Source organism: Garra rufa, chromosome 2 (genome assembly GCF_049309525.1).
Source record: "Garra rufa chromosome 2, GarRuf1.0, whole genome shotgun sequence".
NCBI classification, from domain to species: Eukaryota; Metazoa; Chordata; class Actinopteri; order Cypriniformes; family Cyprinidae; genus Garra; species Garra rufa.
Genome location: NC_133362.1, coordinates 40,657,458 through 40,729,546, shown reverse-complemented (window position 1 = coordinate 40,729,546; position 72,089 = coordinate 40,657,458). Strand labels below are relative to the sequence as shown.

At 35.6% G+C, this 72,089-nt stretch overlaps 4 protein-coding genes across 4 annotated transcripts; 2 read left to right on the top strand and 2 right to left on the bottom strand.

The window, feature by feature from the left end:
* The first annotated feature begins 10,534 nt into the window (after positions 1-10,534).
* ppm1g (protein phosphatase, Mg2+/Mn2+ dependent, 1G) lies at positions 10,535-25,043 on the top strand. Its single transcript, XM_073835202.1, has 10 exons — positions 10,535-11,041; positions 11,331-11,400; positions 13,990-14,075; positions 14,237-14,360; positions 15,337-15,788; positions 16,790-16,918; positions 17,287-17,521; positions 17,612-17,741; positions 20,464-20,560; positions 23,794-25,043. The coding sequence occupies exons 1-10, from the start codon at positions 10,931-10,933 to the stop codon at positions 23,977-23,979; spliced, it is 1,620 nt and encodes a 539-aa protein (XP_073691303.1). The 5' UTR covers positions 10,535-10,930; the 3' UTR covers positions 23,980-25,043.
* Positions 25,044-32,888: 7,845 nt separating this feature from the next.
* LOC141326529 (uncharacterized) lies at positions 32,889-38,037 on the bottom strand. Its single transcript, XM_073835269.1, has 9 exons — positions 37,920-38,037; positions 37,467-37,534; positions 37,335-37,382; positions 37,175-37,239; positions 34,705-34,742; positions 34,546-34,625; positions 34,393-34,455; positions 33,772-33,822; positions 32,889-33,581 (listed from the first exon to the last, which is right to left on the bottom strand). Exons 1-9 carry the CDS (start codon positions 37,987-37,989, stop codon positions 33,528-33,530), a joined length of 537 nt encoding a protein of 178 aa, XP_073691370.1. The 5' UTR covers positions 37,990-38,037; the 3' UTR covers positions 32,889-33,527.
* Positions 38,038-41,205: 3,168 nt separating this feature from the next.
* On the top strand, positions 41,206-59,041 carry apmap (adipocyte plasma membrane associated protein). Its single transcript, XM_073834249.1, has 9 exons — positions 41,206-41,452; positions 41,593-41,709; positions 45,230-45,345; positions 45,619-45,711; positions 47,453-47,569; positions 47,723-47,897; positions 48,049-48,183; positions 53,768-53,960; positions 55,722-59,041. Exons 1-9 carry the CDS (start codon positions 41,361-41,363, stop codon positions 55,929-55,931), a joined length of 1,248 nt encoding a protein of 415 aa, XP_073690350.1. The 5' UTR covers positions 41,206-41,360; the 3' UTR covers positions 55,932-59,041.
* A 158-nt stretch (positions 59,042-59,199) lies between these two features.
* On the bottom strand, positions 59,200-66,602 carry cst7 (cystatin f). Its single transcript, XM_073834250.1, has 4 exons — positions 66,507-66,602; positions 66,139-66,314; positions 64,510-64,629; positions 59,200-60,435 (listed from the first exon to the last, which is right to left on the bottom strand). Exons 1-4 carry the CDS (start codon positions 66,562-66,564, stop codon positions 60,343-60,345), a joined length of 447 nt encoding a protein of 148 aa, XP_073690351.1. The 5' UTR covers positions 66,565-66,602; the 3' UTR covers positions 59,200-60,342.
* Positions 66,603-72,089: the final 5,487 nt, after the last annotated feature.

Below are 72,089 nucleotides of genomic sequence, written 5' to 3'. Positions count from 1 at the left end.
TGGTAGCCAGTGCAAATTGATGAAGAGAGGTGTGACTTGCGTTCTTTTCGGCTCATTAAAAATGAATCTTAAAAAATTCAATGCAACGTGACCAGAATATCAGTAAAAAGTAGTGTTTTCTCACGCTTCCTCACAGCTGAGCTACTGTCACGAATGAAAAATGTAGTTAATTCGCCGCTCTCATCTAGTTACTCCCCAAGATTGATAACGACTAGTTGAGATCAGTTATTTTGGCTAATTAAACACTTAGCACCAGCATTCAGTCTAATGGTCTGAAGTACCTCCCTTGCATCTGGTCCAACAATGGCCGAAGCCTGACTTTGTGTCTGCAGCGGCAGCTTAGGTGCTCCGGCTTTGACAGCTCGGATGAAGCCGTTTTGAGTTTTCTCAGAATCATTAGCATTCTACCAATCAACTGAGGAGATGCTCCCACACCCCCAGAATCCACAGACACACTGCCATATTGTGCGAAGGAGATCCATCATCATGTGGTAACGGGAATCCCTTAAAATACGCCTGGTTCCCGTTCGCTTGCAGACAGTAGTGCATAGGAGGTGGGGGCGCTAGGGTCATACTGTCCTGGGAAAGTTAAGTTCTCCATTTAAATCAACAAACGATGTGGCCTTCTGCCGAGTATATGAATGTGCCCGGTGGCAGATGGCAGTGTTTCATACCCATAGACTCCAGCAAACCCTAATCCCCGGGGGATCGCGCATTCCCGGGTCATCAGTTGTTCACATCAAGGAGAAAAAAGAAGAGAGCGCGAGAGACACAGAGAAAGAGGGGAATGCTCGTTCTCCCCCTCCCAAAGCGAACAAATACATCTCAGGCCACTTCAGTAGAGACGTAAGCCTGATTAGGTGTCGATCATCTCATTAGTCTGGGGATATCGGAAAGCCTCATGAATAATGATGCTGGCTAATTATAAAAGGCAGACAGTGTGTTTGTTAGCAGGAACTTCGAGCCGGTCAAAGGTGGTTCACAGAGATGAACGAGGCTCGGTTGGATCTCGGACTCATTTAGTGGGCCTACTGTCATTTGTTTCTTAGATGCCTGCTGATTTTCTTCATTGTTTGTTTAGGTGGGTGAGTGGCGCACCAGTCCCACGCTCCAGCCATGTGCGTGTGTTTGTACATATCAGCTGCTGCGGGTCAAACAAAGAGGCTCATGTGACTCAGCAGTTGAGGGAATAATGTTCCTCCCCCCTCAGGCTCTATTGCTGAGAGACTTTCTCACACCTCTCCATCTGGACGGGCTTCTTTCGAAACGTCAATCACAGCAGGGACTCCCATTTTTCAGCCAGCTTTGGGGGATGACCCTCTCTGGAAGATTTGGTGAAAAGTCAGTGAGATTGTTGATTTCAGCTCGGGACTTTTGGGAGATGATCGCGCAGAAGTCGGCTTAATCTCGCCTGGAGGTGCGGAAGGTTCATAAAAGTCATTCGACTAAAGGAGCTGTCAATCCTTTGAATTGACGTTCTGTTATATTGTGTTGGAAATAAACAAAAAAGCTAAATAATACTCTCATGCATTCAGGGATAATGAGTCAAAATCATATAAAAAGTGGTACAATTTGAAGACTGAACTGTTCATTTAATAAAAATATATCTATTTCAATTAAATGTGACAGGTGACCTGACTAAAGCTTTTGTGTGTGCTAGTGGTCCTGCAATTTTACAACCATCAACAAACTCAAATGAGTAGACGCCCTCTAGTGGTAGTTTTGAATGTTACTGAAATGTGTGTGTTGTTTTGTGTTTGAGCGCCCTCTGTCAATAAAATCAGGAAGTGACATCTACACTCTTAAAAATAAAGGTGCTTCAGGATGCCATAGAATAACCTTTTTTGTCTAAATGGTTTCATAAAGAACCTTTAACATCTGAAGAAGTTTCTGTTTCACAAAAGGTTCTTTGTGATGAAGAAGGTTCTTCAGATTATAAAAAGGTAAGAAAGAGATGGTTCTTTAAAGAACCTTTGACTGAATGTTCTTTGTGGAACCAAAAGTGGTTCTTCTATGGCATCGCTGTGAAGAACCTTTTAAAGCACCTTTATTTTTAAGAGTGTGTGTTTGGTCTCACTCTTGTGGCCATGCTAATGGTGATGAAAAGAGTACAGATTTTTTTATTTTTTTTTTATTCTGATATACACTACCAGTCAAAAGTTTTTGAACAGTAAGACTTTTTAAGTCTCTTCTGTTTACCAAGCCTGCATTTATTTGATCCAAAGTACAGCAAAATTTTGAAATATTTTTACTATTTAAAATAACTGTGGTCATTTTGAATATATTTTAAAATGTAATTTATTTCTGTGATTTCAAAGCTGATTTTTTAGCATTATTACTCCAGTCACATGATCCTTCAGAAATCATTCTAATATTCTGATTTTCTGCTCAAAAAACATTTATTATTATTATTATTATGTTCAAAATATAGTATAATTTTTAAGTTTTTTTTGATGAATACAACGTTATTGAATACAAACAGTATTTATCTGAAATAAAACTTATTAAAAAATAAATATTATACTGACTCCAAGCTTTTAAATGGTATTGTATAATGTTACATTACTGATCTTTGTTTTTTTCTGTTCATCAAAGAATCCCGAAATGTACTCAACTGTTTAAAATATTAATAATAATAATAATATTTTTTCTTGAACAGCAAATCAGCATATTAGAATGATTTCTAAAGGATCATGCGAATGGAGTAATGATGCTGATTTTTTATTTAATTTAATTTTTTTAATATTTAAAATAGAAAACAGTTATTTTAAATAGTAATAATATTTCATAATATTGCTGTATCTTTTGCTGTATTTTGGATCAAAAAAATGCAGGCTTGGTGAGCAGAAGAGACTTCTTTAAAAACATTAAAAACCTTACTGTCCAAAAACCTTTGACTGGTATTGTACAATTATAATTAAACAACAAAAAAAATGTTAAAATGGTTACCATAATTTAATGCAAATATACATTGTTTTAATTTCCTTATCTGTCGTATTCCTTTGTGCATGAAACCCCAAATTTAAATTTTTATCATTCTGTGTTTTGTATTTATTTATTTATTTATTTTGTGTGTGTGTGGACCTGTCTGAGACCACATTGAAAGTCTAAAAATGTGGACATATTTCTACAAAGAAAGAAAGAAAGAAAGAAAGAATTTGTTGCTTTTAGATGAATTCCATTCTACTGACCTTATGAAAATACAGTTTAATTCATATAATTTAAACTAATGTGTAGTCCTATATGGGAATAAATCTAATATTTTTATTCAAGAAAGATGTTTGGCACAGGGTTCAACATTAGGGCCACTTATCTTTTCTATTTATGTAAATAACTTACTATCAATTTCAAATGACTGTTGTATTTAACTCTATGGTGATCACACTGTCATATACCATAAAGCTGATTTTCTACAAATGCAAGTTTTGGATAATAAATTAGTGCTTAATGGTGATCAAAGTGCTATATATTATGATTTTACACAGAAACTCAAATAATGTATTGATGGTACTCCTGTGCATAAAGTTGATCATATAAAATATCTTTGTGTATGGCTTATTACCAAACTTTCATCACACACTGATCATGTCGAAAATCAATCGTAGAATAAGTGTTTTAAATTAATTTCAAAATTGCTAGATATGGTGCTAATAAACTGTTTATACTGCTGACTTGTGACTATTGTGATTATATATCAAAATTTGTTTTTTCTGTGCTTAACATTCACAGAAAAATAGGGGTTTAAAATTGTACCTTTTGTGGTACAACAGCTTGTCGCTAGAGCAGTACCCTTAAAAGGACATCTTTGTACCTTTTTTTACCCCTAATAGGTACATATTAGTACCTAAAGGATATGTATTACTACTCTAAGGTACTAATATGTACCCTAGGGGTAAAAAAAAAAAAAGGTACAAAGATGTCCTTTGAAGGGTACTGCTCCAGTGATAAGCTGTTGTACATCAAAAGGTACAATTTTACACCCCTATTTTTCTGTGTAGACATCCTAGATTTTTTTTTACTTATCACCCTGCAATGTATGATCAAGGTAATCTCTACATAAAAAGATATTTGTCAACTTCCATTTGTAGTCAACTAAACTGTATGTAAGTTTTTTTTACCTTGAAATATTAGTTTCAAAGTCATTCTAACAATGACGAAAGGCAAAAAGCTTCTGTTTCTTCCCCATACTCCCCATAAACTTCTGTTCTAGGAGTATGTAAGCTTGGTCATCATTATGAAATTTGGCGGGGTTGGGGGAAATGGTTTTACTAAATTGCTTTCTGGCGGGACGTGCACAACTATTCACTGTAATCACTAGTGTTATATTTACAGTGCCTTGCAAAAGTATATATACATATGTATATATGTATGTATATATATATACAACTTTTATATATATTTTTATATAAACTTTTCTGAAGATCCAGGACTTTTAAAAAAATTGCATCTATAACCAATTACTGGCATATTAAAAGTGATAATGTCAACATATAATGTAATATTTTTGAGTTCTAGGATTTTTATTAACACAGCTATGTCATAATTACTCAACCCGTGTTTAACATTGCTGTTTTTTTAGTCACTTATTTGTATGGTGGGGAACAAAATTGTCCTAAAAACATAACTAAGCCTTTAGAAACTCTATTAGAAAACAGAATTAGCTTGTGCTGTTACACATACATACAGTTAGCCCATGCATATGCTAAGGTTTTAGTGGCTAATATGACAAAGTCAAAAGAGCTCTCACAAAAGCTATGGAGACGCTACAGAGAATAAATAATTGTATTACTTTAGAAAATAGGGCTATATGAAGATTTTCAAGGCATTAAAGGTTCGTAGAGACACAGCTGGCAGCCTTATTCGTTAGTTTAAAATGTGTTGTACCAGAAAACCTTTGAAGGTGTTGAACAAAAAAGCACAATATCATAAAATGATTGATCAGAACAACTGAGGGAAAACCAGCAATGTACAACCAAAGACTTGTAAGATGACCCAACGAAAGGAGGAAAAACATTTCAATGCAGTGTATAAGAAGAACACTAGACAATTATGGCCTTCGTGTTGAGACTTCTTGCCGAATACCACTCTTGACCAAAAAGAACAAAAAGGCTGACGTGAACATGTTAAAATTAATTTAGATAGACATGTGGAGTTCTGCAAGAATGTTTTATAGAGTGATCTGACCAAACTGGAACTTTTTGGACCTATAGATCAGTGGTATATCTGGTGCAAAAAAGGCAGAGCTTATGAGCAGAAGAATACCATCTTCATCGTCAAACTTTGAGGTGGACCAGTCCTGTTAGAGGGGTGTTTTATTGTAGCAGTAAGTGGAAATCATGACCGTATGAAGGACATCATGGATTCTTTGAAGTATCGGGACATTTTGGCATGAATTGTGATGCCTTTAGTGCAAAGACTGAAGCTGATGATCAATCGACTTTTCTGCAGGACAGTCATCCCAAAGTATACATCCAAAATTTACTTATGCTTGGTTCAGGGATCAGTTATGGAATGTACTTGAGTGGCCTGTTCAGTCTCCAGGTTCAATTTTCATTGATTGAAAACATTTGGTTGAATTTGAAGAAAGCAGTGACAAAGTGAAAACCAACGATTATCAGTGATCTCAAAGCTTTTTCAGGCGAGGAATGGGCCAAGATTGCAGTAGAAAGGTGACAGAAGCTTCTAAGCACTTACAGGCAGCTTTTATTTGGCGGTTTTAAAGAATAAAAGATTCCGCACAAAATTTGACTTTTAGGGGTTGATTAATTTTGAACATGAACGTTTAGAGCCAATTAGATTTTTTTTTATTATTCATCAGCTTCTGTTTTTAGAATGACTCAAATGTGTATTTATACATTTCTCTAATAGTGTACTGATGCCTTTGTTGAGTTTTAAATTTAGCCTTCCCTGGCCCGCTTGGAAGAGGTGGGCCAGAGCACGGTTCAGTTGGACTCGGGCGCAGTTTGCATGCAGTGTGAGCATTAACCGTGCTGGAGCACGGAACAGAACACGTGATGTCACGCTTTTGCGAGGTAATCAACGTTTTCGTAGTCCGTAATCAAAGCTGCAAAGTAATTGCTGCACTTCAGTTGGTAATTGAAATACGAGTAGCACGATTGCATGAAAATTTTCGTGCCACAAAGGCGATAGACCGGTTTAACAATAGGCTGTGAGAGGGCTGTGGACCACCGCGGACCAAACGATTAAAAATAAGTATCCACAAAGTAAACTATTTTGCGTTCAGCGCGAGCGTTGTTCTTCCTGTTTATCCTGAAACCATCGCAACATAATGACATAAGCGTGCTCCCTGACCCCTCCCTGGCTCCATGACCCCTACCAGATTACTACCCCCCTACTGCCCTCCAAAGGCAAAGTGCAGTAACTACGCGAACACTAGAAAACTCAGAAAAATGCCTTTAAAGTTTTTACAACAGCTAGTCAAACATGTTGACACTCTTGTTTCTCTGAACGTTTCTCTGAAACGGGACAAAATTGAACCAGGAGACTTTGTCACAAGACAAAACAGCTGTCGCAAAGTCCATTTTAAACCTTAACTCAATTTTGATCAAATGTGTAGTTACTGCGCTTTGCCTTTGGAGGGCAGCCTAGAATTGGTAGGTTTAGGGTTAGGTGTGGGGGAGGGGTTAGGATTAGGCAATCATGTAGCGATTTCAACAAGAGGGGGTAATAATTTGGCAGGGGTCGAAAATGGGCACAACACCGGCATTAAAATCTGTTCATCAAATAATGTTAATCTATTAACCAGCATTTATGAGCGATGAGCAATGCATTTGTTACAGTATATTTTAATCTTTGATAACGGCAGATAATAAAAATACAACGGATCAGGTTAGCTCTTAAAAATATCAACAGAACTTTGGATTTTAATTAGTTCATGTATTAGTAAATTATAGTTTAAATTAACTTTTAACTAAGATTAATACATTTTTTGGAAGTATTTTTCATTGTTTATTCTTGTTAACGAATGTTAACAAATATCTTTTACCATTAACTTAAGTTCTAAGATTAGTTAGTTCAGTTAATTTTAAAAGTGTGGTCTAAAAAGAAAAAAAAAGTTTACAACCTACACTACCAGTTGTATTTGAACAGCAAAGAAAGTATGAAGCAAACTCAAATGAAGCTAAGAAGCTGAACAGGGCTGCAGCAGTGTACATATGCACATACCTCATTGTCATGTTCTAGACTTGTTATATTTATCTTTAAATTAAAACAGAAATTTACCCCCTTAATATTGTGGCTGTTCTTTGCTCTGTGGTATCAAAAATAGTATCGAATATCGATATTTTTCAAGGTATCGTATCGAAGTTAGAAATTCCAGTATCGTGACAACACTAATATATACATACCCCTTCATTTTCACATTTTGTTATGTTGCTGCCTTACGTTAAACTGTTTTAAATGACTTTTTCCCCACATCAATCTACACCCCATGCACCATAAAGACAAAGCAAAAACAGAACTGTTACAACTTCATAAATTTATTAAAAATTAAAAAAATAATTAAATAAATAAGTACATTGCATAAGTATTCATACCCTTAACTCAGTACTTAGCTGAATCACATTTACAGCCTCGTATTTTTGGATATGATGCAACAAGATTTGCACATCAACATTTGCAATTATCTGCCATTCTTCGCCGTACCTCTTTTTACCTTTCAAGCTTTGTCAGCTTGGATGGGGTCTGGCAGACATATTCAAGTCTCTCTAGAAATGTTTGATTGGGTCTGTGGCTGGGCCACTCAGAGACATTCACAGAGTTGTCTATAAGCCACTCTTGCTGTGTGCTTGGGGTCATTGTCCTGTTGGAAGAAATGGAATGGAAGGAATGCTCTGGACTGGGTTTTCATTAGGACTATCTCTGTATTTTGCTGTGTTGAGATTTCTTTCTACTCTTCCCTGCCACTGAAAAACAGCTCCACAGCATGAGGCTGCTACCAGCACACTTTACCTTTGGGATGGTACTCTGCAGGTGATGAGCAGTGCCTGGTTTTCTCCATACATGATGCTTGGAATTGAGGTTCATCAGACCAAAGGAATTTTGTTTCTCACAGTCTGAGGGTCCTTTAGGTGTTTTTTTGCAAATTCCAAATTGGTGTTTATGTGTCTCCACTGAGGAGAGGATTGAGTCTTGCTACACTGCCATAAAGCCCGGATTGTTTAAGTGTTGCAGTGATGTTTGTCCTTCTGTAGGTTTCTCCTATCTCCACATATGATCATGGAGCTCAACTAGAGTGACCATCAGGTTCTTGGTCACCACTCAAACCAAGGCTCTTCTCCAATAATTGCTCAGTTTGAACAGGAAGCCAGCTCAAGGAAGAGTACTGGTTGTTTCAAACCTTTTCCATTAAGGATAACAAAGACTACATGCTTCTGTGAAGCTTCAATCTAGCTTCATTCTAACTTTTTCCCAGATCTGTGGCTTGATGCATGCCTGTCTCTGAGCTCTACAGGCATTTTATTTATTGAACCTCAGGCCTTGGATTTTGCTCTGATATGCATTTTCAGCTGTTAGATATTTTAAGACATGTGTGCCTTTATAAATCATATAAATTTAATTGAATTTGCCACGGGTTAATTTCACTCGAAGTGTAGCAAAATCTACAAGCAATATAATTGCTCCTGAGCTAATTTTCAACTGTCCTAGATAAGGGTACGAATACTTATGCAATAGAATAATTTAGGTTTTAATTTTTTTTTTTTTTTTTTGCTGTGCCATTATGGTGTATGGAGTGTAGATTGATGAAAAAAGTAATTTAAAACATAAGGCAGCAACAACAAAACGTGAAAAAATGAAGGGGTATTTCGCAAGGCACTCTATGACAGTGAATTCCACTCACTTAACTGTAGGGGGCTCCAAAGTCGCAAAAATACATTTACATGCTGCATTTACACCGTTTTGTCCAGCAGGTGCCGCCAACATGTGGCGTTTCAAGCGGTTCGAAACAGTGAATCATTTTGCAAAGCAATTGATTCAGAGTTCAATTGATTCTTGAGGTTACCTATATTCTGGTCCAGGGGTGCCCAAACTCGGTCCTAGAGTGCCGGTGTCCTGCAGAATTTAGCTCCAACCCCAATTAGACACACTTGAACCAGCTAATCAAGCTCTAGGCATACTAGAAATTCCCGACAAGTGTGTTGAGGCAAGTTGGAGCTAAACTCTGCAGCCTGCAGGACACCGGCCCTCCAGAGTTTGGGTCCCCTTGTTCTAGTCCTAAATGATGAAATGCACTTTTTTTTTTGGACAATATATGCTTTTAAAATGTACAGTCTCTTTTCCACCACTATGGATCAGAAATTTTGATGACTTATTTTGCAATTCAGATTTTCTGTCCAGTGCGTGTGGGTTTAGTTTTAGTTGGACCACAAAACCACTGAGTAGCATGGGTATATTTGTAGCAATCGCAAAAAAATACATTGTATGTGTCAAAATTATAAATTTTTCTTTAATCCAAAATCATTAGGATATTAAGTAAAGATCATGTTTCATTAAGATATTTTGTAAATGTCCTACCGTAAATGTATCAAAATTCATTTGGACAACTTTAAAGACGATTTTCTCAATATTTAGATTTTTTTGCACCCTCAGATTCCAGATTTTCAAATAATTGTATTTTGGCCAATTATTGTCCTATCATAACCAACCATCCATCAATGGAAAGCTTATTTAGCTTTCAGAATTCGAAAATTGACCCTTATGACTGGTTTTGTGGTCTATGGTCACATATTTATGTTACAAATGGTGTTCGCATCGTTAGAAATTAAAACAATTTAGACAAATTATTTGCATTTTGTCAAATGTTAGTGGATCATGTTAATAGTTAATGTACTTAATACAATGTGATTATTCTGCTGGACACCATTGTGAACCTGAGGAAAAATTAAAATTAAAATTTACAAAATCAGCTCGACACCAGCTGGTAAAAAGTGTCTCAGAAAAAAAAAGTCTGCGTACTTCTTAACTGAACGCAGCGTTTTTTCATTACACTACGAGAGTAAGTTATAAATAAATCTAAAGAAAAGGACAATAAATAAGACATTTAACACATATTTTTTCCTCTCTTACTCTTACTCACATAGCTGAATGAACGGATGACCATCTCATTGCATTAACGATTCAAAAGATTCGAATCAAAATCCCCGCCACTAATTTCCATGAACTCTGCGCATGCGTGAACTCACAATGAGCTCTGAACGGGAAGATCGGATCATTGCTGAATTGAATCTCTGAATCCCCTTCAGCAAAATGAACGAATCCTTCAATTAATTTCGTTTATGGACAGAGTTGTTCGGTCTTTTGTAACGTGGCACCTGCATACGCTACTCATGCAAACAGAATTTATTTACTTCACCTCCAGAATCATTTCGTTCATAAACAAAGAAAAAAATTTAACGAATCGCTTTCTAAAACAACTCGCTACTTCCGAGTCATATAAAGGATTCGTTCAGAATAAACGAATCGTTCGTGATCGATCCATCGCTGCTAGACTTCCGCTTCCGGTGTGCCTAAAGTCCGCCCTCTGTGAAATGGGTTTGCTGGTGGACTGTTGATTATGTTGACTCACACGTGTTAAGAGCTTTTCTATGTCTTAAAAGAGCATAAAATCGAATCAGCATTCATCCCCCTGCGTGTTTAAAGCGAGTCCGCTCAGTTTTTGACAGACTCGTTTGAGCTCTTCTTTGATTTGTGTTTGTTCATTTAGAAACTCCAGCAGCATCACCAGTGCTAGCAGCCCGTCAGCTAACAGCAGCAGGGTAACACACCGGTTTACTCTCATCTAAGGGTCACTGCGCACTGAAATGTGACAAGTAGCTAGTCTACACAGACGTTGTACCTGTCTTTGAAAACAGCAAACCGGATTTCGTTCATATTACACGCTTTTCTTTGACGAAACCTCATTGTATACATCATGGGGGCTTACTTGTCTCAACCCAACACGGAGAAGACCACAGGCATCGGCGGGAATAAGAGCATGCACTTTGGCTACGCGGCCATGCAGGGCTGGCGAGTGTCTATGGAGGTAACGTTACAACATTCACTTTTGTTTACTCTCCGTCGCTGCTTTGTGGATTGCAAACGATATCTGAAAATAAATATGAGAGAACATCCTTTAGCCGGTGTAATTAAGACGCATTGGATGTTTAACCCTTCCAATGGTCTATAAAAGTGAGAGCGTATTATTTCTGTAAGGTTAGTAGGTTATATGTTGTGTTTTGTATGGCAGGAGTGACGTGCGCCGATTTTGGCGCCAGTGAGGTCAGAGTGACTCCCGCGTTGAACTCCTTTTCATGGCTTGTTTTGTTTTCTAGGACGCGCACAACTGCATCCCAGAGTTGGATGATGAAACTGCGATGTTTGCGGTTTATGATGGTCATGGAGGTAAGCTGGTAATGTTTATAGTCCACAATTATAGAGATTTTAAACAGAGTTCACCCACAAATTCTAATTTTGTTTCTCACACACTGCAAAAAATGCTTTTCTTATTTAGATTTTTTTTTGTCTTGTTTCCAGCCAAAATATCTGAAAATTCTTAAATCAAGATGGATTTTCTAGACTAGTAAAAATTGTCTTGTTTTCAGAAAAAATAAGTCAAAATTAAGTGATTTTTTTTTTTTTTTTGCTTAGAACAAGCAAAATAACCTGGCAATGGGGTACGGAAAAAAATCTTATTTCAAACAGAAAACAAGATTATTTTTCTTACCCCATTGGCAGATTATTTGGCTTGTTTCAAGCAAAAACACACTTAATTTTGACTTGTTTTTTTCTGAAAACAAGACCATTTTTACTTGTCTAGAAAATCCATCTTGATTTAAGAATTTTTAGATATTTTGTCTGGAAACAAGACAAAAAATCTAAGTAAGAAAAGTGTTTTTTGCAGTGCATTCAGCCTCTGTCCAAACCAGTCTGTTATTTTTATTTTACTTGGACAACTTTTGTTTTTGTTTTTAGTGAAGCATGGCTGGAAAGCCCCTAAAAGTTCCACTTAAATAGTCCACATATGGTAGTTTTGTCTAAGGATAGACTGTGCAGTATTAAGCTATTAGCTAGGGCTGCAAATAACAATTATTTTGATGATCGTTTAGTTGGTAGATTGTTTTTTCAATTAATCTGCTTTTTCAATTTTAATTGGCTTAAATTCCAATTTTTATTTTATTAACCAAAACAGTTTGGTTACCAGTACAGGGTTTGCATTTACGTCATTTGGTCAGTTACCCGGATACCCAGCCGTATTGGAGATACTCTGATGTAAACAATAGCATTGATGGCACGGTAATGTACTACTGAATACATCGTTCTGCTTATTTATGCTGTCTAAACCACAGAAAATATGTGTGGAAGCTGCTAAATCATAAAGAGAAGGACTTAGTAAGCAGAAAAGGGTGCAATATTTTGACAAACTACAGTTAATAGGTGGTAAAGATATGTACAAGTAGTATTAAAATATTAGCCTATTATTTCACCTAACTGACCGGAAATATGAACAAACACAAATGTTGTCAAGATTCTTGCCCTGGAAATCCAGGTTCAGTTTGGCCAACCTTTTGAACCTTTTGTTCCTCAGTTTTTTGCACTCTTCTCCTTGATTTGTTATACCGTTTAGTAGTCTGTAGTACTGTTTCCCGGTCCAGCTGATTAGTACAGACCAAAACATGACAATATTGGATCATTTTCAGCAGCAAAAATCAGCAAAATATGGCAGTTTTATTCGGTTCAGTGGCATTGTTTACATTTAGTGCCGCCAATTGATGTGTCATTAAAACACACTATATTCTTCAAAATATCACCTGTTATGTTATCCAGATAAAGGTTAAACAGGTTGGAACAACATGAAGGTGAGCAAATGAGATTTTGTGAAGATTTTGGACAAACTATTTCTTTTAAGTTATATTTCATCCTTTACTCACCCTAAAGTTGTTTCAAACCTGTGAGTTTCTTTATTGAACAAAAGAAAATATTTAAAGAATATTGGTAACAAAACAGTTGACGGTAGCCATTGACTTCAATAGTATGGAGAGAAAAAAAAACAGTGGAAGTCAATGACTGTCAGCTGTTCGGTTATCAACGTTCATTAAAATATCATCTTATGGGTGAAATATTCCTTTGAAGTCATCGTTAAAAATCTCCCCTTGTGCTAAAATGTACAGGAAGTAAAATCATTTTTGGGTGAATTATTACAGAATGAGGTAAAAATGGTGTATAATCAGGGCCTAAAACTAACTTTTTACCACACCTGCCAATGGCCAGTGAGGTAAAAACATTTACCAGCCATGAGTTTCTTTCTGCAATAAAAGTTATTACTACAACAATCAATAAACATATTTACAATGTTTTTAATTTGTCCTACTACTGCTCTCTATTAAATGCATTTTCCCTCAATTTTACCTTAATTATAGCCATTTAACATTACAGTATAAATGAAAGCCATTGTTTTTAACATTTCATAGGCTCTGAAATGTATAACTCTTAATTTAAGTAATTTAAACAATCTTCACATAAACTATAAATTGTATATGCATAAACCATACAGAAATACATCTTTATTCACGCTACAAAAGTTCATCAGCGACTAGAGCAGTTGAGTAAGTTCTCTTTTTCTTTTGTTGTTTGATTTACATCAATGGCAGGTTTTAGCAGGTTTCACATTAAAATCCGTGCTGTCTCTTTAAAACCTAATGCACATGATGCAAATCTGACACGCATCTGATATTCTCCCAACTCTTCATGGCCATTTAAGACTTTATAACTGATTTAAGAGAACGTTTATGACGTAACTCGGCAAAACCACGCATTTTGACATAACTGTGTTTGTTTTCGTCCGTTGAAGCACTACTGGTGGGCTCTCTGAAGCAATTTTTACTCTCATTTGGCGCTTGGCGAGTGTTCGTTTTAGGCCCTGTAGCTGTGTATAACATTCTTGTATGAGTTATCCATTTGATAATTTCATTTGGTGAGTTTGTGTATTTCCAGGTGAAGAGGTTGCTTTGTATTGCTCCAAGTACTTACCTGAGATCATTAAAGAGCAGAAGGCGTATAAGGATGGCAAACTGCAAAAGGTAACTTGTTTCTGCTCTCATGATAGATTGTTGTGCTCGTCTGATTATGATCAATATCAGTTTGCATCCATTATGATCCTTTTATTGACAAACTGTTAAGTTCACTGACCCAATAATCACTGACCTCATCACTGTTTATGCGGCTTGCTTTCATATGTCAGGCTCTGGAAGATGCGTTCCTGGCTATAGATGCCCGAATTACCACAGAGGAAGTCATCAAGGAACTTGTTCAGATAGCTGGACGTCCTCAGGAAGAAACTGAAAAAGTAGCAGATGAAGATGATGGTTAGTTTTGGTTGTATATGGCATATAGATGTCATCAATACTTTAGATCTGCGTTTCTATAACTTTTGGACTATCCACAATAACATTTCAGGGCACCCCTCCTGTCGTTTACTAAAATGTAACAATTTAATTAATTACACTGCAAAAAATGCTTTTATTACTTAGATTTTGTCTTGTTTCAAGCCAAAACATCAAATTCTTAAATCAAGAAGGATTGTCTAGACAAGTAAAAATTGTCTTGTTTTCAGAAAAAAGTCAAAATTGAGATTTTGCTTGAAACAAGCGAAATAATCTGCCAATGGGGTAAGAAAAATAATCTTGTTTTCTGTTTTTTCTTACCCCATTGGCAGATTATTTTGCTTGTTTCAAGACAAATTTTTTTTAATATATATTTTGGCTGGAAGCAAGACAAAATCTAAGCAAGAAAAGCAATTTTTGCACTGTAGATCATACAATTCATGAAACTTGGGGGTGACTTCAATTGAGTATCTTGATTTGTAGTTTTAGCTTGTTTAAAATATTTTGTCTTAAAATATTTTAAGTAATTTTGAAGCCTCATAGGAATATTTGAGATGCTTTCTAATGCTTAAGATCCCTTTATACCATTTTTGGTGTGTATTTACAGTTTTTAATCTGTTTTATGGAGATTATTTCCCTTTTGTTAAGAGTTTCATTTTATAGAAACAGTTCTGACTGCCCTGAGAAGTGTTTTTTTTTTTTTTTTACATTTAATACTGATAAGTGCACTTTTTTTAAAGGGTACAATTTCATTATATTTATTCTTTTATTAATGCTAAACAATGTCATTTTTGAACGAAACTTTTCGTATTGATGGGTCTCAAAATATAAGTGACAAGATTGCAATGTGTATCATGAGACTTCCCGATAAAGAACCCTATTTAGTGTTTTGTCACCTGGGTTGTAAAATGCATGCACGGTTTATCTGCTACAAATTGACGTTCACCTTTCTTGTCAGTTGATAATGAAGAAGCGGCTCTGCTGCACGAAGAGGCCACCATGACAATCGAGGAGCTGCTTAGCCGCTTCGGACAGAACCAAAACAAAAGTGCCAAAAAGCCGTGTCCAGGTGCCTCTAAAGAGTCTGAGGATGGAGAGAAATCTCATGCTGAGAAGGGAATCAATGGTGAGACAGAAAGTGGGGCTTCTGAAGCCGACAGCAATGGGAAGAAGGCAGCCAGTGCTGGAGATGCTGCCGGAGGCTCCAAGATGAGGGCCTGCAGACGGGCCGCTGCGTCCGCTGGCGGTAGTGGCTCTTCTTCTGATGGATCTGCTGAGAAATCTGGGGATGCTGGTCCTTCCTGCTCCTCCTCTGCTGCCCCTGCTCCAGGAAGTGCCAAGTCCAAGTTCTTTGAGGACAGTGAAGAATCGGAGGAGGGAGAAGAGGAAGAGGAAGGTAGCGAGGAAGAGGTGAGGGGATAAGTGTAGCACGTTTGGACCGTTCAGGTTAAAATGAGGCTGTTACAATTTTTTACAGATGTTGCTGTTTTTGATAATGAACTATTTTACATCTGCATCTTAACTCAAGGTACTGTCAGATGTGTGTTTCTAAGAGACAAAAGATGTAATATTAATATTACAGCCTTCACTGCAAACTGTGCTAAAGATCTGTGTCACCAAAGTCAGGCAACCTGTTTTATGATCTGAAACATTACTCATTAGAACAGCATGTGAAACTCAGTTCCTGGAGGACCACAGGCCTGCAGAGTTTAGTTACAACCCTGCTCCAACACACAGACCATGTAGTTTTCAAATAAGCCTTAAGGACTTGATTAGCTGGATCAGATGCGTTTAATTAGGGTTGAATCTAAACTCTTGTTTGACACCTATGCATTAGAACAGGGGTCATCAAACTTGATCCTGGAGGGCCGGTGTCTTGCAGAGTTTAGCTCCAACTTGCCTCAACACACCTGCCTGGAAGTTTGAAGTATACTTATTAAGACCTTGATTAGCTGGTTCAGGTGTGTTTGATTAGGGTTGGAGCTAAACTCTGTAGGACCGAGTGTGGTGACCCCTAAGAAACTAAGAAATGCATTTTTCTATTAAGGATTATTTTGTGAATGAAAAATTAATTCAAGAACGTAAAGTGTTTGTCACGTAGTTCTGACCATAAAGTGTCATTTAAACCCACAGCTTCAACTTCAAAGAAATAAAAATGGAACATTTATAGTGATTATCAATACCGACTGATATGAGAAACTTTAAAAAAAAAAAATGTCCATATCGTGCATCCCAAGTGCTAACTTTTTAACTGTAGTGTACATTTTAAATGTGGAACAATGTATATACTGTGTACTGCATGCTATTTTCAAAAATACTAACATTTTTGCAAAATCAAACATTTCCAAAAGTTTCTTTTGCACATGAGTGGCATTTATTTGTCATTGTAACTTTATTTTTATGGCCAAAAGGACTGCAGTGAGGAAGACGGTGAGAACAGCAGTGAGAACGAAGAAGAGGATGACACAGAGGAGGGAGAGGAAGAGGACAGCGATGAAGAGGAGGAAATGTGTTTGCCAGGCATGGACGGAAAAGAGGAGGTTAGCATATGTCGCATGGCCTCTGAGATGCGGTTAATTGTGGAAAATGTAGTGTTCATTGATAAAATGACCCATGTGATAATGTTTCTGACCTCATTCTGTCCTGAACTGAAGTTCATGATGCCTTCATGTTGTTGCCGTTTTATTTTTTATTTATTCCTGTGGAACAGAAATGGATTTTTTTTTTCTCTCTAGTTCTAAAATTCAAATTGTGTTCCACAGCAAAAAAAATAGTGTTTTAAGTTAACACTTTTTTTTTTTCGTTGATTAAATGCTTTGAAAGCTTAATATAAGTTGCAAAAGGAGTGGATGACATGACACTGTGTATAGTCTGTTTTATTTACTTTTTTTTTCCCTCTGTCATGCAGCCGGGTTCAGACAGTGGCACCACAGCTGTGGTTGCTCTTATTCGTGGGAAGCAGCTCATCGTGGCCAACGCTGGAGACTCCAGATGTGTTGTGTCTGAAAAGGGAAAGGCGGTGGACATGTCCTATGACCACAAACCAGAGGATGAGCTTGAGCTGGCCAGAATAAAGAATGCTGGTGGGAAAGTGACCATGGATGGCCGTGTCAACGGAGGCCTGAATCTCTCCAGAGCTATTGGTAATGCTGCTGATATATCTTTGCAAATTTTTGATGTGATATTTATTTTTTTTATTAAGAATGGCAGAAAAAGTTATTGTTTTGTTGTAGGTGATCACTTTTATAAAAGGAACAAGGCTCTTCCCCCAGAGGAACAGATGATCTCCTCTCTACCTGATGTCAAAGTGCTGACTCTTAATGAAGACCATGACTTTATGGTTATTGCCTGTGATGGCATCTGGTAAGACTAATAACTCAAATATGTGACCCAGGACCACAAAAACAGTTTTAAGTAGCACGGGTTATATTTTTAGCAATGGCCAATAGGGCTGCACGATATTTCGAAAAATTATTGGTATCGCAGAGAGTTGCGATAAATTACATTTAATTGGTTTCATTTCTTTACAAAACTTTTCACAGACTGCTGTGAGCTGATGCAGTGACAGGTTCGCCGTTCTCTCCAACATTACAACAATTTAAACTTAATCTTTATTACCTTTAATGAAGATTTGAGATATTAGCCGTCAATCACTCCGTCACTGACACTGCGCTCTGCTGAACTAGGAACAGGCCCTTTTTTTTTTTTTCTTCTTTTTTCTCAACTAACCTCTGTTCCGGATCTGCACAAACTGCATTGCAATTAGGGGTGTGTGATATGACGATTTATTTTTATTGTGGATAGTTAAAAGGTCTCCACAATCGGCTTTTAAAGAAATAAACAACATTTTGTGTTACAGTGCGCACATTCTGTCAGATACAATTCTGGCGCCTCAGACTCAATATAGGCTACTGTGCAACGCGGCATACATTCACATCAAATGATAACTCATTGTCGGAGTTCCACTCATGCAGGTGCGTAATTTCCACTGGGGACACGCTTTTCAAAATCCTGTTTGTGTCCTCCCACTTTCAAATGGTTTTGTTAAAGTAATCTCTTGTATTGTAGAATGGGCGCTGCTGAGAGTTTCGCACGGTCGTTAAAACGAAACCAAAAGTAAAACGCGCATTCAAATACAATTTTAATACCCCGTGTTTAGAGAGCGACTCCCCAATGCACGCGAATTAGGCTACATAAAATATCTAGTCTCTTATTAATATATGTGGGCTATATTAAGTTTTGTAGTTGTCTATAACTCTGTATCATGCTTAAAATTCAGTCTCTTTGCACTTTAAATATTGAAAGAGTAGCCTACTTTGATTATGGCTGCATTTGTCTACACGAGTAAGAAAGAACTGTGTAGTTTATTTTGTCATTTATACTGTAGATTCTTTAAAAATGCAGTGGTTGCCTCTAATTTAAATGTCTTTACCTATAATAGAGAAAATAAACATCTTGTTTATGTACTCATATTTTCATTCATTTTTGTCCCTTGCTTAGGCAGTAAAATAAATATATAAAGGCTTTTAGAATCAGCCCATTTTCTTGTAAAACATCAGCAATCAGAATCGGCCATGAAGAATCAAGTTCGGTGCGTTACTAAAAAGTTGGGTGCATTACTAATAATTGGGTGCTCCTAATTTTTATTTTATTTTTTTTAATGCTCCTAACATTTTGAAGTTTAATAGTAAACTTTTTGTTTTAATAGTATTTTTTTTTTAATTTAATTTGTTTTTTAATATTTATTTTTATAAAAAAAAAAACAGGCAAGGAAATATTGTTTAAAAGATGCTCTTGAGTGTGTTGTGTAAATAAAAAGTAATGTTTGAAAGCAATTCATTTTGTGTTTGTAGGTCTATGGTAACAGCAAACCAGAAATCAGAATATCTGCTGAGGTTTTAAGTCATTCATAGTGTTTTAAAGTCTAAGTGTTTGCAACTTACTTGACACAGTTTTTTTTTTTTAGCCTGAATTAGATTTAATTCGGATGACAGATGAATATCTATTACCTGTTTATTTTAGTATGATCATTACATATATAAATTATTTTAAAATAGATAATAATAATAATAATAATAATAATAATAATTTGAAGCATTTCTCTAGGGAAATGTTATATTCGCAAGAAATCGTTATCGCAATATTCAACAACATCGCATATTTTCCCAATATCGTGCAGCCCTAATGGCCAACAATGCATTGTATGGGTCAAAATGATCAATTTGTCTTATGCCAAAAATCATTAGGATATTAAGTAAAGATCATGTTTCATGAAGATATTTTGTAAATTTCCTACTGTAAATGTATCAACTTCATTTTCGATTAGTGGTATGCATTGCTAAGAACTTGTATTGGACAACTTTAAAGGCAATTCTTAGTATTTAGATTTTTTTTTTTTTTTTTTTTTTTTTTTTTTTTTTTATTATTATTATTGAGCCTTATGACTGGTTTTGTGGTCCAGGGTCACATATAACGTATGTTATGTTTTGGATTTTCAGTGTTTTTGAAACTTGTAAATTTAGTATTAATAATACAATTTGCTTGATTTTGCTAATCATGTAGCCAAAAATAATTATTCCAGACCATTCTTAACTGTTCATTTGTCTATCATGCCTTGATTTATTTTCCACTGCATTTAGCTTCGTGTTTTTGGTTCTACCTTGTGCATGTAATTGGTTATAGTAGCAGTTTTGGTTGAAGCGAGTTCCTCTAATTGGGGTAGAAACACTTAAATCATTTGTGGACAAATTCAAAAATACTATGATAGAAAATATAACTGAAAAGCACTTTCTGGTCTTAATCAGTTAGGCTGTCAACCATGATGACATTGTGCATAATGTCTAGGTTTAATGTATTCACTCAGTTTAAAGCAGTGTTAGTTTTTAATAACACCTCATCAAATCTTAATGCAGATTCATGTGTTTTGCTGTGATTTGTGCAAGTTCTTTCCATGAGAAATGCTTTGACAGTTTTGAGGGTTTTCTTATATTGTTTTTTTTTTTTCCAGTAATCAAATATAAAACAATAATGAAAAGTGAGCTGATTAAATTGTCACTGCTTACATTTGTTTTTGTGTTTTTTAAAGGAACGTGATGAGCAGTCAAGAAGTGGTGGACTTTGTAAGCGAGAGATTGAAAACTGAGGCTGGCAAAAACAGACCCCTGACTGCAATTATTGAAGAGGTAAGTGCTGGAAAATGTTGTTTTTAATGGAAGTCTGTTTGTGTGCTTAAAAGTGCTTTTGCATTTCAGTAATGCAGCTCTGTGCATGTAAAATGCTCTTGATTTAAAACGCCCTTCTTAGCAAGATGTTAATGTTAAAGCGACAGTTCAGCAAAAAACGAAATCTACCCTGCGAGTTACCCTCAAGCCATCCTAGGTATATATAGTCTCGCGTAGCCAGACCTTCAGACTGACGGCTGAAGTTCTGGAATTCATGGCAGCTTTCATTGGCCAAGGCCCGCCCTTAAGACCGTTTGATCGACATGTCAAACAACCAATCACAGTTCGTTTCGTTCAGCGTCACGTTTCTGTGCGTGGAAATGCCCCCACAACAACAGACTGGTGTGCAACAAGTCAGTCATTGAAAAAGCCAGCATTGAAAGATAACGAAGAAGAGGGAGAACAAGCAGTAAGTCAGTAATTTGTTCGCGAACGTCGCAAATGTGTACAACAACAATGGCATCTGCATAAGCACCTTTTAGCAGAAGGCGAGTAAACCAGTCTGCGAGTCCCAGTTTAAAAAAACTGTAAACCAGTTTTCAGTCCTAGCGGACCGAAAATAAACGCGACACTCGCGTCTCCCGGAAATTCAGTCAAATTCGACCAAACAGATGACGACTTCGACATTCCTGAAGTGTTTCCAGTTAAGCGTATCATATGCATCAGACGTTTAGCCAACGTTCCTTGGGCGTGACGTTTGAGGCTGAGACTAAGGTGTATATATGACTTTCTTATTTCAGACGAATACAATCAGAGTTGTTAAAAGTCCTGCTCTCCAAGCTTTATAATGGCAGTGAATGGCTGTTGAGATTCAGTAGCCTATAAAGTGCATCTATCATAAAAGTACTCCACGTGCCTCTGAGAGGTTAATAATGACCTTCTAAAGCGAACTGATGCACAAACACACATTGGTACAAAACAAGGATTTGTAAAGAGAAATTAATGAGGATTTTGATAGACTCTTAAAGAATGCTGGGTTAAAAACAACCCAGCTTTGACTAAATGTATTACCCAACATTAGTGTTAATTTCGTTAATGAAGACTACGACGCAAAATGTTTGTTCATAAGCTTTTTTTCCATGACTAAGACGGAACGATATTAGGTGGTCAATAAACGATAACTATGACTATATCGACATGCAGTTTCGTTGACGAAATGACCAAAATGTGTTAACTTTACCAAAAACTTTACTCTCTTTATTTTCATATTTCAAAAAAGGAGACAAAGTGTTAATGCAGACTGCTCTACACGCCTCTACTACGCAAGCTTTTTTCATGTGTGCGGTTGCCAGATATCAAAAGGTGAAATCCCTGAATCAGAGATTCACTGTTGCATGAATACACTTCTGCCCGATATTTAGCTTATTTTAAGCAATCTGGCAACCATACGCTCGCTCATTGTGGAAGCGCCGCCACGATGATCTGAAAACCCTAACAAACAAGCTGGAGTTTAGTGATCTAAATGAAAGCATTATTCAGCCAGACCGTTCGTTCTGTCGAGATCTTGACTATATTATTAGCACTTGTGCTCGATGAATAAATGCACTTACTTAACCGCTGTTTCTAGGAATTTCACTTATAATATTTTTTTGTTTGTTTTACCAGTTTTTATAATGTAGACAGAGGGATTGCATTGCATGAGTCTTTGGTGTTTGTTTATATAATAAAAAGCCTATAGTAAATCAGTACACTAGATAAGGTAAAATACACCATGGATATGAGTCCACATTCTATTCTATGAAATGTCAAGTTTTCATTGATTTAAGACTAGATTAAGTACTTCAGGTTTTTCTTGGACTAAAACTAGACTAAAATGTGGAGACTTTTAGTCGACTAAAACTAAATATGAGGAAAAACTAGTAAGGATATTTTACCATGGGACTAAGACTAAATTGAAAATAGCTGACGAAATTAACACTACCCAACATGCAACAAAATAGTGCTTTTTCTCGTGCCGGTGTTTGGCTGAAATCTAAGCCGGTGATGGGCTGCTGTTCCCCGGGGGGAGCTACAAACCTCAGACCACCGCCAAGCATTTCACTCGTAATGAATCAGATTAATTTATTTATCTCGTCCTTGGTATGTTGTGTTGCGTAAAATAGTATAGTTTACAGCATAGTAAAGACTGAAATAAAGTATAAAAACCATTATTTCACTGAAGAAGTGCACGCTCTCTCCTGTAGAGGACACAAACAGCTCTGACTGTAGCTCAACAGCTGGGTTGTCTCCTGGGTTGTTTCATCGGAGACAGGCTCAACTCAGCGGTTGGGGAAAAAAAAAAAAATCACAATTTAATAACCCATTAAAAACTACCCAGCAGCTTAGTTACAAAAAAACTACCCAGCACCTGGGTAAAACATTTTTTTTAAATCAAATAAAATGACCCAACAAGCTGGTCCCAGCATTTGGGTTAAAAAGATAACCTATCATATTATTATTATTATTATTATTATATATATATATATATATATATTTTTTTTTTTTAGAATGCAGAAAAACTACCCAGCACCTGGGAAAAAATGTTAAAAACAACCCAATAAAATGACCCAGCTGGCTGAACCCAGCATTTTTTTGTGTGTGTGTGTATAAGCCAAGAGGAGACTGGTTTTCCTTTGCTAAACAAAAGAAACTCGGCTTCCTTCGCTTCTGTAAACAAAACTTGGTTCTTACTAGACTAGCATATTCTCACCAGAGCTTGTATGACAGTTAGTGAAAGCTAGAGATTACGCCTTTCTAACACAAATGCATTAATTTACTTAGGGTTAGGCCTTTATAACCCCCTGAAACCACGTGGAGCATGATGGATGAATGCACTTTATTTTGCTTCAAAATTTCAACAGCCGTTCACTGTCAATATAAAGTTTGGAAGAGGCAGGACATTCTTTTTATGTAACTGATTATATTTGTCTGAAAGAAGAGGGTCATATATACCTAGGATAGCTTGAGGGTGCGTAAATTCTGGGGTAATTTTCATTTTTAAGTAAGGTGAACTATCCCTTTAAATTTACAATCTGATATGTATTAAATAACTTGGAAAAAATGTGTTTTTGTTTCAGGATGAAGTAGTTTTAATAAATTTAATAAAACCTTTTATTGGCTTTAATTACTGTTATTTGTCACTAATAGTCTTGTGTTAATAAAAAAAAAAAAAATTGTCTGCTTACTAAGAAGTGTTTCTTTTCTTCACCGTCTAGCTGCTGGACCACTGCTTAGCGCCAGACACCTCAGGAGACGGCACAGGATGTGACAACATGACCTGTATAATTATCACCTTCTCCCCACACCTCGGGAACAACATCGATGGGAGCAGCAAGAAGCGGAAGCCAGAGGAGACTGCGGAGGAAAATGGCAACGACAGCAAAAAATCCAAAACTGAATAGAAGTGCTGATTATTTTGAGGACACTTTCCCCTTTGAATTCAGACCACTGGGAAAATTTTAAGTATAGCGCCAAAAGAAAGAGCGTTTTAGTTTTAAACAATTCAAAGACGCAAGCAACTAGAACTGTTAAACCAGACCATTTGTTCTTTCTTTGTTTTTGTTTTTTTGTTTTTTTTTGTTCTGATTTGTTTAATATTCCCGTCAACGACGTCTGTAATTGATAACTGAATGAACAGAGTGCAGTATGGTAGCAGAGGTGATGGCACTTGAGTCTGTGTACTCCTGATGTATGTCTCGTCCATCGCACCCTAGTTTATGTACATAGTGTTTTTCCAGTAACTGTCAACTTGATTTGATTTCTCTCTTTGCTTTTTTTAGTAGTGGATCATTTGTGTCAGTATTTGTGATCTTTTTTTTCTGAACACCAATATGTAATTGATCAAATACATTTTTTTTAAATAATATGATGAAAGATGCTCGTCTATTTTTTTTTTTTTTCTTTATGAAGCCATCACCCACAATAGTCCTGAAGAGAGATGCTGAATTACACTGACATTCCTTTCTCCCTTGTTTCTTGTTAGTGAACAACTTTTTGTTTGCAGTGTCATTGATCCTGATGTCTATAATAAATCGGTTTCTTTCATTTCAATCAGAAGACATTGGGATCAATGCCTGATTTAGAAATAATTCAGTCCTCACTGCAAAAGAGGCGTTTTCTCATTGTCCTCGGTCTCGAAGCGTCCGTCGAATTCATTGAGGTTTATATACGACGTATTTTGGAATATATATTTTGGTACTTTTTCAGAACATCTTGGTGGGTTGTACAGGGAAGTCATTGCTCAGACCTACAGCTTTTTCTGTATCAATAAACAAGTGGAGACTAGTATCGCCATGCTGTTTTTCTTGTGGGGAATTGGGGTTTGTTCAAGCAGCATAGAAAAGTTGTTGGTTTGTAATCTGAACAGCAAAAATGTATCCGAATTTAGGCTTTTTGAGCTGAGGTTTGTTCATAATTCAAATTGTATTCCAGTGTTAAAATAGGCTGTTGACAATCATTTATGCACCCTTTAAGCTCATATTAAAAGACTATATTGAATATTTCTACTTTTAAAGTTCTTTAAAATAAAATAAGCACTCACAGTACTTGAGAAACGCATCCCACTTCATATAATTTAACACTGATATTCAAAAAAATAATAATGGGAATATGTTTTTGATGTATTTGTGAACTACAGTACTCAATATAATGGAGTACACTCTTAAAAATAAAGGTGGTTCACGATGCCATAGAAGAACCTTTTTTTCTAAATGATTCCATAAAGAACCTTTAACATATGAAGAATTTTTCTGTTTCACAAAAGGTTCTTTGTGGCGAAAGAAGGTTCTTCAGATTATAAAAAGGAGATGGTTCTTTAAAGAACCTTTGACTGAATGGTTCTTTGTGGAACCAAATATGGTTCTTCTATGGCATCGCTTTGAAGAACCTTTTGAAGCACCTTTATTTTTAAGAGTGTACACTGAAACCTAAATTCAGAAATTACTCTTTACATAGAAGACTTACAGGTGCATCTCAATAAATTAGAATGTAGTGGGAAAGTTAATTTATTTCAGTAATTCAACTCAAATTGTGAAACTTGTGTATTAAGTAAATTGAATGCACACAGACTGAAGCAGTTTAAGTCTTTGGTTCTTTTAATTGTGATGATTTGGCTCACATTTAACAAAAACCCACCAATTTCTCAACAAATTAGAAAATGGTGACATGCCAATCAGCTAATCAATTCAAAACATCTTCAAGGTTTTCCTGAGCCTTTAAAACGCTCTCTCAGTTTGGTTCATGAGGCTACACAATCATGGGCAAGACTGCTGATCTGACAGTTGTCCAGAAGACAACCATTGACACCCTTCACAAGGAGGGTAAGACACAAACATTCATTGCCAAAGAAGCTGGCTGTTCACAGAGTGCTGTATCCAAGCATGTTAACAGAAAGTTGAGTGGAAGAAAAAGATGCACAACCAACGAGAAAGGCTTGTCAAGCAAAATCAATTCAAGAATTTGGGTGAACTTCACAAGGAATGGACTGAGGCTGGGGTCAATGCACCAAGAGCCACCACACACAGACGTGTCAGGAATTTGGTTACAGTTGTTGTATTCCTCTTGTTAAGCCACTCCTGAACCACAGACAACATCAGAGGCGTCTTACCAGGGCTAAGGAGAAGAAGAAATGGACTGTTGCCCAGAGGTCCAAAGTCCTCTTTTCAGATGAGAGCAAGTTTTGTATTTCATTTGGAAACCAAGGTCCTAGAGTCTGGAGGAAGGGTGGAGAAGCTCAGAGCCCAAGTTGCTTGAAGTCCAGTGTTAAGTTTCCACATTCTGTGATGATTTGGGGTGCAATGTCATCTGCTGGTGTTGGTCCACTGTGTTTATTGAAAACCAAAGTCACTGCAACCATTTACTAAGACATTTTAGAGCACTTCATGCTTCCTTCTGCTGACCAGCTTTTTAAAGATGCTGGTTTCATGTTCCAGCATAGAGAATCTATGGGGTATTGTCAAGAGGAAAATGATAAATAAGAGACCAAAAAATGCAGATGAGCTGAAGGCCACTGTCAAAGAAACCTTCCATATCACCTCAGCAGCGCCACAGACTGATCTCCTCCATGCCACACCGAACTGAGGCAGTAATTAAAGCAAAAGTATTGAGTACATATACAGTAAATGAACACACTTTCCAGAAGGACAACAATTCACTGTAAATTATTTTTTTATTGGTCTTATGAAGTATTCTACTTTGTTAAGACTACTTCAGTCTGTGTGCACTGAATTTATTTAATACACAAGTTTCACAATTTGAGTTGAATTACTGAAATAAATTAAGTTTCCACAACATTAGCCGCTTTTCCACTATCGGGCCGAACCGTTCTCAATGCTTAACCGTTCTGTTCCGTGCCGATCCGGGCCAGTCAGCACAGATACGGTTTGATTTTCCACTGTGGTGCAGATAACGGAACTCTTTGGAATGTAAATACAAATGCGTCAAATCGTTGCCTTGGTAACACAAGAAAGAGTAGGCAGCCCCTCTTCTACTGTTATTGTCCTTTTGGACGTGATATGTATGTTTTTTTTTTTCCCGGCACTGTTTTGAACTTTTCTTAATGCCCTTCTCTGCAAGACACTGCGCTATAATTCTAAAAACTTTTCGTTTCTCTTTGCACCCTCCAGCTGTTGTTGAATTTTTCTTTCTGTCCAAAAATCAATATTAGAGCAAATGTTTCATCCACAGACCAAAGTGTCTCAGCCATTTATATTTATATTTACCGTATCTGCTTACTGCGCATCGCTTATAGCTATAGACAGAGCCATTGAGAAACTGGTAGCCAGGCAACAGCGTGGCGATGTCATGCATACGCATTTTACCAGCCCGGTTCAGCACGGTTGTCTAACCGTGCCGAGAATTCCGGGCCGAGAACGGTTTGTAATCGTTCCGTGCCGTACCAGGCTCAGGTGGAAACACAACTGGAACTGTACCCGACCGTTCTAAGAACGGTTCGGCCCAATAGTGGAAAAGCGGCTATTCTAATTTACTGAGATGCACCTGTATTGGGATTCTTTGGAAAAGCTCCAGCAAGACTACTTGATAAATTGCCAAAGAAGAATGTCAAAATTAAGCAGGAAAAAAAGATTTCCTTATTAAAGTGAGAAAATGCATTGCAAAAGTGAGTACACCCCCATAAAATTTAACAAATGAAGTTCCAAACTGTTCGGGAGGAGCCTAATTATTCAGTCCTGTCAATATTCATTGCAAGCCTACATAAGCAGCATTCATTGCAGCATTCCCAGCGACAGTTCCTCCAGCATCCCTCCACCTCCCCATCTCCTCCTGTATTTCATGTAGTACTGAAATGGGGGAGTTGAATTCAGAGCTCAAGCCAAGCCTTGAGTTGCTTCTGCTTACCAAGCCTGCATTTATTTGATCCAAAATACTGCAAAAACAGTAATATTGTGAAATATTTTACTATTAAAATAACTGCTTTCCATTTGAATATATTTTAAAATGTAATCTATTCCTGTGATCAAAGCTGTATTTTCAGCATCATTACTCCAGTCTTCAGTGTCACATGTTTCTTCAGAAATCATTCTAATATGCTGATTTTCTGTTCAAGTATTTCATATATCAACATTTAAAACAGTTTTTAGGATTTTTTTCAGAATTCTTTGATGAATAAAAAGATCCAAACATTAGCATTTAGCTAAAATAAAAAGCTTTTGTAGCTTTATACACTATACCATTCAAAAGCTTGAAATAAGTATAATTTAGTTATTTTTGGGAAGAAATTATAAAAATGTATACTTTTATTTTGCAAGGATGCTTTAAATTGATCAAAAGATGATGATAAAGACATGTCTAATGTTACAATAGATTCCTGTTTCAGATAAATGCTGTTCTTCTGAACTTTCCATTGGTCAAAAAAAAAAAAAAAACCTGAAAAAATCTACTCAGCTCTTTCCCACATAATAATAATGATAAATGTTTTTTGAGCAGCAAATCAGAATATTAGAATGATTTCTGAAGGATCATGTGACTAGAGTAAGGATGCTAAAAAATCATCTTTTTAATCACTGGAATACTGGTAGTATTAACCTTAAGTATTTAGTATTTACCTTAAGCTCAGTTCATAATTTCTTCTAGCCAAATAAATAAATAAAAACAAATAAATAAATAAAAACATTATTTTTGTTATTTATTATTTTTTATCAATAAAGATAATTAGACAGTATTTTGCCAAGTGTGTTACTGTGCTGATATATTGAGTACTACTGTGGACAACTGACTAAACTGATAAAGTTTTTGATATTCTTCATATTCTGTGTGGTCAGTTCACAGCAGTGATAGAAATGAATCTTTTCCAATAAGTTTAAATAGATTTTTACCTTTTATTGGCATTTTTACCTTTATAAAGCCATTTTTTCTAAAATTGTTTATTCACTTTTAAATCAAATTCTGACATTTAATCAGTTAATTATAATAATAATACATTTAGGCTGTTCTTAAACAAATGAAATAAGTATCAACAAAATTATTCTTTGCATAAGTTGTTGATGCAGCTTAGAGGGACATGTAATGCTTTAACCTGCAGTTACAAATGCATACATAATGTTTTGAGATTTTAAACATAAAACATTGAAAAGGCCTACTGATATTTGAAATGATTTTAAAAATAAAAAGATAGGCTACTTAACTTCAAATGTGAAATTAAAAACGCCAGTAGGTGGCAGCAAGTCACTGTTAATAAGTGAGTCATTGTGATTGAACCGAATCATTTAAACGATTGATTCATTTAAAAACGAAACATCGTCATATTGAGACACAAAACAGTGCTGTGGCTGTGTTTAGAATTATTTTTGTTGGCGAAATAGAGCAAAAACAGCCAATACGGTGTCTAAAACTTAAGTCTCTTGATATTAACTTATTGTTTATTGATGTTTTGTGTATGATTTTTTTATAGCTGATTTTTTAAAGGGGTCATCGGATGCCCATTTTCCACAAGTTCATATGATTCTTTAGGGTCTTAATGAAAAGTCTTTAATATACTTTGGTTCAAAATTCTCAATAGTAGTGTGAAAAAACACTTGTCAAAATCAATTAATTTTTTGAGCATGGTCCTTTAAATGCAAATGAGCTCTGCTCGCCCCGCCCCTCTATGCTGTGGGATTATGAGCCGTAATGTTTACTTTGCCCGCTTTTAGCTGCGAAACTTGCCAACAAGCACATTATTAAGAAAGGCCATTTGCAAAGATGCATAAAAAACCCTTATACTCACTTCTGCTGTGTGAAGCTGCATCAGGAACGATTCACACAAACATAGATGCGTATGTAGATCGGGATCGGCGCTTTCCTTTTAAATACGAAAATAAGGTTATCCTCTGCATTTTCAGCAGCTCAGATGTGGAGAGTAAATGACGACTGCTATGTTCATTACTACATCCAACAACAGAACACCTCAATCGCTCAATTAGAGTCATTCTTGTCTTCCTCTGCACCTGAGTCACACAATGGCGATCGGAATCAGTGAGGGCGGTGAGGGCGGGTCTAAGGTAAGGCGCTCATGTCAATCAACTATCGTGGGAGCGGCCTCTGTCTGTGTGCCATCACAACAACAAGAAGCTGAAAATGACCTGTTTTTAAAAGGGGATATTAATTTTAAAGATTAAAAAATACCACTAGGTGGATTTTTATCATTGTAGGGTGGTTGTGTACACAAACTGTCAACACACATTAATGTTCAAACAACATGTAAAAGTGAGTTTTGCATCCGATGACCCCTTTAAGAAAAAACGGCACTCTTCATGTGATATTGATTAACTATATGAAATGATATAAATATATAAATTTTACGCCCCTTTATCTTGAATTATGTGATCATTCTTTGCATATAGGCCTATAGACTGAATCATGCAGTGAAAGAACGCACTCTAAGTTAGTCCACAGACTATAGAATACTGGTTAGTCTAACCAGACTTCATCACGTAGTCAACTATGCGTGCACTCTGTAGGTGTGTTTTGTTTGGTTTTTGCAATATACTCGATAATGTCATTATGTCTCACAAGTTCAGTATTTGCTTATTATAAACCTGCGCAGATATGACTTGCATGAACTTCCTCAAGAAATTGAGTGAACATAACTTACGAAAAGTAACCTGCTAAATTGGCGAGTGATTTGACAGCATTACCCGCCACAGTGGATTTTTACCCGCATTTGGTGGGTGTTCATTTCAAACCCTGGATGTATGAGTGCCAGGGCATTGAAGGAGGTCATATTTTAGGAGTTGAACAGGACAGATGTGGCAATTTGTCATAAACTTGTACACTCAATGCTAAGAGGAGTCAGAGCTATATTAAGTTATTGAGGACATACTAAGTACTAAAACTTTATAAGGGTGTTGTCATTTTTGCAAATTGGCATTTCTGTTTTTACTAAATATAGGTTTAATACATTTAGCCATATTTCCATGAATTGTATTAGTGATTATTATACTTTTTAAGGGAATTGTCACACAGTATTAAAGCAATTACCCCAAGAAGCCATGATTTACAGTGAATACAGGTCCTTCTCAAAAAATTAGCATATTGTGATAAAGTTCATTATCTTCTGTAATGTACTGATAAACATTAGACTTTCATATATTTTAGATTCATTACACACAACTGAATTAGTTCAAGCCTTTTATTGTTTTAATATTGATGATTGTGGCATACAGCTCATGAAAACCCATAATTCCTATCTCAAAAAAATTTGCATATTTCATCCGAGCAATAAAAGAAAAGTGTTTTTAATACAAAAAAAGTCAACCTTCAAATAATTATGTTCAGTTATGCACTCAATACTTGGTCGGGAATCCTTTTGCAGAAATGACTGCTTCAATGCGGCGTGGCATGGAGGCAATCAGCCTGTGGCACTGCTGAGGTGTTATGGAGGCCCAGGATGCTTCGATAGCGGCCTTAAGCTCATCCAGAGTGTTGGGTCTTGCGTCTCTCAACTTTCTCTTCACAATATCCCACAGATTCTCTATGGGGTTCAGGTCAGGAGAGTTGGCAGGCCAATTGAGCACAGTAATACCATGGTCAGTAAACCATTTACCAGTGGTTTTGGCACTGTGAGCAGGTGCCAGGTCGTGCTGAAAAATGAAATCTTCATCTCCATAAAGCTTTTCAGCAGATGGAAGCATGAAGTGCTCCAAAATCTCCTGATAGCTAGCTGCATTGACCCTGCCCTTGATAAAACACAGTGGACCAACACCAGCAGCTGACATGGCACCCCAGACCATCACTGACTGTGGGTACTTGACACTGGACTTCAGGCATTTTGGCATTTCCCTCTCCCCAGTCTTCCTCCAGACTCTGGCTCCTTGATTTCCGAATGACATGCAAAATTTGCTTTCATCCGAAAAAAGTACTTTGGACCACTGAGAAACAGTCCAGTGCTGCTTCTCTGTAGCCCAGGTCAGGCGCTTCTGCCGCTGTTTCTGGTTCAAAAGTGGCTTGACCTGGCACCTGTACACGGTGGCTCTGGATGTTTCTACTCCAGACTCAGTTCACTGCTTCCGCAGGTCCCCCAAGGTCTGGAATCGGTCCTTCTCCACAATCTTCCTCAGGGTCCGGTCACCTCTTCTCGTTGTGCAGCGTTTTCTGCCACACTTTTTCCTTCCCACAGACTTCCCACTGAGGTGCCTTGATACAGCACTCTGGGAACAGCCTATTCGTTCAGAAATTTCTTTCTGTGTCTTACCCTCTTGCTTGAGGGTGTCAATGAGGGCCTTCTGGACAGCAGTCAGGTCGGCAGTCTTACCCATGATTGCGGTTTTGAGTAATGAACCAGGCTGGGAGTTTTTAAAAGCCTCAGGAATCTTTTGCAGGTGTTTAGAGTTAATTAGTTCATTCAGATGATTAGGTTAATAGCTCGTTTAGAGAACCTTCATGATATGCTAATTTTTTGAGATAGGAATTTTGGGTTTTCATGAGCTGTATGCCAAAATCATCAATATTAAAACAATAAAAGGCTTGAACTACTTCAGTTGTGTGTACAGCAGCTAAGGGGTGTTGTTAGGTGTGGAGCTGCTCTAAATTCTTGTATTTTAGCCAGAAGCAATGGTTTAAAGTTTGAAAGTATTGATGGATTTGTTTTTTACAAGCACATTAATTGGTGGACTGGAGTGGTTTGGATTACTTGGATTATTTTGGTGTTTTTATCCGCTCTTTGGACTCTCATTCTGACGGCACCCATTCACTGCAGAGGATCCATTGGATGATGTTGATAGTTAATGTGATTCTCTACACCTGTGGTTACTTTGCTGGAAATCTGTGTGAATCTAAGGAGAACTGGATTCATACATACACTAAAAATCACTAAAACACCATAGATAAAAGTTATTTCAAAAATGGCTCAGAAAAGTGAAATATATTTGTAGATGTCATATATATAACGCAATCACATTACTGAATTTTAAATCTGACATGTGTTCACTATGCCAGGGGTGAGGAACGTCTGTCCTGGAGAGCTGCAGCCCCGCAAAATTTTGGTCCAACCCTAATCAAACACACCTGAACAAGCTAATGAGGTCTGAAGGGTTACTAGCCACAGGCAGGTGAGTTTTATTAGGGTTGGAGCTGAACTCTGCAGGGCTGGGGCTCTCCAGGACAGACATTCGCCACCCCTGCGCTATGCAGATAACATACATGCGAGTTATTTTTACAACTCTAGAAAGATCATTCTCTACAGCACAGGTTTTCAACTCAGTTCCTGGAGGGCCACAGCCTTGCAGAGTTTATCTGCAACCCTAATTAAACACACCTGATCCAGCTAATCAAGTCCTTCAGGCTCATTTGAAAACTGTTGTGTGTTGGAACTAAACTCAGCAGGACTACGGCCCTTGGCCCTTTAGGAACTAAGTTTGACACCCCTGAGATACAGGTACTAAAGAAAAACTGAACAGCTTGATTCTGCTCTCAGGCAACAGTTCAACCAGACTTCCTGAACCGTAAGCATCATTCACCACAGAGGAGCTCTTCTCAACATCCCCTCCCAGCAATACGACTCCGCCATCTGAAATGAACAGACACTGAGACTTACTCGCATTTATAAGTACAATGTTCTGACAAATTATAATCACATGACATTCCCTTATAAGTGACACCCATGTGAAATAAATCACATTGTTGATATAGATTTGTTAGTAATGATTATTTTGACATCTTGATATAGTCACAGCTACAAATAAGGAATAATGTTTTACCTGCATTCGCTTGTGAAGAAATACCAGCTTTTGATTCAGTAACTCAATATCCTGCAATGAAAAGAGTTTTGTTTGTTTTTATTAGCATACAGTTGAGGTCAAAAGTTTACGTAGACCTTCCAGAATCTGTAAAATGTTAATTATTTGATCAAAATAAGAGGGATCATACAAAATGCATGTTATTTTTTTTTTATTTAGTACTGACCTGAATAAGATATTTAACATAAAAGATGTTTACATACAGTCCACAAGAGAAAATAAAAGTTGAATTTATAAAAATGACCCCGTTCAAAAGTTTAAACACACACACTTGATTCTTAATACTGTGTTGTTACCTGAATGCAAGGTGTATGTAAACTTTTGACTTCAACTGTTTATCTGTATATAAAATTTACAGTCTATCTTCCTGATGACTTACAGGCATATATGACTTTTTGTCCAGTCAAATGATCTCTGTCTAAAACTAGCTAGTAAGCCTAATAACAAGTAGCAAATCATGGTTCATCAGTGACATAACTAAGCCACTTACACTTAAAAATTAAGCATTCTGTTTCAACAGGAAAGACATCAAAGCAGGAAAGAAACCTGAGTTAAATATAAGATATTAGATCAGAAGCTCACCTTCGTCATCTTTTCATGGTGCTTTAGCTTGATTTGAGGCAACAGCTCTTCTAATCTTTCAATCTGAAACAAAAGCAAAGGTCATACTTTAGTTAGTTTTAAACTGTGAATTTGTTTTACATTTAAAGAAGTATTTTGAGTCAAATGTCTCACCCTTTTCACAACACTCTGTTGTCTCGACTTCAGGGTTTTATTAATAACAGTCGTGGGAATACTTCTGGGTCTTGGATTGACTATATTCATAAGAAAAAATAAAGTCATTTTTTGAGCCAGGGATAAAATATACAATAAAAAAGACACAAGTTGTCATACCATGCTGGTAGTATTTGGCCACTTCAAGGACATATGGCCTGGGTACAAAGAACACAAACAAATGAACACATTTAAAAGTAGCCATTTCTGAAAATAAAATGAACAGAACATCATAAACAGAAATAAAAATTACCATGGTCAGACATTAATGGCATAGTTTACCTAAAAAATGAAAACTTTCTGAATACTTACCCTCAAGCCATCTAAAATTTTTAGAAAAAGATTTGGAGAAATGTAGCATTACATCACTTGCTCACCAATGGATCCTCTGCAGTGAATGGGTGCCGTCAGAATGAGAGCCAGAACAGCTGATGAAAAAACATCTTAATAATCCAGTCCAGTCCATCAATTAACATCTTGTGAAGAGAAAAGCTGCATTTTTGTAAGAACATTATGGCAAATTAACTTTAAACTAATGCATCTGGATAAATTATTAGCCCATAATCAATAGTTAATGCTTCCTTGAGCGAAAAAGCCATCTGGTCCGAATCAGGAGAGATGGTTCACAAGTTAAAACAGTTCAGAACAGTCCTAAACAAATATGTTGGTGGGTTTTGATGTGAGAGGACAACAGGAGATGGACTTTTTTTTTTTACTAAACCTACAGCAATTTTGACCTGAAACATTTAGCCAAATTGCCTTAATGAGAAATTTATTGCGAACATGCAGCTTTTCACTTCACAAGACATTAATTAAGGACTGAAAAGTGTGGATAGTATATCGTGATGTTTTTATTAGCTGTTTAGACTCTCATTCTGACGGCACCCATTCACTTCAGAGGATTCATTGGTGAGCAAGTGATGCACAGTAATGCTATTTCTCCAAATCTAATACATCTTGAATGGTCTGTGGATGGGTATTTTAAGCTAATGTTCATTTTCCTTTAACCAAGTCAAAAACGTAGTGTGTCAGCCATTTATGAAAAATGTATTTTAACATGTTTATTGTGTGATGAAATATTGTGCTTTATTTACAGCTACTTGCATTTGATGATTTAAGGCGAGACACTGCAGATGAATAGGGTAAAAAAATAGTTATCACCTTACTTACTCAGTTGATTGATTACATTGATAATTGCAAAAATTTTTGTATTACAAGTTTTCTAAAATGTTAGGTTTTAATATGCAAATGAGACATTATTTCTTGAAATATGCACTAATTTGCATACATTTCTAGTACAAAACTCTAAACACTGGATGAAGTCAGTTTCAAAATTCTTGTTAAATTTTTTTGACATATTATAGTCAAATGTTTTTACAGAGGGAATTTTGTCACTCCATAATTCAGAAAATACTTAGAACAGGCAGAAAACTATATATTTTTTTACAGTTTTTTGGGGAATAAAATATTGTACAAAACAAATTATATATGAACAAATCCCTCTGTAAAAACCTTCAGGATATAGACAAGAATAAAAATGTAAAGTTAAGTGCTACTGAAGTGGAGATTTATGGCTCAGTGTAGGAGAACTCATTTTGAGAAAACAGCCTTTAAAAATATGCATTGTAATTGAAATCTATTGACACAAATAGATAAAGTGCTATAAAAGAAACACTTAGCGGTGTCTTTTGGATGTTTTCTTTCCACTAGTCTGAAGAAACACTTTATGAAAAACCAAAAAGCACACAATCTCAAACTTGACAGGTGCATGAAAAAACTGCGTTTTTGCCTGCAGTGTCTCCCCTTAAAAGAGTAGTTCACTTTCAGAACAAAAATTTACAGATAATGTACCCCGTTGTCATCCAAGATGTTCCTGTCTTTTTTTCTTCAGTTGTAAAGAAATGATGTTTTCTGAGGAAAACATTTCAGGATTTCTCTCCATATAGTGGACTTCTATGGTGCCCCCCGAGTTTGAACTTCCAAAATGCAGTTTAAATGCAGCTTCAAAGGGCTCTATTATTATTATTATTATTTTTTTAAATAACCGATCGTTTTGCTAGATAAGACCCTTCTTTCCTCGGCTGTGATCATTTAGAGCCATTTGAAGCTCCATTTTGGAAGTTCAAACTCGGGGGCACCATAGAAGTCCATTATATGGAGAGAAATCCTGAAATGTTTTCCTCAAAAAACATAATTTTCTTACGACTGAAGAAAGAAAGACATGAACATCTTGGATGACAACGGGGTGAGTACATTTTCTGTACATTTTTGTTCTGAAAGCGAACTACTCCTTTAAGAATTTATCATTTATTCATTAAATTTGACAATTTATTAAACTGATTGACTAAATTCAAGTATTTGGTGACACGTATAATAGAGTGACACAATATTTTTATCATTTTATAAAAAAAAAAAAAATACACTCTTATTACGTATATAAAAAAATTTCAAAAATAAAAAAATAATCCAGGTACCAAATATTGGCCCATAATAAAAGAAGCATACTTCTGATGCTGCAAATTAATTTTGATTGTCATTGTTGTCTAAAGCTGACCTTTGACACTAAGTAAGGTTGTTTAAATAGACTTACATTTGCTTGCTGTTTGGTGGCATGCAGCAGTTCAATGGAATCAGACATCCTCGATTGTTTCGTATCTGGAAATTCATTTAAAAAATATTCCATTTATACAGATATGGAGCAGATACTAAAGGTTTCAAACACCACAGGAAGCTTACGCGAGTCAAAATACCTTAAGGATTATCTGAGAAGTGTCAAGCCTGAAAGAATGAGCTAGTATCTGTAAGGAGAGAAAATACTAATTTGTTTAATAACACATACATTAAATCTCGACATCTAACCCAGAGTCTAGTCAAAAACGCACTTGTTTTATGCTGGTTACTTTGGCTCCACTTGGAATGGGAACCTCCCGGAGAGCTGTGACCCTGTCATCTGCAAAACAATAACTGCTTATGTCAGCACTCATATCGTTTACATTTGCATGTGATTTGCATGTCAGCACAAAATCGTGCAACAATTATTCAAAGCCATAGTCAAAACAGTACCAGTAACTGCCTTGTGCTGTCAGATGCACCTGTTGCTGTCTATCCATCACATTGATTTAACAACACTGGCTAAAAGGTACACCTAATTACTTTTCAGTAATTCCGGATATACAAACTGTTAGAAGAAAACAAAGATGGTTGCAAAAAGAGATTATACCGCAAACCTGTTCCCGTTGCCATGGCAACCCCAGGATGCTATGTTGCGGTTTAACCATCTGACCGCTGTTTAATTAAATGCACTTCAGATAGATTATTATAAAAATTAGACCTACCATTGAGATCAAGCCTCTTGAGGGCAATCCAAACTGTAGCACCAATGTTTTCAGGGTTGAAAGCGGCCATTGGAGCATCAACAAACACTCTCAGTCCAGAATCCAGGGGGAGAGCTTGTGCCAGTTTTAACCAGCAGTGTGAAGTCAGAAACCATGCAACTATATGCAAGTGTAATTTTTCATAATCAAAGTTATAGTTAAAAATGTGTTGTTTTTAATATTAAAAGCATTAATTAATTACTATAACTCATAGCAGGAGACATAAAACAACTAAAATAAAGCACATCAGGCAATGTCCTGATGATGTTTAATAATTATTTATGTATTATAAATAGTGCTGTCAAACGATTAATCATGATTAATCGCATTCCAAAAATAAAAGTTTTTGTTTACATAATATGTGTGTGCACTATGTAGTCTAAATTTACAATGTGAAATATAAATACACAAACATACACTTTATATTTCGAAAATATCTGCATGTATTTACATGTATATATTTATATTCATATAATTGATATATAAAAATATTTTTAATATTATAAACATAAAATTTTGTTGTGTATTCATATATACATCAAAAATATAGGCTACACAGTACACATATTATGTAAACAAAAACTTGTTTTGGATGCGATTAATTGCGATTAATCGTTTGACAGCACTGTATTTAATATATAAACATCACATATTTTTCTTAAATATATACTTGCATGTGTGTGTATTTATATATACATAATAGATATACACAGTACACAGACAAAAACTTTTATTTTGGATGCGATTAATCGTTGGAGAGCACTATATTTAATATATAAACCTCACATATTTTTCTTAAATATATAAACAGGTATGTGTACTTAAATTTTTAAATAATAAATATACACAATACACAGACAAACACTTTTATTTCGGATGCGATTAATCGTTGGAGAGCACTGTATTTAATATATAAACCTCACATATTTTTCTTAAATATATAAACAGGTATGTGTACTTATATATACATAAAAAATATACACAGTACACACACAATTTTTTTTTTGGATGAGATTTAACGCGAATAATCGTTGGAGAGCACTATATTTACTACATAAACGTCACATATTTTTCTTAAATATATTAACAGGTGTGTATTTATATATACATAATAAATATACACCGTACACACACAAAAACTTTCATTTTGTTTGTGATTATTTGCGATTAATCATTTGACAGCACTGTATTTAATATATAAACGTCACATATTTTTATTAAATATATACATGAGTGTGTGTATTCATAAACACATATTAAATACACACAGTACACACAAAAAAACTTTCATTTTGTTTGCGATTAATTGTGATTAATCGTTTGACAGCACTGTATTTAATACATAAACATCACATATTTTTCTTAAATATATACATGCGTGTGTGTGTGTGTGTGTGTGTGTGTGTGTGTGTGTGTGTGTGTGTGTGTGTGTGTGTGTGTGTGTGTGTGTGTGTGTGTGTGTGTGTGTGTGTGTGTGTGTGTGTGTGTTTATATATACAAAATAAATATACACAGTACACAAACAAAAACATTCATTTTGTTTGCGATTAATCATTTGACAGCAGTGTATTTAACATATAAACATCACATCTTTTTCTTAAATATACATTTGCATGTGTGTGTATTTATATACATAATAAATATACACAGTACACAGACAAAAACTTTCATTTTGGATGCGATTAATTGCGATTAATTGTGATTAATCGTTTGACAGCAGTGTATTTAACATAAACATCACATCTCTTTCTTAAATATATACATGTATGTGTGTGTACTTATATATGCATAATAAATATAGGCTACACAGTACAAATATAATGTAAACAAAACCTTTTATTTTGGATGCGATTAATCGTGATTAATCATTTGACAGCACTATTTTAACATAAACATCACACATTTTTCTTAAATATATACATGTGTGTGTGTATTTATATATACCTAAAAAATATAGGCTACACAGTACACATATATTATGTAAACAAAACCTTTTTAATTTTGGATACGATTAAACATTTTAAGATATAAACAACATATTTTTCTTAAATATATAAGATGTATATATGTGAGTATATGTATAAATATATGTGTATTTATACATGCATAATAAATATACACAGTACACACACAAAAACATTAATTTTGGATGCGATTAATTGTGATTAATCATTTGACAACACTGTATTTAATATATAAACATCACATCTTTTTCTTAAATATATATACGTATGTGTATTTATATATACTCAATAAGTATACACAGTACACACACAAAAAACATTAATTTTGGATGCGATTAATGGTGATTAATCATTTGACAACACTGTATTTAATATATAAACATCACATATTTTTCTTAAATATATATACGTATGTGTATTTATATATACTCAATAAGTATACACAGTACACACACAAAAACATTAATTTGGGATGCGATTAATTGTGATTAATCATTTGACAACACTGTATTTAATATATAAACATCACATATTTTTCTTAAATATATATACGTATGTGTATTTATATATACTCAATAAGTATACACAGTACACACACAAAAACATTAATTTGGGATGCGATTAATTGTGATTAATCATTTGACAACACTGTATTTAATATATAAACATCACATCTTTTTCTTAAATATATATACGTATGTGTATTTATATATACTCAATAAGTATACACAGTACACACACAAAAAACATTAATTTTGGATGCGATTAATGGTGATTAATCATTTGACAACACTGTATTTAATATATAAACATCACATATTTTTCTTAAATATATACATGCATGTGTGTGTACTTATATACATAATAAATATAGGCTACACAGTACACATATTATGTAAACAAAACCTTTTATTTTGGATGCGATTAATCGCGATTAATCCTTTGACAGCACTAATTACAAGATTATGTTATGTTGTTAGTATATTACTTATGCTTTTAGGAGTTTTGTTCCAGCAAAGCAACATTTAAAGGCTTTGACATTGTTCAAGTTAATTGAATTCAGTCATTTTATCTGTACATATGATGCGATATATTTTTCCTAAAAAAGTTGTATTTACTTATTTGTTTGTTTATTAATACCACATTGACGTTACTGTAAGCTGTTGTAGTCGTTTAGCTGGCTGTTTTAAAACGTTTGCGCAAGACTTTTAATATGAAAAACGATCCAGTGTCACTCTGAATGCATCACATCGTTTCTCTGTTTACACGTTGCTGGTGTCGAGAACGCGCTTAGGACTCGTGCACGTTCTGAACTGCGCTGGCTTTGGGATGTAGCGAATATATTCGGCGTTTGTCGGACCAGTGTTTATTTAGCCTTATGTTTTAGTGAACGTAACGGTGAAAGCGAAGAAAGAGAGGAAGCCGACACAACAACAGAATGAATGAGCCCGAGGGACTGCGGTTCAGGAGGTTGAACAGACCTCAAATAATTACAGATGAAACCCATGAACCACAGTACAAAAACACAAGGTGAGACAGCCCTGCTTGCATACACTGCACCTCTGCAAACATTTACTTGCACTTTTAAATTAATTCAATTTAAATTGTGGAAAATGTATCCTCTTTAAATAAATATACTTGACTTTCATATTGTTGTTTGTGTGTTTTAGCTCTTACAGTGGGAAGGTGTTTCGTGTGACATTACTGACATTAGTGGCTTTCCTGCTTTTCCCATTGCTGGTGGTTGTTTTCGTGTTGGAGTCTCCCATTCAACCAGAGGTGTTCAGGTGAGCTTTCTGCTCTTATAAACATCTAAACCTTAACCATGCACTGACCTGGAAAGAAAAACACACACAGTATTTCACATATTCAGGGTTTTCTTGGTCATGTTAAACTGCTTTAAATTACTTTTTTCCCACATCAATCTACATCTCATACACCATAATGACAAAGCACAAAACAGGTTTGTAACAACTTTATTAGAAATAAAAAACTGAAAAGATCCAGTTGCATAAGTATTCATACCCTTTTCTGGGACACTCAAAATTTAGCTCAGGAGCATTCATATTGCTTCTAGATGTTACTACACTTGGAGTGGAGTTAAACTGTGGCAAATTAATTTGAATGAGATTGATGTAGAAAGACATACACCTCTCAGAAAAGATCTAACAGCTGAAAATGCATATCAGAGCAAAAACCAAGTCCTGAGGTCAAGATAACTGCCTGTAGAGCTCAGTGACAGACTTGCATTAAGGCAATGATCTAGGAAATCTAGGAAATGCATTGAAGGTTCACAGAAGCATTATCCATAATGGAAGACGATTGGAACAACTAGGACTCTAGAAAATGTCTGCCAGCCCCCATCCAAGCTGACAGAGCTTGAGAGGTGAAAAGGTGAGCTAAAGAATGGCAGATAACTGCCAAATGCAGATGTGCAAAGCTTGTCACATCAGACCCAAAAAGACTTGAGGCTGTAAAGGTGCTTCAACTATGTACTGAGTTATGAGGTATGAATACTTATGCAATGTACTCATTTCAGTGTTTTATTTTTAACAAATTTGTACAATTTGCAAATCTGGTTTTTGCTTTGTCATTATTATGGTGTATCGAGTGTAAATTGATGTGGGGAAAAACTAATTTAAAGCAGTGTAACATAATGCTGCAACAAAACAAAATGTGAAAAAATGAAGGGGTATGAATACTTTTGCAAGGCACTGTAATAAAAATACAGTTCACAGACAAAAACTTTAATTTTTGATGCGATTAATTGCGAATAATCGTTGGAGAGCACTATATTTAACACATAAACGTCGCATATTTTTCTTAAATATATAAACCGTTATGTGTTTATATATACATAATAAATATACACCGTATATACACCTGGAAAGGTTAACATTATATGGTTTAACAGGCTTGGAAAAGTCATAAAAATATCTATGGGCACTCTACCCAGATAAAAATCCTACATTACGCATTTTTTTAGGATAAATGTATAAAATGACCTCTGAATGTCGTTTTCTAGTTGCTATAAATTACTAAATGGTTAAGTTGTGGAGTAATGCATGTACAATAGGATATTACTCATGTATGTGCATGCAATGATGTATAAGAAAGGCTGCACAGAGGAATACAGATGGGTTATTGTGTCATATGGCGTTGTTGAGATACCATGAGTTATAGTCATTGGCTCTACTCAGTGTTTTATTGTGTTTTATTGCAAAACACCAAAAATAACTTCCTGTGAAATTCTGTTGCCAAACTGGTAATGTTGCAATGTAAAACAAGCCCTGTTTCAGAAAGTATATTGCTTTTATTGTAGGGGAAAAACCTTTTCTAGACTTTATAGGTTTAGTTTTAATGGTATGTTTAGTTTAGTTCCAATGTCATTCCAGAATCAAATTTATAATGTACACATATACAGGTTTTTGCTTTCCAAAAGTGTACGGATCAAAAGTGCATGGCGATTTATATTGCCAAAAAGTATAAAAAACACATTAAAGGTAGTCCATGTTATTTGTGCACTATAGGTGATGTGTTCCCCTATGCCTTAGCTATTTTAGTATTATTTATCCACCTCATCCACGAGCTGTTTTGTACAGCTAAAAATAGCTGGACAGATGATACCAGAAGCCAGACCCATAAATGTGCAAATTTGAAAAGAGTGGATATAATATTATAATATATATTATGATTATGAATTAACTTTCATTTTTGTTTTCAGTCCTAAAAATGTTCTTATGAAACGGTTCAAATTTTTTAATTTATTTATTTTTATTGTTTGTTTTTTTTTAATATATTTTAACAATTTTTTTTTCTCCAGTTTTACATGTAGTACTTCTGTAATACTTAATTAAGCTTTTTTATTTTTATTTAGTTGGCAAGGCAACTTTTTAAGTTTTTCGTTCAAGTTCTTTGTCTAATATTAATATTTTGTTTCAGATTTATTTAAATTACAGAAAACTATTTTAGATTAGTGGTACTTGATGTAGATGAAGTTAAACTAGGTATGCCGGTAAACTATTTTTTTTGTTGGTTTGTTTTTCAATTGAAAACTGAATTTAATTAAATTTACATAGACATCTGAGGTCAAACGTTTAAATTCGCCTTGCAGAATCTGCAAAATGTTAATTATTTGACCAAAATAGGAGGGATCATACAAAATGCATGTTATTTTTGCTGACCTGAATAAGATATTTCACAAAAAAGAAAATAATAGTTGAATTTATAAAAACGACCCCGTTCAAAAATTTACATACATTTGATTTTTAATACTGTTTTGTTACATGATCCACAGCTGTGTGTGTGTTTTTTTTAATAAGTGATAGTGTCCTGAACAGTTGAACTGCTTGCTGTTCTTCAGAAAAATTCTTCATGGCCCACAAATTCTTTGGTTTTTCAGCGTTTCTGTGTATTTGAACCCTTTCCAACAATAACTGTGATTTTGAGATCCATCTTTTTACACTGAGGACAACTGAGGGACTCATATGCAACTATTACAGAAGGTTCAAAAACTCGCTGATGCTCCAGAAGGAAAAACAATGCATTAAGAGCCAGGGGGTGAAAACTTTTGAACAGAATAAAGATGTGTAGATTGTTCTTATTTTGCCTAAATGTCATATTTCTTTCATTTAGTACTGCCCTTCAGAGGCTATAGAAGATACATGTTTCCCAGAAGACAAAATAAGTTAAATTTACCCTGATCTTCCAATTCAAAAAGTTTTCACTCCCAGCTCTTAATGCATCGTTTTTCCTTCTGGAGCATCAGTGAGCGTTTGAACCTTCTGTAATAGTTGCATATGAGTCCCTCAGTTGTCCTCAGTGTGAAAAGATGGATCCCAAAAACATACAGTAATTGCTGGAAAGAGTTTTGTGTTTAAAAGAAGGCAGAAAGGAATGATATAAGTGAGAGGAAATGAAGACAAGACACAATTTTCATATTTGCATGAACCGTTTTCCTTTAATGCTGATGGAGAACCTCTTTAATAATTCTTCTCCATCCGATCCAATACAATAATTTTGATTCTAATGTGATCTGCTGCCACAATGTTCTTGACAAAACCCAATATAAATATTCATCTTAAGCCAAGTCCCACAGTGCTTTCTCATTTCTCTCTTAGTTCTGACAATAGTTAATAATTGATGCCTCCGCAGTTGATATGTAGGGCATTTCATCTCCTGCAGCCTTCTCCTGTAAGAACACTATTCAGTTCAGGGCAAACACCTTCTCAACAGCTGAACACGAGACTTGATTGATGTCTGTCTTTGTTTTTGTTTTGTTTTTCCCCGCTTGTGTTTAATAATTAGTCTTAATGAACCACCTCTGATGACTGGCTGTTACGAGCCAAACCTGAAACTCAGGCAGGCAGAGCGACTCTTTGAGGAGCGGCTTATCGGACCAGAATCCCTTGCTAACATTGGAGGTTAGTATTTACAATGCAGTGCAGTCACAGTGTGACCTTTCACCCAGTTTGTTTGGCAGTGTACATTGACGTATTGCCAAAATAAATGAAAGTTGAGTAGACTAGGATTGTGTAATTGATCAGGTGTTTTTGTATTGCATGCTTGCACACTAACAATGGATAAGAAAGTATGAAGATCTTACGATATTGTAACGTAATTAAATGCTGTATGCTAAAATTTAGATATGCTGTAATGACAGCATGTAATGTTTCTAAATCATTCTTGTTTTGCAGATGTTTTGTACACTGGGACAGCTGATGGAAAGATCGTCAAAATTGAGGGAAGGAATATTCATGTAATAGCAACACTTGGCAAGCCACCATGTGGTAAGAAAACCAGAAATACTGGACTACTTCCTCAAACACTGCGTAATGTGGGATTTCAACACGAATGACCTCTGTGTTTGAAATGCTCAAGTTCATGGCTTTGTTGCACAAGCCATGACTCTTTGTAACTTTAATTTTGTAAGAGAAAACAATGTAAAATCTAATAAATGTTGAAAGTATTTATTATTATTTTATATATTACTATATGTTACTTTGTTGGTGGTCATTTTGACCATTTCCAGATACTTGTTTTATATGTATTTATATTTTTTGATATTATGAACCACATATGAATTATGACTGGTCTGTGTGCATATATAAAATAAAATAAAAAAATCTATATTTTATTTATTAGCCATTAAATGTGTATTTTATTTATATTTTTATATTATTTATTTCTATAGTTTGTACATAATTTTATAGTATTTATTTATTCATATTTTTAATGTTTTTAATTAATTTAATGTTTTCGACACATAATAACTACCAGTCAAACGTTTTTGAACTGTAAGATTTTTAATGTTTTTTTTATAGAAGTCTCTTCGTCCCACCAAGCCTGCATTTATTTGATCTAAAGTACAGCAAAAACAATTTAAAATAACTTTTTTCTATTTAAATATATTTAAAATGTAATTTATTCCTGTGATTTTAAAGCTGAATTTTTAGCATCATTACTCCAGTCACATGATCCTTCAGAAATCATTGTAATATTCTGATTTGCTGCTCAAAAAAACCCCATTAATTATTATTACGTTGAAAACAGCCGAGTATAATTTTTTTCAGGTTTCTTTGATGAATAGAAAGTTCAGAAGAACAGCATTTATCTGAAATATAAATCTTTTGTAATATTATGAATGTCTTTATCATAACTTTAGATCAATTTAAAGCATCCTTACTAAATAAAAGTAATAATTTCTTAATTTCTTTTCCAAAAAAATAAAAAATGTTATACCGACTCCAAGCTTTTGAATGGGATACTGTATAATATTACAAAAGCTTTTTATTTCAGATTAATACTGATCTTTGGATCTTTCTATTCATCAAAAAATCCTGAAAAAAAAATGTACTCAACTGTTTTAAATATTATTATTATTATTATTATTATTAATTATTAATTAATTATTATTATTATTATTTTAAAATAAATGCAAATAGAAAACAATTGTTTTAAATAGTAAAAATATTTCAAATTTGTACTGTTTTTGCTGTGCTTTGGATCAAATTAATGCATTAGAAACATTAGAAATCTTACTGTTCAAAAACTTTTGACTCATAGTGTATTTTTTATATGATTTATTTATTTATTTTGTACATTTATAGTATTTAGTCATGTTTTTTTTTATTATTATTATTAAATTATTTTTTAATAATTTAATTTCACTGGTGCGTTTTATTATAAAGCGGACATGCATTAATGTAATGTAACATATTAAAGCCCTGCATAGCGATGTTTGAATGTTTTATGACTGTATAGAAGCATTTAATACAGTGGATATGCTCCTTCCTTTAGCCTGGCTGTGTTATAAACTGCTGACACAGTGGGAACAAACATAAAATGTGCTTAGAATTTTAATTGTTGACTAGCTCAAGAATTTCATTCCATCAGATGCATAAAGTTATTTAACAACTGTAGATTTATATAATATTTATGTTGATTAGATAGAATTACATGACTCTAATATTGAATTCCATTAGCATTAGTGTTGAATATGTATTAAGTCACTTGTCTGCTGATTCAAAGGCTCTCGAGAGTACGAACACACTTGTGGACGTCCTCTGGGAATCCGTGTGGGACCCAATGGCACCTTGTTTGTAGCCGATGCCTATTTGGGACTGTTTGAGGTCAATCCTGTCACAGGTAAGAAAAGGGAATCCACATATTCTGCTTTAAAAGCCAGCACTCATTTAAAGGGATAATTCATCCAAAAATACAAATTCTATTCTATTATTTGCTCACCAATCATCCCTCAATAGTTTATAATGGCCACATTTGTCTCTTTTTGGTTTTTAGGTGAGGTCAAATCTCTGTTGAGCACAGGGAAGATGGTCGGTGGTCGCCGTCTGGGCTTTGTGAACGATCTGGATGTCACTCAGGATGGCAAAAAGCTGTATTTCACCGACTCCAGCAGCAGATGGCAGCGCAGAGACTTCATGCATCTGATCATGGAAGCCACAGCAGATGGACGGTAACTGGGACATGAAAAATGATTTTCATGGGTTTTTGCACTTTATAGTTTTGCGATTTGGAACATAGATGCTTTGTCTGAATCACTCATTGTTTTCATAGAGAAAGATGTTTTTGTACAGTGACTGATGTTGCTTATTTGGTTGTTTCAGTGTGCTTGAGTATGATACAGAGACCAAGGAAGTGACTGTGATGATGGAGAACCTGAGGTTTCCAAACGGCATCCAGCTCTTCCCTGATGAGGAGTCTGTTCTGGTGACTGAAACCACAATGGCCAGAATAAGAAGGTGATGCTCACTGAGCTGTTTACATTCAGTTAGTTTGGTTGATTGTAGGGCTGCACGATAGATCGTCACGATGCTGGGCAAAATAAAATTATGTCTGATTTAAAAATTTACTTTCTATATTTCTAAACTTTCTATTCACGGATCTATATTTGTCTAATATAAAGTAATTAACTCATATTTAAGGGTTCTTTAAAAACTACAAAGCACACATCGCTTCACCTACTTCATGCATGCAGTCTCTGCGTGCGCACATACTCTTTGGTGCGCATGACGAAATGAGCGCGGGACGGGAGAAAAGCGCCGAAATGGAAGATTTGGTCGCAAAAAGAAACGCAACGTCGGTCGTATGGAAGTATTCTGGATACAAAAACGATGATGCTGACCAAAAACAGGTGCTTTGTCGGGAGTGCCTGGCAGTTGTTGCCACAACTCGCGGAAACACTACGAGTTTGTTTGACCATTGAAGTCGGCACCACAAAGCACTGTATGATGAATGAAAAACCAGATCAGATTGCCGCCCAAAGCAAAAAATTATTTCGGATGCGTTTGCCAGTGTGACGCCTTACGAGAAGGGCTCTAAGTGACAGAAAGATGTCACTGATGCTATTACATTTCACCTTGCGAAAGACATGGTACCAATAAACACGGTCACCAAGCAGGGTTTTACAAACATGATCCGCTCGCTTGACAAGCCTTATGTTATGCCGTCACGCACTTATTTTTCTCAAATTGCCATCCCAGAGCAGTACAACAAATGCAAGGCACAAGTGGAATATTATGCAGCAACAACCGCTTCAATGAGTAAATTAATGCATACAGAAGCACCAAATTGGTGTCTTTGAATATTTACTTTATGCAGCAGTTCTGAGAAAGAAGGCAATTTTTTTTATAGAGTTGTTGAAAAGTTTAATCTTTTGTTAGCTGATGAGCAACACTTGTTTTACTTTGGCTAAACAAAGTATGCAAAACTAAAAAAAAAGAATCTTCTGACATTTTTTATTTTATTTTGTGAAAAAATATATTTACTAATCTGTTTTCAAAAAAGAAGTTGTTGAATAAAATGTTAAATTACTTATTTTGTCACTCATGTTAATTCCTTAATGTGATAATGAAGTGTCCTCTTTTCATTCTCAAAATGAGTTCCCTTTCATCAGGGTAAAAGCAACATTCATTATTAATTTCATAACATATTAGAGCCTTGATTTGCCTGAATTGACAGTGAATAAGGTGAGTCAAACTGTTTATGAAACAACCCTTTAAAAAGTATTTTATTTCAGGGTTTTGATTATACTTTTACATTTTTTTTTATTCTTTGAAAATGCTTACAAAATTATCCCAATTATTTTTGAATTATTATTTGATTTTTAAGCAGTTCAAAACACCTGATGAACATAAATGAATTTGTACACATCGCAATATATATCGCAGGAAAAAGATATATCGCAATGTAATTTTTTCCCAATATCGTGCAGCCCTAGTTGATTGTTCAGAAACTTGTACATTTTCTTTTTTTTTTTTTTTGAATGATTCTACTCCAAACATAGAATGTTATTAGAACTAGAGCCACACTGGCTGCATTTCCATTACCCTTTAAATAGCACAAATTTTACTTGGAAACTCCCATATGTCGCAAAAAAGTTTTTCATGCAATTCGAAAAAGGAGTATATCGCAAAACTGTAATGTAAACTAGGGATGCACCGAAATGAAAATTCTTGGCCAAAGACGAAAAAATTAAAAGAATAAAAACAAACATTTCCCCCATCTATTTTGCCAATTTTTTTTCACCATAAATTAAAAGCTTTTTACAGTTTTGTCTTTCTTTTCAAAGAAAAAAATCAATTACAAAACAACAATTTAAAAATATTTATTTAACACTGAACATTTTTAACAGTCTAGTAGACATTATAACCTACCAACAAAGCACAATTTAAGTTAGAAAAATTATATTCTTTGGCCATTTTAAGACCTCTTTCTAGAATCAGGCATGTGTTTTTAATGTACAAATAAATGCAGCCTTGCTGAGCAAAGGAGAATGTTATAATAAATGTATTAATACATTAATACAGCTGTTGTAATGATTGTAATTAGGGCTGCATGTTAAATCGCATGCGATTGTCATGCGTATCTCATCAGCAAAGCCAGTTCTGTGATTAGTAGTAAATCTCATCACGTGCATTCAGATAGCGCGGTATTTAAAACACTGAGCCATAGATCACTGAAAAGCTACGCAATTTCGCGTTCAAAATGCGATTCATCTGCGATTTTGAACGCATGTGATTTTTTTTGTACAGCCCTAATTGTTATCATTATTTTTTGTTATTTTTTATTTTATTTAACAGAACAACAGTAAAATTACAATGCTAACATTTATAAATGTTGACTTTTATTTTGGTGGAAACCAGCAAGACGACCTCAGTACTACTTTTTGCTGACAGCAGCAGATTTATGAATGATTCTCATTATGTTTTTTCAGCGCAGATTTTCCTCGCACTTTGGATTTTGAACGCTGGCTAACCAGCTTTGCAGCGCTGTCAGAATAAATACAATTTGTGCGTTTATTCCATGGAATGTCTGGATACTGGATTCTGATTGGCTGGCAGGTGTGCAGTAAAACCGTTTAATGCACAGGTAGTTCCAAGTCAGTTTAATCACCGTTCTATATTAATGCGCTGCTTTAATTTATGCACGCAAAAGCACAGAGAGAGGGAGAGAGAGAGAGAGAGAGAGAGAGAGAGGTCGGAGATCGCATTGTGCTGCGCACATACATAAACTTCTTGTCAGCGTTTGCCTGCGATCCTTATTAAAATAGCCTAGATACTAGATCGCTACATTATATTCCTCAGCAACGGGGTGGTAAAACTGCTGTTTTTGAATGAATTGTTGTTTGTAGAGAGAGACGCACAGCATGCAGGTAACGTTATGCACACACACAACTGTCATCTCTCTTGCCTTTACACTCTCTCTTGGTCGATCGATAATCTACTGAAACAAATGCTATATTTCATTCAAATAAATGTGATTTTTACCGGACTATTTAATCTCTGAGTCTGATTTGAAGCGGCCAGAATGCTAGTGCTGCGTGTCATAACTGACGAAAATCACCGTCTTTTTTATCCATTCAGTCAAATTTTGCGCTGCAAATATCAATCCTAGTTTTAATTTGTCTATAACCATGGAATAAGCGGGATAATCAACGGCTTGCCGTGCGTTAAAGGATTTAAAATGCACTTCGCGGAGGCAACCACCCTCCGCTTCGCGTCGGGCGGTTATTAGCCTCCACGTCGTGCATTTAAAATCCTTTAACGCACGGCAAGCCGTTGATTATCCCTTACGTATTAGACAACATAACGTTCTGTAGTTTATTTACTAATGGTTTAAGGCCATTTTGCGATTTCAGTCCTAATACAGTAACCAGCAACAACCGCCCCTTTCTCTTCTCATCGAAGACACTAAACAGTCTCTCGCTGCCGGTGCTTGCAATGATTTTTGCATCTTTCTCTGACAGTTTTAAATGCTTCCACACTGCCCACATGTTTGCTGCATTAGTGTGCACCTCTATTTGATCGTGTCACGTCATTGTTCGGTGTAATTGATTCAGCCTTTTCGCTTATTTGGTTGCCGAACCTTCGGTGCATTCCTGTAATGTACTCACCCCCTTGTCATCCAAGATGTTCTTGTCTTTCTTTCTTCAGTCATAAAGAAATTGTTTTTTGAGGAAACCGTTTCAGGATTTTTCTCCATATAATGGGCTTCTATGGTGCCCCGATTTTGAACTTCCAAAATGCAGTTTAAATGCAGCTTCAGAGCATCCTAAGTGCAGTTGTAAACAATCCCAGACGAGACAGAAGTGTCTTATGCAGTGAACCAGTTGGTTGTTGTAGTTTTTTTTTTTTTTATTACAATTTATATACTTTTTTAACCTCAAACGCTCGTCTTGTCTTGCTCTGCCTAAGCAGTTTTTTTTTTCCGGTTCAAGACAATTAGGGTATGTCAGGAAAAACTCCCATCTCATTTTCTCCCTCAACTTCAAAATCGCCCTACATCGCTGTTTTACCTTTTTTTGTTAAAGGTGTTTGATCTTCTTTGCATGTTGGGACTTCTGCAGCGATGTAGGATGATTTTGAAATTATTTTTGAAGCTGAGGGAGAAAATAAGATGGGAGTTTTTTTGACCTATCCTAACTGTCTTAAAATGGAAAAAACTTTTTAGGTAGAGCAAGACAAGACAAACGTTTGAGGTTAAAATTATATAAATTTTAATTAAAAAAAAAAAAGACCCTTCCTCCTCGGCTGGGATCATTTAAAGCCGCATTTAAGCTGCATTTTGGAAGTTCAAACTCGGGGCACCATAGAAGTCCACTATATGTAGAAAAATCCTGAATGTTTTCCTCAAAAAACATAATTTCTTTATGACTGAAGAACGAAAGATATGAACATCTTGAATGACAGGGGGGGGGGGGCATTTTACAATTTACAGATATTGCAAAAGTGAACTTCTCCTTTAATGGAATAGCTGTCATTTCACAATACTTTTTATCGACATTTATAAAATGTCGCCAACGTTTTGCGCAAATAATGTAATGGAAACGTGCCTACTGGCAGCCAAAAGTATTTTTAATGTTTTCACAGAAATTTCTTATGTTGACCAAAGTGACATTTATTTGATCAAAATGAAATAATATTGCAATTTAGAACAACTGATTTTTATTTAATATATTTAAAAATTTAACTTTTTTTGGTAACTTTTTTTTTATTATTATCAATATTGAAAACCGTTGAATCATTCATTTTAGCAGTTGAAAAATGCTTTATTTTTCAACTGCTAAAACACAATATTACTGTTTTAACTGTATTTTTAATCAATTAAATGCAGGCTTGGTTAGCATAAGAGACTTTTTTTCTCCAAAAACATCACAAAATCCCCTTTTGAACCAACTTTTGAACACTAGTGTATTTCTCATGTTTGCTTCCTAAAACAAATCTGACTAATACAGTAAATTGCTGTTCTGTGCATCTCTTCTGTCTCTATTTCTGTAAACTCTGATCATCCAGTGTAATTTTAAACATTCTGTCTCTGCCTTTGGGCTGATTTGTTATCAGGACAGGTAGAGCACATTGGTTCTCCCCTCACTTCTTTATCGCCTCTCACAGCTGAATTCTTGAATGACGTAGTGCTCATTCGCTGCTGCTTGATGGCTCATGTCTGCTCGAGGCACAGGCCGTTCTCCTTACCTGGATAAATGATGAGTGCATGCAGTTGCCAAGGCAACAGGCTCCATCATTAAGCTTCCTGTGTGGAGAGATGCATAGCATGTTTCTCTTACTAAAGCGAGTGAGGTCTCAGTGCTGCAAAAGCTTTAATATTAATGTACTGTAAGCCTGCGCTCATCTGGGAAGGTCTGGATAAATCAGGAGTTTTATGTTGACTCTGGTTTTTTCTCATAGATTAACGGAGGGCTTGCTGAGTAATTGAAATCAAAATTGCCCACAAAATCCCCCAATGTTGATAGTCTCAAAAAACTGACAGATGTCACTGCTCTTGTTTAATGCTGCATCTTGAATATTTGCTCTGTTCTGTTCACAGAGTTCATGTGTCTGGTCTCAATAAAGGAGGTATGGATACATTTATAGACAATCTCCCGGGGTTTCCTGACAACATTCGACGCAGTTCTTCAGGTGGATACTGGGTTGCCATGTCTGCTGTGAGACCCAACCCTGGCTTCTCCATGCTTGACTTCCTGTCTCAAAGACCCTGGTTAAAGAAGCTCATATTTAAGGTACAATTATTACTAATTATTATTTGAATTCTGTATGTTTAAAAATATGTGTTATAGCTTTTCAAATGACAAATAATAATTTATAGATTTGTATTTAAATTGCAAAAACAAATAAATCAACTTAAGTAGAAAACATAAATAAATATAAGTGAAATTTTTTAAAAAAAAATTAAAAATAGACATTTGTGAAGTAGACGTTTATTTAAATGGTTTAAAATTGTGTTAAATGTAAGTGCAAAATACAAAAATCACTTTTCAGACTAGCAAAAGTGGAAATGTATACACTAGATGTTTATTTAAATTGTCTAAAATTAAGTTAAATATAAGTGCAAAATACAAAAAAATCACTTTTCAAATTGGAAAAAATGGAAATGTGTACAGTAGATGTTTATTTCAGTTGTGTAAAATTGGTTTAAATGTAAGTGCACAATGCAAAAATCACTTTTCAAATTGGCAAAAATGGAAATTTATACAGTAGGTGTTTATTCAAATTGTTTAAAACTAGGTTAAATGTAACTGGAAACTACAAAAATCACTTTTTAAATTGGCAAAAATGGAAATTTATACAGAATGTTTATTTAAATTGTTTTGACTGAGTTAAATGTAACAAAATACAAAAAAAAACTTTTCAAATCATCATAAATTTACATTTTTAGAGTAGATGTTTATAAAAAAAATGGTTAAAGTTGAGTTAAATGTAACACAAAATGCAAAAATCACTTTTCAAATGAGCAAAAATGGAAATTTATACAGTAGATGTTTGTTTAAATTACCTAAAGTTGGGTTGAGTGTATGTTCAAAATGTAGTAAAATGTATCAGCAAAATACATCACTTTCATAAATAGACATTTGGACAAGGTTTGCAGTTTAGTTAAATGTAACAGTAAAATAACAAATCACTTTTCAAATTAACATTCATACAGTATTTTTTTTTCAATTGTTTAAATTAAGTTAAATGAAACAGTAAAGTAAATCACATTTCAAAAAGACGAAAAGATCTTTTTTTATAGTCATTGTTTATTTAAGTGGTTTAAAATGTAGTTAAATGGAACAGTAACAAAACAAATCACTTTTCTAATTGGCAAAATGGAAATTTATACAGTAGATGTCTATTTAAATTGTCTAAAATTCATTTAAATGCAACAGGAAAATTCAGAAATCACTTTTCAAATTAGCAAAAATTGAATTTTTACAGTAGATGTTTATTTAAATTATTTCAAAATTAGGTTAAATGTAACTACAATTAGCAAAATAGAAACGTATACAGTAGATGTCTATTTAAATTGTCTTAAAATTGGTTAAATGTAATGGCCAGATTAAAAAATCACTTTTCAAATTGGCAAAATTAAAAATGTATACAGTAGATGTTTATTTAAGTTGTTTAAAATTGGGTTAAATGTTATGGCAATTGGCAAAATGGAAATTTATACAGTAGATTTCTATTTAAATTGTTTAAAATGTAATTAAATGTTTAAAACAATAAAATAAATAATAATAAATCACTTCAAATGAACAAATAAATAGACATATATAGCTGTTTAATTCAGTAATGTTTAAAATACATAATTTAAACAATTGCGAAAAAATACATTTACTTTGAGTTAAATGGAACAGTATCAAATAAATCACTTTTCAAATACACATTTTAAAACAATAAAATGAAATGGTTCATAAATGATCTCATGCTTTGTCATTTACAAAAACATTTTTGCACTCCATCCTGCTGTTTTTATATGCATCTCCATATTTGTGTGTTTTCAGCTCTTCAGTCAAGATACGCTATTAAAGTTCGTGCCGCGCTACAGTCTGGTGGTGGAGCTGCAGGACGGCGGGACATGCGTACGCAGCTTCCACGACCCACACGGCATGGTGGCGGCCTACATCAGCGAGGCACACGAGTACAACGGCTACCTATACCTGGGCTCCTTCCGCTCCCCGTATCTGTGCAAGCTGGATCTGAGCAAAGTGTGAAACGCGCCGACGGCTCCGAAGAACGCGTCATGAGCCTAACAGATGCTCTACTTGAGTCATTTCACCCTGGCTTCCAAACAAACAGATTTCGAAGCAATTAACGTTGGCAAACATCAACAAGAACACTTATTAACATCTTCCATATTACAGTCAACACTGAACCAACACAATCCTTTCATTCGATCACTAGTCTCTTCATTTAGCTCTGACAGACGGCTGTATTTTCGTTCCATTATAACCCATGTGGGCAACTTTCTTTTTTTAGAGATGATCGGCGCATAATAAGCTCTCCGTCAGGCTGGTTTTTAAATCAGAAGATGTGCCATTACTATTTTTGGTTCGCCCGTTGTGACAGAAATTATGCAGTTTCTGTACTTGTTTTATTTGCACCGACCGTCGTCTGGCCCTTAAAATAGAGCTGCCAACATTATTTTATTTTATTTTTTTGAAGGCGACTTGTAAAAACAATAATAATTTCTGTGGGTGACAGCATAGAGATGTTGTTTAGGGGAAGTGAAAGTTTATTTTCATTTCATTATAAAATGAATCTCCTCAAACGTACAGCTATAATTATTTCTGGTTTTAAATACCTTTTGGTTTATTGAGTGGTTTGAAGTATTAATTCCTGATTTTGTTCTTATGTGTCATCATTACTATTTGTGTGTATGTTATTATGTTGCTGAAATGAGATCCACGTCACTCTGTTGATAAATGCTGCTGGCTTTAGAGTATTTAGCACACCTCTACACAAATATCTGTGTGTTTTCCATTCATATTTATCGGATGTCTAACAATTATCAGCAATAATGTCTCATACCGTAACAGTGGTTCTCAACTGGTGAGTCACGGCCCACTTTATGGGATAACAGAGGAAAAAAAGCAATGCTAAAAGGAAATAATAAATTAAAACAATCATTTAATCTTAAATAGTTGGGAAAGCAGATTTAGAGAAATTTAGCATTGCATCAAAGGATGCTCTGCAGTGAATGGGCGTCCAAATCAGAGTCCAAATGGCTGATAAACTCCAGTCCATCAGTCCATCTTTCTAAGAAACAAATCCATCAAGACATTTTTATCTTCAGCAACTTTTCTCAATCCATAATATAGTTTTCGCCAGTGAAAAAGCAGTCTTAATGAGAAAGTTCATCCAAAAATGAGAATTTGATGTTTATCTGCTTACCCCCGGGGCATCCAAGATATAGGTGACTTTATTCATTCAGTAGAACAAAAACAAAGATTTTTTTAAACTTAAACCGTTGCAGTCTGTCAGCCATATAATGGCGGTCAATGGGCTCCAAGGCTTTGAGAGTCAAAAAAACATACACAGACAAAACCAAATAAAACCCTGCAGCTTGTGACGATACATTGAGGTCTTAAGACACAAAACGATTGGTCTGTTCAAGAAACTGAACAGTATTTATATAATTTACCTCTAAGCCTCCGCAATGTTCAACTGTCTTGAGCATGTTCACAACAGCTGGCACGTGTGTACTAGGGTTGTGCCGATAGACGATAGTATCGTGTATCGACGATAGTCAGAGATATCGCCTGTTGCTGATGCCTTTGACGATAGTTAGACGATTATTATTTTTATCCGTCAACAAAGAACTTAACTTTAGCAATGCAGCACAGAGAGTCTGTTCTAGGATGCTTCAGAAACTTGCCGCGGTATAAACACATGCATAGAGAGGCCACAGCGCCTTAACGCACCTCGTGCAGTGAAAATGGGAGATTTTCATCATACAGTACGGTGGTAGATTCTAAAGGGAGTGTTATATTATATTAGCATTGCAGTCATTAGGATAACAGAGGTAGTAAAACCTGGTTCAGGCTGAATTAATTACGATGTATCATAATCAGTCTGTATATAGTAAACATAAACATTCATCTCAGTAACGTCTATAGGCGTTAATTAGAATTACGATGCGATCAGATGGCGCTAAAAATACGCACGTGAATTACACGCGCATCACTTCTCCGCATTCAATATGAACTGAACTACAACATCACCTGATGACAACGGTCAGACATACAGCGGTAACATACTCGCAATATGACGGGTAAAGAAATATTCATTCATTTACATTCTGGCACGCACATTTACAACTCACTCACTGACGATAGCAGAGAATGAAACCGAAAGTAACTTGAACAACTCCGGCAGATAGCGCTCTGTACCCGCACAACTTAATCATATGCCAAAAGAAAGTCTACCTTTACAAAACGAATAAGGAATTTAGTACTTAGATAATTAATTAAATTAGCACGATAGTATCGTGTATCGGCGATCTCTCAGGCTGACGATAGGGCGATATGAAAATTGAGCATATCGCCCAACACTAGTGTGTACGTCACTCATTGTTTACACAGTACATAGCGCCTACTCAAAATGATAATTACTTGTGCTTATCCTGAATCTTGGCAACCAATTAAAAACGAAAAGATTATGTTTCCTTGTGCAAACTCATCCAGGACTTTTCACTGACTACGCCAGAGCACGTTGATTTGTGGTTCAGTTTTTTTGCATGGACTAATTGTTTTGTGTCTTAAGACCTCAATGTATCGTCACAAACCACAGGGTTTAATTTGGTAAACAGATACACATCAAATTTCCATTTTTGGCTGAACTATCCCTTTAAGAAATATGAAGAAATGGAGAGAAATACGTGTGGGTGGGTTTTGATGCTAGAGGAAAAGGGAAGTGTTATTATGGACCAAGAAGCAATGGTTTGAAGTTAAAATGCCTTAATGTTGGATTTGTTTCTTACAAACACAGCTTTTCACTTCACAGGATGTTAATTGCTGCACTGGAGTGGTGTGGATTATTGTGATATTGTTATCAGCTGTTTGGACTCTCATTCTGACGGCACCCATTCACTGCAGATTCACCATTGATGAGCAAGTGATGTAATGCTACATTTCTCCAAATCTAATGAAGAAACAAACGTATCTTGAATGGCTTGAAGGTGAGTCATTTTTCTGTAGTTTAAACAGTGTAGTGTGATGTTAACAACGCAGAGGTCATGGGTTTTAATGGCCAGGAGATGCATGAACTGTGAATGTCCGAGTCAGTGTGAGTCGCATTGAATTAAAGCTTCTGACAAAAGTAAGTCTTGTTGGCATCAAAGATTGTGTCTTGGATTTGTCGGTTGTTTGATCTCAAACAGATTTGTTGAGGAAAGAATTATAAACAGTTGAAGTCAAAAGTTTACATACACCTGTAACAAAATGTTACTTATTTGACCAAAATAAGAGGGTTCATACAAAATGCACGTTATTTTTTATTTAGTACTGACCTGAATAAGATTTTTCACATAAAAGACGATCACATATAGTCCACAAGAGAAAATAAGTTGAATTTATGAAAATGACCCAGTTCAAAAGTTTACATACACTTGATTCTAAATGCTCTGTTGTTGCCTGAATGAACCACAGCTGTTTTTTGTGTTTTTTTGTTTAGTGATAGTAGTTCATGAGTCCCTTGTTTGTCCTGAACAGTTAAACTGCCTGTTTTTCAGAAAAATTCTTCAGATTCCTTGGTTCTTCAATATTTTTGTGCATTTGAACCCTTTCCAACAATGACTGTTTGATTTTGAGATCCATCTTTTCACACTGAGGACAACTGAGAGACTCAAATGCAACTATTACAGAAGGTTCAAACACTCACTGATGCTCCAGAAGAAAAAACAATGCATTTAGAGCTGGGGGTTGAAAACTTTTGAACGGAATGAGGATGTGTACATTTTTCTTATTTTGCCTAAATATCATACTTTTTTCCATTTTATAATGCCGTTTAGAAGCTACAGAAGATACATGTCTCCCAGAAGATTAAATAACTTAAATCTACCCTGATCTTCAAATTCAAAAAGTTTTCACCCCGGCTCTTAATGCGTCGGTGAGTGAAGTCACTGCTTCATGTCCACTAAAATCTGCCTGCAGAAATACATCTAGTTGAGAACCACTGTCTCATTGGATGCTTGTACCTACCAAATGGCCATGTGGAGTTATGAATCTAGAGTATGTCATGCACATTTCCAATAACACGTAGTAAAAATCAATAAACCTGTTCATACAAACCCGATAGATTTATGTTTGATCAGTGCTGGTGTCTTTCATAGGGTCAGTTTCCTTATGAGATCTGCGGCTCAAAGGAAAATCGGTCAGGGAGCTCCGAGATTGAAGCGATGGCCTCGATATACTGTACGTACACATCAGAGAACCTCACTGAATCATTTACACTCAGAGTCAACACAAGCTCAGCGTTTGATGAACTGAAGGTCACTGTACATGATAACCAGTCACTGCACTGCACTATTCACTGCGGCTTACTTTATTTTCACATTCGGTTTGGGTTTAAATTAGCTTGAGATTGCAGAAGGAGCCATTGAAAAACAATTTGATGGGAAAGGTTTCAGAATACATAATTTGAACGACATTTAAAAAATGTGGTTGACATTGTCTTCATCCATGGAATGGACCACACGTCAAAGTGACAGAAGAAAGTCTAGAAGAGAGGAAAAAAAAAATGTTTACAGCTTCAAAATACAGTTAATATAGTCTATTTGTAGTCTGGTTATGTCATTTTCACATTTATTTTACATTTATTAGGCTTCCCATGGTCATAAAAGTTAGAAACTGATGGCAAAGCTGAATTTTCAGCATCATACTCCAGTCTTCAGTGTCACGATCCTTCAGAAATCATTCTAATATGCTGATTTGCTGCTCAATTATTAATAATGCTCAATTATTAATAATGTCGGAAACAGTTTTAATTGATAAAACATTCAAAAGAACAGCATTTATTTGAAATGGAAGCCTTTTGTAACATCATAAACATCTTTACCTTCACCTTTGCTTAACTTAATGCATCCTTGCTGAACACAGTTTCTGCCACTGAATTAAAAATAAAATGTTAATGCCACTTTTTATCTCACAAATCTGACTTTTTTTTTCTTAGAACTGCGTGAATCGAACTCAAAATTCTGACTTTTTTCTCAGAATTAAGATATAAACTTGCGATTGTGAGTTAGAAAGTCAGAATTTCAAGATATATACTTGCAATTCTGAGAAATTAAGTCAGAATTGTAAAATATAAAACAAATTCTGACTTTGTGTCTTAGAATTGTTTGATATAAACTCACAGTTGCAAAAAATTAAGTCAGAATTGCAAGATGAAAACTTTTCGTACTTTTTTCTCATAAATGCGAGTTTGTATCTCACAAATCTGACTTTCTTCTTGGAATTGTAAATATAAACAAATTGTGAGTTATAAAGTCTAATTTTGAGGGGGAACAAAGACTGATATGTTCCCAGAATTCCGAGTTTATATCTCAATTTAGTGAAAAAAAAAGTCAGTATTACGAGATATAAACTCGCAATTGCAAGACGAAAACTTGCAATTTTGACTTCTCTCACAAATGCGGAATTTTCTTTGAATTGCAAGTTATAAAGTCCAAGTTTGAGGGAAAAAAAAAGACTGATATGTTCCCAGAATTCCGAGTTTATATCTCAATTTAGTGGAAAAAAAGTCAGTATTACGAGATATAAACTCGCAATTGCAAGATGAAAACTCGTAGTTCTGACTTTTTTTCTCCCAAATGCGAGTTTGTATCTCACAAATCGGATTTTTATTTCTCGGAATTGCGAGTTATAAAGTCCAAGTTTGAGGGGGAAAAAGACTGATATGTTCCCAGAATTCCGGGTTTATATCTCAATTCAGTGAGGAAAAAAAAAAAAAAAGCAATTCTGACTTTTTTCTCGGGATTGTGAGATATAAACAAATTTTGAGTTATAAAGTCCAATTTTGAGGGGGAAAAAAAAGACTGATATGTTCCCGGAATTCCAAGTTTATATCTCAATTCAGTGAAAACAAAAGTCAGTATTACGAGATATAAACTCGCAATTGCAAGACGAAAACTTGCAATTTTGACTTCTCTCACAAATGCGGAATTTTTTTCTTTGAATTGTGAGTTATAAAGTCCAATTTTGAAAAAAAAAAAAAGACTGATATGTTCCCAGAATTCCGAGTTTATATCTCAATTTAGTGGGAAAAAACAGTCAGTATGACGAGATATAAACTCGCAATTGCAAGATGAAAACTTTTTTTCTCACAAATGCAAGTTTGAATCTCACAAATTCCACTTTTTTTCTCGAATTGTGAGATATAAACAAATTGCGAGAAATAAAGTCCAAGGAAAAAAAGACTGATTTGTTTATATCTCAATTCAGTAAAAAAAAAAAAAAAAAAGCAATTCTGACTTCCATAGGTATAAACTTCTGGGAAGAAAAAAAGGCCCCCCAATTTTTTTTTAAATGATATTAATATCAAATTACTGGTAAGGAAAAGTATTAAGAATTAAGCAGATGATCTCCTTAAAAAGCCATTGCTTTAGAAAAACAGAGACAGAATGAGGTTTTTGACAGATTAAACATGATAAAACACGAGTTGCATGTTGCTGTGCAAAAGCTGTTTCTTTGAAGATCTGGTGAGAAATACAATAATGAATGCATCTCTACCACAGTGAATCATAGAGGAAGATGTGTCATAATGTGAGGAGTCTTTCAGCTGCTGGTGAGCTGTTTCACTGTGAGAAGTCAATTAATGCTTTGGAGCATAAGAGAATATTGCAGAATGGCTTGCTTCCCAGAGTTTAAAGTTATCTAATAAGGAACGATCAGATGTTATTTTTCAACAAGAAAATGCTCCTGCCCACACTGCAGAGGCAACCAAGAACAAGGCTCACGTTTGGCCTGGTCAGAGTCCAGATTTGACCCCTGTAAAGAATAATTGGTCACACATTGAATACTTATTAACTGTTTAAAGCCATCAGTATTGAGTCTTAAATCTTCTTCCTGTAAAAAGCTGTTTTCAAGTTTACCCACACAGCTTAAACATTAGGATTAGTTCACTTTCAAAATAAAATCCTTATATTTTACTCACCCCCATGTAATCCAAGATGTTCATATCTATCTTTTGAGGAAAACATTCTTGAATTTTACTCCATATACTGAACTTTAATGGGAGGCAACAGGTTAAATGTCCAAATTGCAGTTTCAGTGCAGCTTCAAAGGGCTCAACACGACCCCAGCCAAGGAATAATGGTCTTATCTAGCGAAAACAATGATGTCAGACGATTTTGAAGTCGGAGGAGAAAATGAGATGCACTTTTTTACCCTACCCTACCGTTTTGAACCGAAGTACACAGACAAAGAATATAATGCGTGAAGGCATGCATGTGCATCGCAGATTTAGTGCAAGATAAGCATTTGTGGTTAAAAAGTATAGAAGTGTTTCTTTTTTTTTTAGAAAGTGATCGATCATTTCACTAGATAAGACCCTTATTCCTCGTCTGGGATCGTGTAGAGCCCTTTGAAGCTGCAGAAAAAAAAAGTGAAAAAAAAAAAATAGTTTTCTCACAAAAACTTGTTGGATCGCTAAAGGAGGCTTTTACTGACCCCTCCGGAGCCGTTTTGAATTGATGGAGAGAAACAGTTGCCTATACCATTCAGTCTATGCCGTTCTAAAGCTTGGGAGTGCCAGGATTATTTTTAATATAACTCTGATTACATTCGTCTGAAAGAAGGAAGTCATATACACCTAGGATTCATGGAGGGTGTGTAAATAATACACTACAGTAGTGTTGGTCCTATCGTCAGCCTGCGAGAGATCGCCGATACATGATATTATCATTATTGTGCTAATTTATTTAATTATTTACATACCTGAAACCAGCTCCACCATAAAGCTATTGAGACTATCTACATTGTATGATGAATAAATCTCTTAACACACCGCACACGTCTATGGCGCGGCTCCAACATGGCAACCAATGATCGTCACTCTAGTCAATGCTTGTGTTTACATCAGCCGTGGTTCCACATGTGTTTCGACCCTCTATAACGCACACGTCAATGGCGTGGCTCCAGTGCGGCTACCGGATCAGTTCCCAGAAGCGGCTGTCCATGCTACATCGCTAAAGTGTAGCTAAAGCGAATCCCCCGCCTCGCCCCCTCCCCCCATAGTCGGGATTTATTTTGTGACATCATAGCATGCGGAAACAATTGCTGTAGTCCAAAGGAGCCATTCGTTGTAGTTCTTAAAAATATATATTTTTTTAAAACTAAATATATCCCTTTGGAGTGGACTTTGAGATTTATAACTTTGTAGATGTTTTTTTATGCCCAAACACACACACCACACACCGGCTAAAATTCAAAAAGTGAAAAAGCATAACAGAACCCCTTTAATAAAAAAATGTTTCTCAAGCAGTAAATCAGCATGTTAGATTTCTGAAGGATCATGTGACACTGAAGTAATGATGCTGAAAATTCAGCTTTTATCACAGGAATAAATTACATTATAAAATCTAGTCAAACATATATATATAGTCATATATATGCGCCTCTCTAAAATACTACAAATTGCTTTTTGTGTGTGAAATATTTTTAAAATCATTGTCTTTATGCGGTGTACATAAACCATTTGAAAAGCTAAAGGTTTGAGAACACTTATTTTGGCTTTACTTCAGAGCATGAAAGCCATTTCAACTTCTCTCGTTCTGTAGAAAAGCACACATACCTGTCGTAACAGACTGTCTGTCTGGAAGGGACAGTTGTTGAGGTCATCATTGTTGCCTCTCTTCTTGCACATGGTCCGTGAGATCTCCACTTCCAGAATATAGCGGATGCCTTTGACTATCTAAAGCAGAGCAGAGAGCGGATGACGCATGTACACACACACACACACACACACACACACACACACACATACACACACATTGAGACGTACAGTGGCATACGAGAGTTTGGAAACCTTTTGCAGAATCTGAAAATGTGAATAATTTTAACAAAATAAGAGAGATCATACAAAATGCATTTATTTAGTACTGTCCTGAGTAAAATATTTTACATAAAAGATGTTTACATATAGTCCACAAGACAAAAAAATAGCTGAAAATATTAAAATAACCCCTTTTAAAAGTTTGTGAACCCTTGGTTTTTAATACTGTGTGTGGTTACCTGAATGACCTACGACTACGACTGTTTTTTTGTTTTGTGATGGTTGTTCATGAGTCCCTTGTTTGTTCTGAGCAGTTTAACTTGAGAAAAATCCTCCAGGTCCTGCAGATTCTTCAGTTTTCCAGCATCTTTTGCAAATTTGAACCCTTTCCAGCAGTGACTGTATGATTTTGAGATCCATCTTTTCACACTGAAGATAACCGAGCAACATTTACTGATGCTCCAGAAGGAAACACGATGCATTAAGAGCTGAGGGGTGAAAACCTTTGAACAGAATGAAGTGTACAATTTTCTTATTTTGCTATTAAGATCAAGGTAAATTCTACTCAATTTGTCTTCTGGGAAACATGCAAGTACACATAAAGGTGCTTTAAAAGGTTCTTCACAGCGATGCCATAGAAGAACCATTTTTGGTTCCACAAAGAAACATTCAGTCAAAGGTTCTTAAAAAAAACATCTCTTGCTTACCTTTTTATAATCTGAAGAACCTTCTTTCGCCACAAGGAACCTTTTGTGAAACAGAAACTTCTTCAGATGTTAAAGGTTCTTTATGAAACCATTTAGACAAAAAAGGTTATTCTATGGCATCCTGAAGCACCTTTATTTTTAAGAGTGTATCTTCTGTTGCTTCCAAAGGGAAGTACTAAATGGGAAAAAAAATATATTTTAACAAAATAAGAACAATTTGGACATCTTCATTCCGTTCTCTTAATGCATTGTGTTTAATTTTGGAGCATCAGTGAATATTTGAACCTTTTTTAATAGTTGCATACGAGTCCCTCAGTTTTCCTCAGTGTGAAAAGATGTATCTCAAAACCATACTGCTGGAAAGATTTAAATATGCAAAAATGCTGGAAAACTGAAGAATCTGCAGGACCTGGAGAATTTTTCTGAAGACAAGTGCTCTTTTTAACTGTTCAGAACAAACAAGGAACTCATGAACAACCATCACAAAAAAAAAAAAAAATCCATCTAGGTAACCACACAACCAAGGGTCAGCTATTTTTGTCTTGTGGACACATGTAAACATCTTTTATGTAAAATATCTTACTCAGGACAGTACAAAATAAAAACTAATATGCATGTTGTATGATCTCTCTCATGTTGTTAAAATTATTCACATTTTCACAGGTTCTGCAAGGGGTTCCCAAACTTTCGCATGCCACTGCATGGTCATCTTGGATTCTACCTGTCTCTTTGCGTCATCAACAGCTGATGCTTTGAAGAGGAAAGCGTCGTTGGATTTGTTATTAAATGAGTAGGTTCCAGTCAGGACGGCCTCCTTCACCCCAGTGTCATTCTTACTGACGTTCTGTAGAGTTCCTGGGATTGGTTTGGTCCCGAATGTGTGAACTGGAACTTTCTCTGAAGGCAAAAAAAAAAAAGAGTCATATAGACAGCAAATGAACATCTAAGTCTGAGCTACTCAATTGGACAGCCTGTATCTTAACCATTTACGTGAGCATGTAGTACATACATACAAGAAAAGTACAAACAAAAAAGTAAACAAACATCTTTATCTACAAAAAAAAAAAGAATTAAAGGAAAACATCTTACCGAGTGAGCATAAGCCTGCTAAGAAAAGCAAAACTAGAGTCTGATGTGAGACCCTCATGTCTGTTGAAGTTTTCTCAATTCTACTCAGCAACTTCCTGTTCAGCAACACTTCAACCACCAGCCGTGTGCAGCAGTCCTCCAGAGAGCAGGCACATTTCCCATTGGTCAACTGTATTGTTTCCTACATGGACTTTGAAGAGCCTTCACAGGAGCACAGGTGAAATCAATCGGCTGCTGATTGCTGTTTGGGTACTATATGATGTTCCTCAAACATGCTGCAAAACTTGGGGAATTTTTTTAAGTTTTGATAGGTCCACGTCATTACAATTACATGTATGTGTTGAGGGTTTGCTTCTATAAATATCAAACTTCTAGAGACCACCGAAATCAACAAGAACAAAGAACTGAATCCTTCCTCAAACTGAACTGAAAGAGGTTGTGTGTTGAAGTGCTTTGAAAGATGCAAGTGAACTCCTGTGGTTTCCATCCACATCCGGTGATGAAATGCGCTGATAAGAACACATGCTTACATGTGAGTAACGCATATGAATGATGATTTATTGACTGAACAAAACTGTGTTGATTTCTGTTAGATCAGAGATCAGCTGTCAATAATCTTAAAGTGTTAATGCAACCCATTTAGGGCAAGTTACTACACCAGCAAAGCAAAACATTGAAATAAATGAATAAAACATCATTGATGACAATCAATTAAAAAAAGATATGCTTAGGTAAATCATAACTGTGAAATCAAGTCAAAATTAGTACATATTAGTACATGTATAGTGATGAAAGCCAAAATATTAATGAATATTTACTGAGTAATCCATTATTATAGAGGGAGGGGAAAATTACCATTTTCACCTTACATTCAGAGTCAAATTACAGGGGGGTAAAAATTACTTCAGAAAGAGAGGCAGCATTATTTTTTTATTTTTGCACAAAGATTGGTAGTTATATTAGTAAAATAAGTTTACTTTAGCAATCTTTGTTGCATTATGTCCCAATGGTGACCATTCAAAAATGCAGAAACGGCACTTTTCATGTTTTTCTCCAAAGTTTGCATGCCTGTAACTCAAGAAGTATTAAAGATATCTTAATGCCCTTTTACATATTGGGCTTTAATAAACGTTCCTTTTAGCATCTTAATTTTTAATGCCCTATGAGATTCGGTTCCTGAGTTATTGAAATTTAAACATGGCTCCAGGAGTAAGTCGTTTTCAGTGGTCAAAAACCAATTAGTTGGAAAAAAAATATTTGTTTCTTTTAAAGAGGAATGTCTGAAGAACATATTAACACATGTTAAAACTAGAGATGCATCTCATTTATTTAGTTAAAGGCATGCAAACATAAAAGAAAAACTTGAAAAGTGCTGTTTCCCCATTTTTGAATGGTGACCATTGGCACATAATACAAGAGGGTCATTCCGTGTTAACTCAACCAGAGGTCCAAGGGCTCTAATTTTTGAATTTTCTAATATTTATTCTGATGAAAGATGGGTAAACTGCAATTTTCAGGTTTTTCTCCAAAGTTTGCATGCCTGTAACTCAAGAAGTATTAAAGATATCTTAATATCCTTTTACATATTGGGTTTTAACAAACTTTCCTTTCAGCATCTTAATTTTTAATACCGTATGAGATTCGGTTGCAAAGTTATTGAAATGCATGGCTCCAGGAGTAAATCATTAAAATGTACACATTTTCAGTGGTCAAAAGCCAAATGTGGATCAGTTTGAACTGATCCAGACTACTGCATTGAACATACCAGCCATAAATATTTTTTTTATAACCTTCGCGTGCCTATAACTCAAAAAGTATTAAAGATACTGAAATATGATTTTAGATTCTGGTTCTACATTAACATTTCTTTTGGAATCTCAATATTTTTGATAGAGGGAAACAAGATACAATTCTAATTTCAACATTATTTCTTCTTCAGACATTGTTCTTTAAATAAAATAAGTATCAGCTGTATACAAAGTGACAAACATTTGGTTTTCAACCACTGAAAATGGGTAATATTCAACAATCTGGACATGGAGCCTCATTGAGATCCACATATCTCTAGAACTGAATGATGTAGGGCCTTAAAAATTAAGGTTCTAAAAGAATGGTTTATGAAGAACTAGAATATAAAATCGTATTGTGATATCTTTGATACTTCTTGAGTTATTTGCATGTAATCTTTGGAAAAAACATTTATGGCACTCAGGTCAATGCAATTGTCTTGACAGAAAGAAACAAGATACATCTCTAGTTTTAACATTATTTGTTCTTCAGACATTCCTCTTTAAAAGAAAATAGTATTATATTATATATTATATTATAAGTATTATATTTTTACAAATTGACCCACATTTGGTGTTTGGTGTACATTTTCACAGATTATATCTCTGGAACCAAATCTCAAAGAGCATTAAAAATAGAGATGCCAAGAGGAAAATTTGTTAAGACCCAATATCTAAAAGGGTATAACAGTATTTTGAACTGTACATGGTTTCAGTAGTTTTAGTAGTTCATCCTCACCACCAAGGGGTCTTAGTGAACTCCCTGGGTAGGATAAAAGATCAGGAAGTTGTAGAGTGAGAGAGAAGACAGCATGGTGTGTCTCATGTTTTTATCCTTCCTTGAGAGCTCCTTGTTGAGAAACTAAGTGTTTGCTGCTGAATTGTAAGTAAAAGTTTGATTATAATTGTTAAGTGGTTTATTGATTAGTTTTGATACTTGTCTGTATGTAGTTTTGAGGCAAGAGTTGTTTTACTTTGAGGTTGCCATTCACATAACTTCTGTGAATGGTTTTTTTTTTTTTTTGAATGTTTGTATTTTGTTTTGTAGAAGGATTTTGTTTATGGGATTCCTCTCCTTATTCATCGGCACATGTCTTGGGAATTATGTGAAGGTGCTGTCTTTGAAGAACCACATTCTGAGTCTGGACTGTTTCTCAAGTACAAGTGACTTTCCCTTGAAAAGACTGTTTGATTTATTCAAAATTGGGGTACCCATAAATAGTTTGAATGGAAGTCTTTGAAGAATCTAATCATGAAATGTGAAGTTTGTGTATGTTGGGTTTGCCTATGAACAAGAACTTAATGAACAAACAGATCTGGGTAAAATATTGATTGGTGTAACAGAGTATATTGATGTGAAGCAATACAGTTGATCCCTCCTTCAAAATTTGTATAGCTGTTTTTTTTTTGTATGAGAGATAGAGAAACCGTTATAAGGGCATGAAAATATTTTTAATACTTCTTGAGTTACAGGCATGCAAACTTTGGAGAAAAACCTGAAAAGTGCGGTTTCACCATTTTTGAATGGTCACCATTGGCACATTATGCAACAGTCAAAACATTTCTAAAGTCAACAGATTTTACTAAGAAAACTACCAATTTCTATGTAAAAATAAGATAATGATGCTGCCATCTTTCTAAAGTTTTTTTTGTTTTGTTTTTGTTTTGTTTTTTTGAAAATAGCCATTCTGACCTCCCTCTACAAAATAGTGGATTACTCAGTAAATATTGATCCATGACCATTAATATTTCGGCTTTCAATACTATACATGTCTATCTTTCATCAGAATAAATATTAGCAAAATCGTTTCTAGGTTACGTATGTAACCTCGGTTCCCTGAGACACGAGACACTGCATCCTCTAGAGGGCGCTATTGGGGAATGCCGCAGCGTGACTCGTGTCTGAAGTATAGATAGAAAAACTACATGAAATGGCCGGCGACAGCCTATGACGTCACCGCGGTGCGACCGTCGCTGCCGGTGCATCACTACCGGGCAACACAGTATAAAGAGGTGCCAGTGAAACATAACATCCGCTTCATCGTCTAAAGCTTATCGTCCGAAGCATGGTGAGGTTACATACGAACTGACTCACAGATAGAGAGTAGCAGATCTGTCCTGGGACAGAAACTGTTCTAGCAGGGGTCACTGTAAGGTAACACACCCTGGATAACAGATGGTCAGGAGATATCAGAGATGATATCTGAATGGAGTTGGGCCCGGGGTTTTAATACCAACTCAAGGATGGGAACGAAGGGACCGCGTAACCCATACCTCACAGGGTTTTTAGGAAGAACCCAAAAGCTTGGTGGGTACTTACCAATCGTGTGGGTTTTTAGAAAGTGCACCGAGACTTGCGTGCGCACTTACCACTATTGTGGATTTTAGAAAGTGCCCAGAGCTTAGCGTGGGACACTTACCATTGCAGATGGTTTTTAGAAGAGTGTTTTCCCACAGGGTTTCACTACTTAAGGCTCCAGGCTTGTCAATGATGACAAGTAGTTGAACAGGGGAAGAATGCTCCTTAGTGAGGGGAGCAAGCTAAACCCCGGTCAGGACAGACAGTCCGCAAACTGTTAGTCGACTGATGTAATCACGGAGCTAGAACTGACCATCACAATAGTGAATGTGGATAGAGGACAGATTCGTAACCCTGAGCTGCAGGGAGGAACACCCATCCTCGAAAAAGGAATACCCGCCTAACAGGAGATAGTGGTGCTCAGAAATTACCCTTCCTTAGAAGGGGAGCATACTCATCCCGCCAGGAGCCGTGCTCTAACTGGGACCCTTCGCAAAGGGGAGCAATCATGCTCGATTCAGGAGGCTTGAGAGGAGGTAGTGACAAGTACTACCCTTGAAAAAGGGAGAAATTTGTCATGCGGCAATGGCGCTTCTTTGAAGGAACCTTGAATAAAGGTGAGCTGCCAGCTACCTGAAGAGACTTTTACGTAGGAAGCTCTGACTAGCAACGTCAAGGGTAGGCTTCAAAACCCTGAAGGACAGAGAAGAATGCCAAAACCCACCAGAGGGTGGTGCTCTGAGAGGACATTTTCCCAAGGTCATCTCAAGGCCCTGAAAAGGGAGAGCTCCTGGTTAGGTCATGAGGACAGACTCCTAACCCTGAAGGCCAGGGAGGAACGCCCATCCTGTTGAGGGGGCGCTCATTGAGGACCCTTTCCTCGGAAAGGGGAGAGCCCAGCTTGTGCGTAAGGCCTGAAGAGTGAGAATCAACCTGGACAAGAGGGACAGGCTCCTAAACCCAAGAACAGGGAGTAAAACCTGGCTTTGTCAGCGAAAGTGTTACTCTGAATAGACCTTTTCCACAGAAAGGGGAGTTCTACTTAAGTCGTTTTCCCCACTGCCCTCAGGCTATAACGGGGGTCGACTTAACACCAGTCTAGGTGGACTTACGTTCCTGTCTCAACAGGGCATAAATTTTCCGGAACAGGAACTGGAGTCTGAGAGATTACTCTTTGGTGATAAAAACCTTGGAAGGACCTTCAGCTTGAGGAGATCGCTCCTCAGAGGATCTAGTAGTCCACATAGAGAGGGTAGGAAGAGGGATTCTCAGGAAAGGCCTGTAAAGGACAGCGTTAAACATGCCAGGGGAGGTCCTAAGGAAGAACTTAGGAAGCTTACCTTAAGGAGGACATAAGTCCTATGTTTAACATATTAGCTGTAAGGGGTGGTTACCACAGGACCTATGGCGTGGAGAAGACGAACACTGCCATAACCGTAATCCATTGGTTCAGAGGGCGAGCATCCACCCTAGACTCGCCAAACTTTTATCTGAAAG

Coding starts and splice junctions, on each gene's coding strand:
- ppm1g (XM_073835202.1), top strand. CDS start 10,931: ATGGGGGCTTACTTGTCTCAACCCAACACGGAGAAGACCACAGGCATC. Junction 14,361..15,336: donor AGTAGCAGATGAAGATGATG/GTTAGTTTTGGT, acceptor CTTTCTTGTCAG/TTGATAATGAAGAAGCGGCT. Junction 20,561..23,793: donor TGACTGCAATTATTGAAGAG/GTAAGTGCTGGA, acceptor TTCACCGTCTAG/CTGCTGGACCACTGCTTAGC.
- LOC141326529 (XM_073835269.1), bottom strand. CDS start 37,989: ATGGCCGCTTTCAACCCTGAAAACATTGGTGCTACAGTTTGGATTGCC. Junction 34,626..34,704: donor GGCCAAATACTACCAGCATG/GTATGACAACTT, acceptor TTATGAATATAG/TCAATCCAAGACCCAGAAGT. Junction 33,582..33,771: donor TTCTTCACAAGCGAATGCAG/GTAAAACATTAT, acceptor TGTTCATTTCAG/ATGGCGGAGTCGTATTGCTG.
- apmap (XM_073834249.1), top strand. CDS start 41,361: ATGAATGAGCCCGAGGGACTGCGGTTCAGGAGGTTGAACAGACCTCAA. Junction 45,712..47,452: donor ACTTGGCAAGCCACCATGTG/GTAAGAAAACCA, acceptor GCTGATTCAAAG/GCTCTCGAGAGTACGAACAC. Junction 48,184..53,767: donor ACAATGGCCAGAATAAGAAG/GTGATGCTCACT, acceptor TTCTGTTCACAG/AGTTCATGTGTCTGGTCTCA.
- cst7 (XM_073834250.1), bottom strand. CDS start 66,564: ATGAGGGTCTCACATCAGACTCTAGTTTTGCTTTTCTTAGCAGGCTTA. Junction 66,315..66,506: donor AGCAGGCTTATGCTCACTCG/GTAAGATGTTTT, acceptor TTTTGCCTTCAG/AGAAAGTTCCAGTTCACACA. Junction 60,436..64,509: donor CAGACAGTCTGTTACGACAG/GTATGTGTGCTT, acceptor CCTCTCTTCTAG/ACTTTCTTCTGTCACTTTGA.